Source organism: Cupressus sempervirens, chromosome 1, assembly GCF_028749045.1.
Source record: "Cupressus sempervirens isolate cs-2001-9-10 chromosome 1, ASM2874904v1, whole genome shotgun sequence".
NCBI lineage: Eukaryota > Viridiplantae > Streptophyta > Pinopsida > Cupressales > Cupressaceae > Cupressus > Cupressus sempervirens.
The window spans coordinates 590,666,218-590,738,306 of NC_143118.1; the positions used below are offsets into that span (position 1 = coordinate 590,666,218).

General features: G+C 35.1%; 1 protein-coding gene and 1 long non-coding RNA gene across 14 annotated transcripts; one reads left to right on the top strand and one right to left on the bottom strand.

Annotated features, from left to right (window-relative positions):
• Positions 1-14,039: 14,039 nt before the first annotated feature.
• Positions 14,040-38,901, top strand: LOC149578804 (uncharacterized). 13 transcript variants are annotated; one of them, XM_089831792.1, is made up of 8 exons: positions 14,040-14,898; positions 33,859-37,002; positions 37,126-37,185; positions 37,345-37,421; positions 37,570-37,750; positions 37,890-38,101; positions 38,217-38,319; positions 38,580-38,901. In XM_089831792.1, the coding sequence occupies exons 1-2, from the start codon at positions 14,321-14,323 to the stop codon at positions 36,950-36,952; spliced, it is 3,672 nt and encodes a 1,223-aa protein (XP_089687918.1). In that variant the 5' UTR covers positions 14,040-14,320; the 3' UTR covers positions 36,953-37,002; positions 37,126-37,185; positions 37,345-37,421; positions 37,570-37,750; positions 37,890-38,101; positions 38,217-38,319; positions 38,580-38,901. The 13 variants fall into 13 exon arrangements, with proteins under 13 accessions (XP_089687918.1, XP_089687876.1, XP_089687850.1 ...); XM_089831784.1 differs by having other exon boundaries at positions 14,041-14,898; positions 33,859-36,997; XM_089831750.1 differs by having other exon boundaries at positions 37,126-37,243; positions 38,217-38,901.
• LOC149578805 (uncharacterized) lies at positions 22,204-40,971 on the bottom strand. The gene is made up of 5 exons (XR_016364841.1): positions 39,231-40,971; positions 24,071-24,211; positions 23,098-23,195; positions 22,754-22,890; positions 22,204-22,496 (listed from the first exon to the last, which is right to left on the bottom strand). It is a non-coding gene; the product is annotated as an uncharacterized LOC149578805 (long non-coding RNA).
• Positions 40,972-72,089: the final 31,118 nt, after the last annotated feature.

Consider the following 72,089-nt stretch of genomic DNA (forward strand, 5'->3'; position numbering starts at 1 on the left):
TATAGAACATTTGCAGATATCCTTATGGCTGCTAATGATGAATGAGAATTATTCGCACTGTAAGTACGAGAGAGAATGACTTTTGAGAGGTTTGTGAACGAAAAAAAAGAACACTACCATGTGTAAGGAAACTCAGGTGCGAAAATAGCTTCCTACACTAATCTAATAAGGAAAGTATGGTGCAAATCCTTTTAAAATCTTCTACACTTACAGATTCAATATCATGTAAACAACATTATTGCAGTCAACCATGCATACAGAAATTAGATAGAGAAAGAACACGTAACACAAAGATTTGCCGGTGGGGAAAAACCTTTCGGTAAAACAACCCCACCCCTCCAGAACCTGCACAATGTATTATCTTCAACACAAGATTACAATACACTTCCAATGCAAGTTCAACATCAACGATAGAAGATTCCAGCAGCACCTCAGTATCTGCAAACTTTCATCTATCACTCTATTGCATTACAACATGCAATACTCATTTTATGAACATCTTAAGACCCAACAAAATGCCCACAAAGGAGTTGGGTGTTTTCCATGGCTCAACCACCAAGAAACATGCACAATGCCACATGTACATCCAATACCAAGAAAAGGGCGTCCATCCCTTGAATAGGCAATGACAGCTTGTCATAGAATCTGCCAAAAATAGCGGTCACAATAGAAGTGTAAGGGAATCCGTCATACCAACCTATTTTTGGCCTATTCTCTTACACACACCAACCACTCATTCTTGGGCGCCCAAATAGGCCTCATGTCATAAAATGCTCTTACACCTATCATAGCTTATTCCTTAAATAGCTCTTACGCATCATAAGAATCCGTCATAACCATTTCAGCCATGATCTCCTTCACACACTTCAAGATGCCGACACATGTAAGTGATCAACATGTCAACTAGACATGTACACTCACATTTACATATTATTTGCAAAAATACATTTTACAAAACAAATAATAATAAGAATAAGAATTATACAAGGTTGAGAAACCTTATTCCTAACATTCTCCCACTTGTCAAACACCTTGTAAGAGCAACAGGAACATAACAGGAACTAACCGCTATAGGCCGAAAGGCCCATAGACTCCGAACACCATCTGAACTTCTCAGTGCCCACCGGTTTCGTTAATGCCTCTGCAACATTCTTCACAGTATCTACCTTTTCCAAATTTACCTTTCCATCTTCCACCATATCTCTCACAAAGTGAAACTGCACATCAATGTGCTTCATTCTGGCATGGAAAGTTGGATTCTTCGCAAGGCAAATAGCACTCTGACTATCACACCAAATAGTAATATGTTTTGCATCAACACCAACATCAGAACACAATCTCTTAAGCCAAATGGCTTCCTTACAAGCATGAGTAGTAGCCATGTACTCAACTTTTGTAGTGGACAAAGCAACCACAGGTTGTCGCTTACTCATCCAACTGATGGCACCACCAAACATAGTGAACACATAACCACTGGTGGATCTCCTGCGATCAATATCACCTGCCCAATCTGAATCCACAAACCCATGAATACAAATTGAATGCAGAGATCCAGAAGAGTTACCATGATAACATATGGAGTAATCTGATGTACCCCTCAAATATCTGAATACTCGCTTAACTGCATCCCAATGTATCCATCCAGGATTAGCCATAAATCGACTCAGGACTCCCACTGCTTGGGCAATGTCTGGTCTAGTACAGACCATAGCATACATAAGAATGCCAACTACACTAGCATAAGGTACTCTACTCATGTCCTCCACCTCACTAGGAGATTTTGGACAATCATTTACAGATAGCTTTGTTCCCACAAAAATAGGAACACATAGTGGTCTACAATCTGCCATGCTGAACCTGTCCAACACAGACTTCACATACTTACTTTGACTCAACCAAAGTTTTCTGTTAGACCTGTCTCTACTAATTTCCATACCCAAGATGTACCTAGCTGCCCCAAGATCTTTCATCTTAAATTGTGGTGACAACTGAGATTTAAAATTAGAAATCATACCCTTACCCTTCCCAAATAGCAACATATCATCAACATATAATGCAACAATAAGAAGGCGATTATTTTCAACTCCGAAATAAACACAATGATCTGATTTTGATCTTACAAATCCAATTGACAACACAAAGGAATCAAACTTAAGGTACCACATCCTAGGAGATTGCTTCAAACCATATAGAGATTTCTTCAATCTGCAAAGAAAGGATTCTTTACCTTTAACAATGTAGTGCTCAGGCTATGACATATAAATCTCTTCCTCCAAATCACCATGAAGGAAAGCTGTCTTCACATCCATCTGTTCTATCTCTAAATCATATGATGCAGCAAGAGATAACAGAAATCTAATGGATGTAAACTTTGCAACAGGAGAGAATATTTCACCATAATCTATTCCCTCTACCTGTGAATACCCCTTTGCAACCAATCTAGCTTTGTACCTTTCAACACTGCCATCTGCACAGAATTTCTTCTTGAACACCCAATTACAACCAACAGATTTTCTCCCTTTAGGCAAAGGTAAAAGGTCCCAAGTTTTGTTTTTCTCTAATGAAGCCATCTCATCATCCATAGCCTCAATCCAAGAACCTGCATCTTCCATGCCCAAAGCCTCTTTCATAGATCTAGGCTCATTAGTGTTAGTAATCAAAGCAAAAGCACAACTGGAATCTAACATAGAATAACCAAACCTTTCTGGTTGCTTTCTTTCTCTTGTGGATCTCCTCAAGGGCTGAAGTTGAGGTTGTTCTTCCTCTTCTTCTGAACTGTCAGAGCTACTAGAGCTCTCCTCATCATTAGACCCAACATGGTCTCTCTGTTCAGTCTTCTCAGGGGTACGAGGCAACTGAACAACATCTTTTTCCTTTTCTTTTTCATCTGGTTGTAGCACAATAGGAGAAGATGTTAGCTCTCTAAAAATAACATTTCTACTATACAACACCTTACTAGTCACAGGATCCCAAAGCTTGTATCCTTTCACACCAGCACTATACCCGATGAAAATACATTTAACAGCTTTGTTTTCCAACTTAGATCTTTTCTCCTTTGGAACATATGCATAAGCTTCACAACCAAAAACACGAAGATGTCTAATTGAAGGCTTCTTACCAGACCACACCTCCATGGGTGTCTTACCAACAAGGGCTGATGTAGGAGATCTATTAACCAGATAGCAAGCAGTGGCCACAGCTTTGGCCCAAAACCTTTGTTCTAAACTAGCTCCACTAAGCATACTCCTAGCCTTATCCATCAATGTCCTGTTCATTCCTCTACAACTCCATTTTGCTCCAGGGTATAAGGAGTTGTCTTATGCCTCTCGATACCTTGTTCTTTATAGAACTGTTCAAACTCTGCTGAGCAAAACTCACCACCATTGTCAGTTCTCACACACTTAATCTTCTTACTAGTCTGATTCTCTACAAGGGCTTTAAATTCTTTGAATCGACTAAAGACTTGCATCTTACTTTTAAGGAAATAAATCCATGTCCTTCTACTGTAATCATCTATGAAAGATACAAAAAATACAGACTTGGAGATCGAAGGAACTTTTACAGGACCAAATACATCAGAATGAATAAGATCCAAAACATCAGAAGATTTGTGAGAACTAGAGTAAAATTGAACACGATTTTGTTTACCATATACACAATGTTCACAGAAGTCAAACTTGAGATTGCAATCATTTAACCCCTCAACGAGATTTTTATTTTTTAGGGTTCTGAGACCCTTCTCACCAATGTGGCCAAATCTCATATGCCACAACATTGTCTTTTCTACAGGAAGCTTTGCTTCCAAAGTGTTTGCATTGCCATCGGAATCAATAACCACAGAATTCTTCACTGCTCATTCAGATGGGGAGGATGAAGAACTGTTACATAGAGGAATACATGTATCTAGCTGAAACAAAGTACCTCTCCTAGTACCCTTAGCAAGCACCATCAATACTCTAATCATCTTACATCCTTCTTTCGAAAAAACAACTTGCACACCTACATCTTTCAGCATACTTACAGATAATAGGTTTCGTGCTAGACCTGGAATGTGCATAACTCCATTGATTCCCTTTACTTGTCCATTAGGAAATTTGAGAGTGACCCTTCCGCGTCCAACTATCTTCAGGTGAGAATCATCACCCAAGTACACCTTTCCACCATCGAACTCTTCATATCGTGAGAACCAGTTTCGATGAGAGGTCATGTGAAAAGATGCACCCGAGTCAACCAACCACACATCATTAGATGCATGGGCTGCCAAAGCTACGATGAATGCATCGCCATCTTCTTGAGGATTTTCAGAACCAGAATCTGAGGCTTTCTTCTTCTTCTTAGGCTCTTTACAGTCTTTACGGAAGTGCCCAGTCTTTTCACAGTTCCAACATTTTGCCTTGGACTTATTGGAAGTCTTTGACTTCCCACGGGATTTGGATCTGCCCTTATTGTCATTTTTCTTTCCTCTTTCCGTGGATCTCCCACGAACAACAAGGGCTTCTTTTTTCGAAACAAAAGCCTTTCTCCGCATCTCCTCTGATAGAAGTGAAGACACCACATCATCCATTTTGAAGGTGACTAATGTGCTTCTGAGAGCCATCACAAGATGGTCCCATGAATCCGGTAAAGAACACAAAAGTGTGTAGCAATGATCCTCCTCCTCTAACTTGACACTAGCTGATGTCAACTGTGCAGCCAACAGATTAAATGCATTTAAATGATCTGTTAAGGATCCACCTTCCTCCATTCGTAGAGAATACAACTTCTTCCTCAGAAACAACTTGTTCACCAGAGATTTGGCTTGATACACGGCCCCAAGTCTTTCCCACAAACTATATGCAGTTTTCTCATCTAGAACATTCAGAAGGACTGCATCAGTTAAACAGAGTCTTATGAGACCCTTAGCTTTACGGTATTTGATATCCCATTTTTCTTGAGTTATAGTTGCTAGTCTTGTAGCGCTTGTAGTCGCTTCCCATAGGTCAAGATCTTCCAACATGTCTTCCATCTTGAGTTTCCACAACTCAAAATTAGTGCCATTAAATTTCTCCACCTCCATTCTTCCATATGATGAACTCGCCATCTCAATCTGCAAATAAGATTTAGGATACTCTGCACAAGACTCCCACTCAACTTGAGATTAGCTCAAAAAACCCTACCCAACAACTAGGATCAAAAGTTGATCAAGCTCTGATACCACTTGTAAGGAAACTCAGGTGCGGAAACAGCTTCCTACACTAATCTCATAAGGAAAGTATGGTGCAAATCCTTTTAAAATCTTCTACACTTATAGATTCAATATCATGTAAACAACATTATTGCAGCCAACCATGCATACAGAAATTAGATAGAGAAAGAACACATAACACAAAGATTTGCCGATGGGGAAAAACCTTTCGGTAAAACAACCCCACCCCTCCAGAACCTGCACAATGTATTATCTTCAACACAAGATTACAATACACTTGCAATGCAAGTTCAACATCAACGATAGAAGATTCCAGCAGCACCTCAGTACCTGCAAACTTTCATCTATCACTCTATTGCATTACAACATGCAATACTCATTTTATAAACATCTTAAGACCCAACAAAATGCCCACAAAGGAGTTGGGCATTTTTCATGGCTCAACCACCAAGAAACATGCACAATGCCACATGTACATCCAATACCAAGAAAAGGGGGTCCATCCCTTGAATAGGCAATGACAGCTTGTCATAGAATTTGCCAAAAATAGTGGTCACAAGAGAAGTGTAAGGGAATCCATCATACCAACCTATTTTTGGCATATTCTCTTACACACACCAACCACTCATTCTTGGGCGCCCAAATAGGCCTCATGTCATAAGATGCTCTTACACCTGTCATAGCTTATTCCTTAAATAGCTCTTACGCATCATAGGAATCCGTCATAACCATTTCAGCCATGATCTCCTTCACACACTTCAAGATGCCGACACATGTAAGTGATCAACATGCCAACTAGACATGTACACTCACATTTACATATTATTTGCAAAAATACATTTTACAAGACAAATAATAATAAGAATAGGAATTATACAAGGTTGAGACACCTTATTCCTAACACCATGGAATCAGATAGAATAAGAGACCTCATGGCAAGGATAATGAATAAAATCGGGCTATAGGGAAGCTTTCCTTGACTACATTTGATGGGAGTAGCAGAATGACAGTGCAAGTTTGGATTCACAAGCTCGATACCTTCTTAGCACTAAGACCTATGATAGAAGTGGAGTCAATAAAATATGCCATGCTACATTTAGAGGGAGCTGCACATGATTGGTGGTACCATGGGATGGTTATCCTTCAACATAACCAAGTGACTTTATATCAGGACTTCATGGATAGGTTGGTAGAGAGGTTTGATAAGAAGGATCCAAAAATCTACTTTAGGGAGTTGGCATAGTTGAAATAGAAAAATGGATTGAAGTATTTCATTAGTGACTTTCAAAGGCTATCCGTTATGGTGCCAGATATATTAGATAGGAGATTGGTTGTTTTTTTCATGGAGGGATTATCCAAAGCACTGAAGGGTTGGGTAAAAACCTTTGATCTATTCAATTTGCAAGAAGTGATTAAGAAAGCTAGAAGTATGGAACAAGTAGCCCCAGTAAATAAATTTTAGTTAAAGGGCGCATCATCTAGCAAAGACAAACCATTCTTCAAGAAACCTAAGAGGAATGAAACAAAGGCTGAAAATAAAGATAAAACATTTGCTCCTTTGGATAGAGAGACATTGACTAACTTAAGCAAGAAAAATTTTTGTTTTTATTGTAAAGGACCCTATGACATGAACCATGACTATCCTTTGAGGTCAAAGGGGAAAGTAAATAGGGTTATGTGGGCTTATTATGAGGATTTTGATTCTGAAAATTCAGACCAACAATCTAAAAATGAGGAATCAATTGAAACAAAGGAAGACATAAATGATATATGTGATGGGAAGACTGAGGGTAGACTTAAGGAGGCCCATCTCATTAGTGTTCAAAAAGAGGGATCATTCAACATAACTAAGTGACTTCATATTAGGACTTTGTGGACAGGTTGGTAGAGATGTTTGATAAGAAGAATCCATAAGTCTACTTTAGGGAGTTGGCATAGTTGAAATAGACAAATGGATTGAAGTATTTCATTAGTGACTTTCAGAGGCTATCCATTATGGTGCCAGATATATCATATAGAAGATTGGTTGTTTTGTTCATGGAGGGATTATCCAAAGCATTGAAGGGTTGGGTAAAAGCCTTTGATCCATTCAATTTGCAAGAAGCGATTAAGAGGACTAGAAGTATGGAACAAGTAGTCGCGCATCATCTAGCGAAGACAAACCATTCTTCAAGAAACTTAAGAGGAATGAAACAAAGGTTCAAAATAAAGATAAATCATATGCTCCTTTGGATAGAGAGACATTGACTAATTTAAGGAAGAAAAAACTCTATTTTTATTGTAAAGGACCCTATGACATGAACCATGACTGTCCTTTGAGGTCAAAGGGGAAGTAAACAAGGTTATATGGGCTTATTATGAGGATTCTGATTCTGAAAATTTAGACCAACAATCTAAAAATGAGGAAACAATTGAAAAAAGGAAGGCATAGATGATATATGTGATGGGAAGACTGAGGGTAGACTTAAGGAGGCCCATCTCACTAGTGTACAACAAGAGGGATCATTTAGGATGAGAGGGGTATTGATTGGTCAGCGAGTTAATACTTTGCTTGATACAGGTGCTAATCACAATTTTATTGATTCTAGATTAATGGAGAGGTGTGGGATAAAGACAACAATTTGAGGGTCTGAGAGTGAGGGTAGCTAATGGCTACATCCTCAAATGTGACAGGAAGATTATAGGTTTGCCCCTAAAGATCAAAAATTTTGATTTTAAAGTAGATTTTTATGTTGTTAACACAGGTGATACAAATTTGGTCTTGGGTATGACTTGGTTACATGACAAAGGGGAGTTCACTCTTAATTTAAGAGATTTTGAGATGAGTTTCAATCAGAGGGGAAGACCCATATACTTAAGGCCATTCATGACAATGGGTTTAGGATGATGTCTTGAAGATGCATGGAGAGCTTGTTGAGACATGACCAAGTTGAGTGGGTAGCCCACTGCACTTTAATGCCAGCATAGGTGCAACAAAAATCAGAATATCACCAAGACATATAGGAACTAAGAATCAAACACTACAAGGTTTTCAATGAAATACCACTAGGTATACCTCCAAATAGAGGTATTGAGCATATTATTGAGTTAGAGGAGGGTGCTAAACCCATCATGATCATACCCTACAAGCATCCAAAGAGATTGAAGGATGAGATCAAGAAAACCATCAAAGAACTACTAGCTCTGGGGCACATTAAACCAAGTAAGTTGTCTTTCACTTCTTTTCTGGTTTTGGTGAAGAAGAAGGATAAAACTCTTAGGATGTGCATAGATTACATGGTCCTAAACAAGAAGATTAAAAAAAATAGGTACCCCATCCCACGAATTGATGAGTTATTAGATGAGTTACATGGAGCATGTTTCTTCTCCAAAATTGATTTGAGATCAAGCTATCATCAAATCCGAGTCAAAGACCAGGATATAGGAAAGACAAAATTTAGATGTCATTGTGCCCATTTTGAGTTTGTAGTTATGCCATTTGGACTAACTAATGCTCTAGCTACTTTTCAGTCCACAATGAACAAGGTTTTTAAGCATCAGTTGAGGAAATTTGTGTAAGTCTTCTTTGACGACATCTTGGCGTATAGTAGGACATAGGATGAGCATGTGTGACACTTAGACACTGTGTTGAGCATTCTGAGAAGGGAGTCCTTGTATGCAAAGGAGTCCAAATGTGATTTAGGATTATCAGAGTTATTATATCTGGGTCACATTATCAGTGCTTAGGGAGTACGCATTGATCTTGAAAAGATTCATGCTATTATTGAGTGGCCTACTCTAGTGACCTTGACACAGTTGAGAGGATTTTTGGGGTTGTGTGGGTTCTACAGGAGATTTGTTAGTGGATATTCCAGGCATGCAACACCCTTGACAGACTTGATGAGAAAGGGGGCTTTCTTATGGAATCTTGAGGCACAGGAGTGTTTTGCTAAATTCAAGGAGTTGATGACTTCTTTTCTAGTGCTAGATTTTAGCAAACCTTTTGAGTTGCACTGTGATGCATCTGACAAAGGTGTTGGAGTGGTGCTTATGCAAGACACGCACCCGATTGCTCATGAGAGTAGGAAGCTCAAGGGGCCTGAGAGGAGCTTTAGAATTTATGATAAGGAAATGTTGGCCATAGTGCATGCTTTGGCCAAATTTAGGCAGTATTTAGTGGGTAGCAAATTCAACATAAAAATCGACCACAAAAGCCTGAAACATTTCCTGGGGCAGCGAGATCTTAATGACAAGCAACAAAAATGGGTAAGTAAATTATAGGCATATGATTTTGATATTACCTATTTCAAGGGGACACATAATGTAGTGGTAGATGTCTTGTCATGAAGACCCCACTTGAGCTTGATGAATGATATATCATAGGATTAGAGACATTTGATCCTTGCAAAGTATGCAAAGGATACATGGGCATCGAGGTTCATAGATGGATTGATCCAGAATGGTGATTCAACCCTTGTGAATGAGATTCATTTATAAAGGGCACATTTATTTGGTGCCAAGGTCAAAGGTGAAGAGGATGGTGTTGAGAGTTTATCATGACTCACCTATGGTAGGACATCCAAGTTTTTACAAAACCTACCGACAGATTTGTGAGCATTTTTCTTGGAAATGGCTCAAAGATGAGATGTTGCAATATGTTAGAGAGTGTCCTACTTGCCAGTAGAATAAACAAGAGAACTCTTATCTAGCCGGCTTACTTAAGCCACTTTCGATTCCTGATAGGAAGTGGGAGTGTTTATCCATGGACTTCATCGTAGAACTATTGAGATTCCAGGGTAGAGACTATATATATGTTGTTGTTGATCAACTTACAAAGTTTTCCTACTTCTTCCCAATCAACACTACATACATTGCTACACAAGTGGCAGATTTATTCTTTAGAGAGGTATTTAGGTTACATGGTTTACCTCAGACCATTGACAACGATTGGGATAGCAAGTTTCTGATTCACTTATGGCAGGAGTTGTTCAAATTGTATAGGAAGAAACTCACTTCGAGTACTAGCTACCACCCCCAGACAAATGGTCAGACAAAGATAGTGAACAAATGGGTGGAGGGATACCTCTAGAATTACATAGCAGGGTAACAAAAGGCTTGGGTTAAGTGGATATATCTATGTGAATATTGTTATAATTTCATTTATCACATGTCTATCCAGATGTCACCATTCATGGCATTATATGGATATGAGGCACCCAGTTTCATGGATTTGTTACTATCAGATAGTAGAGTGCCTAGTGTTGGAGACTTATTACAAGAGAGCTAGGACATTGTGAAGGCCCTTAAGGATAATTATCACTAAGGCGAAAAATCAACCAAAAGTAGTATGCTGATCAGAAGAGGATTGAGCAAACTTTTGAGGTAGGTGATTTGGTGTATTTGATGATGTAACCTTACTGCCAATCCACTCTCAAGAAGAGTGGTGTTGAAAAAATTAAGCCACATTATTATGGGCCTTTAAGGGTGATCAGGGGAGTTGGAGAGGTGGCTTACGTGTTGGATTTTTGATAGAGAGTAGAGTTCATAATTTTTTTTATGTGTCATGTCTCAAAAAGGCATTAAGACACCAAATTATTCCTTCTACAGTGCTTCCACCCTTAGTCGACGAGGGGAAATTGGTTTTAGTACCATAGGCTGTCATTGAATTCAGGGAGAGGAATTTGAGGAGACGTACTATTAAGGAGTACTTGGTGAAGTGGAAGGACCTGCCAATAGAGGATGCCACTTGGGAGAGTGAAGAAATTTTTGTAGCATCCAGAGTTGAGATTACTTGGGGACAAGCCATTTCAGAAAGGCAGACTGTAATGTCCCCATCTTTTTAGCATCTTAGTGGAGTTCTTAGCCTTTACATTCTTCGAAGGCTAAGTGGAGAAATAAGGAGAAATTGATTAAATGAATTTCTTATAAAGTCATTAAATACATCAAAATTAAAAGGTGACTTTATATTTAATTAATTTAGTTTTCTAGAAGCACAACTAATTATTGTATTGGAAAGGGGGAAGCTTCTAGAGAGTGCATCTTCTAGAAGTACAACTAATTATTGCCTTGGAAAGGGGGAAGCTTCTAGAGAGTGCAACTAAATAGTATTTTGTTTCCTTCTAGAACGGTGAGAGAAAAGAATAAATAGAGGCGAAAGCTTCATTGCTAGGCATCCGATTATTGTCAATTGCATTTGATATAAACTAGGGAGAAGAAACTGAGGGTTTTTAATTTTAGTTAGCCATTGGAGAGCATCAATTCTTCAATGTTGCAACCATTTAAGGTGATGCAATATCTATTGAATTTGACATTCAGGAGAGCTTCATTCGAGAGTTCTATTTGTGCTTAAATTGGAGAATACATTTATTGTTGGCTACTACAGTATTCGTGAACAATGTTGCACTACAATATTTGTGCTTAATTTTGATTGCAACTTTCATCTCCATCCTTGGGCATCACTATTATTAGGTTCCTCTTGCAACTATTAGTAGTTAGCATTGTAATTTTAGGCATATAGTTTTGTTGTTGTAAGTGATAATTCATAATCAGATTTGGCATTACTGTAGTCATTATTATAAATGACTTTTGTTTTGGCAAACTCATAGCAACATTGTACATGGGAATGAATTCAATAAAGGAGATATATGTTGCATACCATTTGTTTGATAAAATGTCCATCTAATAGCATATATAATCAACATAATAGTTGTATGCCAATTGTTTGTCAAAATGTCAGTTAGCTGTAGGTATGCATTCCATATCTAGTTTCCATGTATATGCATTAAAAATTTACCAAAAAGAACTGCACTTGCATATTAGTTCATTGTAAGAGGCACTGTAATATCATTTGCAAACATTCTAAATTTCTTAGCATCATCCAAACTATATCAAACAATCTAAAACACTAAAAATTGAAGAGAGAGAGAGAGAGAGAGAGAGAGAGAGAGAGAGAGAGAGAGAGGCAACATACAAGTGTTTAACAATATTCCTTGAGCTAAAATCAATCAATCTGGGTAAGGGATATTACATTGGTATCAGAGCTAAATCTTGCCATCCTATCTACATAGATGCCCTTTGAGGAGAGAAAATGTTCCTCTCAAATCTCAATTTGAATTGTCCTTTTATACGACCAACTTCTTCTAGAAGTCTTTGGATAGATTTTCTACCTCATTTGGACTTTCCTCCTTTGGTACTTTTTGGATTACCAACAATCTTCTTTTGTAGTGTTATGGGGGTGTGTACAATTTCATCATCTATGGATTCTTTTACAAAGGAGTTGGAGGCATCTGTGTAAATCTCCTCTATCACTTTTGAGAGAGAGACCTGAATGTGTGTGAATACAACTTCTTCTCCTCTTGATGTCTCCCCATTGTCTTGCCAACAACCATGAGTTTCCAATCCCGACACATGGCCTTGGCCAGAGTGTGGGCCTAGTTTTCGACTCTCTATATCCTCTAGTTGATTGAGCACAAGGCTTGAATCTTGTTGTAAGGTCAATCCACATGGTTGCGAGACCTTCTCTGCTAGCTAGTCAATACACAATCCTTCAAGCCTTATTATCAGAGTATTATCTATGTCAAGCTCATAGTTGACAACTTTGTCCTCCCTAGGCACTAACACTGCCCACATTTGAAGATTCTTGACCCTCTGTACCCACTGCTTCTCGAGGCTTAAATTTCTCCTAGTTTTGGCTATGTGCTCTATAGTAGTTTTATTGATCACAAATTTCAACTCCACTATATTGAACAAATTTGCATGAACATGAAATACTACTGCTATTTGTAGTTGCACATCAATAAATAATCATGAATAATCAACTTATAAATTGTTTCGATGCAAAGGAATATGAGAGGAGTTGCAAAAAAGAGGCAAAATGAGACTTTTAAAACATTAGTTATTGAAGATAAGATAGATAGAGTTTTAGACAATTAGTTGTTCAAGATTGGATACTAATCATTCACAAAAGTTCTCATAATACCTTCAACAAGTTCACACTTACTTATCAAGTAGAGGAAATAAAGAAATACATATTGACACAATTGCAACTTAACTTCATCCAAAATGAATGCTACTATATACAAGACTGCTTTCTACAATGCTTTATACACTTCTTTTTATTATGTAAAACTTCAATTATGCTTGTGATATTGCTATCAGGATTCAAATGTGTAGTTTGAGTCAAACTCATTGAACTCATGCTTTAGTAGTGGTTCGCACGAACCCCTCTCATGAAAACAAATGGAACACTTAAAACTCATTGGCTCTAGGTGATACTCACACAGGTGAAGCATCAAGACTTTTCAGAAGGTCAATTATTCCAATACTACTCTAACTCGAACACACTTAAGTGCAAAATTTCCTCCATGATTAATGTCACTCTAATTGCAATCTCATTTACAAAACCTTCACCAAATCTTAATTTTGATTTCCATTAATTAAAGGAATCATTATTTTTATTTTGATAATAAACAATCTTATTTGTAAAACCATTTTCATTATGATATTTTTTGAATGTTTGCAAGTCGTTTAGAGAAGTCCATCCATATTGAAGAGTGATAGAGACTAGATGATACCTTAGTTCCCATTTGTAAAGTTTAAATTATATTTTCAAATCAAACACGTCGCAGAGACTTCGCTACATGGGAGTATTAGTAAATGTAATCAAACAAGACAAGGTGTGGCAATGCGTTTCAAGAGTGGCCCCGCTTCCCTTGATTCTTCTCACTTAATGTCGGCAGCTAGACTTCTGTCATTTCCAACAGCCATTCATTCGAATATGCCAAAAGTCCACCTGACCGTAAAGATTTCGAAAAACCAAAAAACTTGGATATCACCCAACAAGACAAAAACTTGACTTGAATGGGGAAGAAAATAATTAAAAAGCTGGCTCCACTTATGGTGAACTGAAATTCACAATAATTTATATAGACGTACAGCTTCACTTGAGTATACAAAGAGATTTGCCAAGCACAGGGAGTTCAAATTCTGCATAGCTGTTTAGTTTCTCAAACTGTATACCTGTTTAGTGATCATCTTCGGAGGGAAGATTTTACAAAGAAATTACTAAGTTGCAGGTCCATAGATCGGTCTGGCCTCAAGAAGTTATAAAAATCTTTCATTCATTAAATCCTCTCCGTTATTCTCAAGAATTCAAAGATGGAAGAATACATTCCTCCCTCAACTAAAATCCCATCCCAAAGCGATAAGGAGTACCACGTATTTCTGAGTTTCAGGGGAAAAGACGTGAGAAGTACTCTGGTTGATCGTCTCTTCGAAGCTCTCACGGCTGCAGGTCTCGATGTGTTTTTGGACAGCCACAAATTGAAAAAGGGGGAAATGATTGGGTTGAGCTTGGAAAGAGCGATCGGGAGCAGCGCCATATGCATTCCCATATTTTCAAGAGGATATGCAGACTCTGCATGGTGTCTCAAGGAGGCCACCACAATGGTCAACAATAAGGGGTTGATAATCCCACTATTTTATGACGTGGATCCAACTCAGGTCAGATATCCTCAAGGGAACTCCAGTCCTTACAAGCAAGCATTTCAGAAACACTATAGCCATTCAAATGAAGATATTGTGTGGTGGAAGTATTGTCTTCGACAGATCTGTCCATGTCTACTGCAACTTTATGAGCATTCAGTTCGATACCAAAGAGAAGAGATCAATGGATGGAAGGACGCCCTTGAAAAGATCTGTTCTCGGTCGGGATGGTCTTTGGATTCTACTGGAGGGTAAGGGACGACGTTCTCTGCTTGTTTTACTTTCTGTACTAGTAAAGTATGCGAGCTTCCATTTAACCTAGCAGATATATAGATATATTAGTTGAATTTATAGAGGTAAATGTCTATAAATATTTGTCAGCAATTTATCAAATTGACGGCACAGACCAAATCATCAGCACTGACAATTTCTGTACATGTTCAATGCATGCCAGCCGCAGTTTCTACCCTTCAGTCCAACTACCTATCATCAATCCTCTTTTGAACTCCGTGCTACAGTATAGATATCATTTATTATGTATTTTCCTATAAATACAATAGACTGGGCCTATTATCAGCACAGCCCATATATGGGTTTCTCTTCAGCTTTGTTCATTTTAGTTTTTAATTTGGTATCAGAACTTCCGTGTTTTTAACTTGGTATCAGAGCTTTAGTATTTTAACTATATTAACATCAAAATATGTTAAATAATATAATGGAGGATATAAAATATAATTTAATAATATATTAGAAGATATAAAATATAATTTAAAATTGTATCTAAAATTTAATCAAATTTCAGAATAATCACCATATCTAGCGAATTCCTTGGAGATTTGCATTCTGCTGCGAGGTGAATGACAGTTCCAGTCTGCAGTGTGGACATTTGCTTTGCACAATAAACATTGAAGGTGAGGTCCGCTTGACTTAGGTTTCAGATGAGGCGGGGGTTGTGGGGCTTCTGTTTCTGAATTTGGCGCCTGTAAATTGCTTTGATCCTGGTTTTTGGTTCAGAATTTGGTTGCTGGGCTCTTATGGCTACGAGCAGGGTCTCCAAGAGTCTCATTCTTGCTGGAGCCTCTGGTTGTGATGGATCTTCTCCTAGGGTGAGTTTTCAGGAGGAGCCATTTTATGTTAGCGAGTGCTTAAAGTTAAATAAAGTTAATGGCTGCCTTCCGCGTAGTCAATATTGGCTTGTGCTGGTTATCCCTCCGGAAGTAGTAATGGAAGATGTGGACTATTTGGCCTCACATGCATTGATATGCAAGTTTCTTGGTATCCGGATTTCCCTGTTGGCTCTAGAACCCTGGATTCGTCGTTCGTGGCAGGTGGAAGGTGATATGGATATTATGTTGGCTGGTAATAGCTACTTTTTGGTGGCTTTCTCTTGCATGTCAGATTGGAACCAGGTCGGTGAGGGAGGCCCATATTTTTATGACTGTGTGGGTCTTTTTGTCAAACCTTGGCATATGAGGTTCAATTCTACTGAGGATCTTCCTTCAAGGGTTCCTGTTTGGGTCCGCCTGCCGCGACTTCCTTTGGAGTTTTGGCGCGAGGATATCATTCGACAGATTGCTGCTATGCTTGTGAAGCCAACTGCAATAGCACATCAATCACTGGATAAAAAGGTTATTTCTTATGCCTATATTTGTGTTGAAATTGATTTAAATAATCCTTTGCCAAATTATTTGGAAATTTGCCTAAGCTCTTCTTCTTGGATTCAACAACTAGACCATGAATCTATTCCCTTCCGTTGCCACATTTGTAATGCGTATGTCATTTACAGTGCCAATGCCCTCCAGCCTCTAAAGGCAATGGTACCCCTAGCAGGTTCTCTGGCCCAAGGATGGCCAATGATGGTAAGGGGAATGGTCAAACTATTAATACTGGAAAAGGGAATGCTCAGACTGATAGTACTGGTAAAGGGAAAACTCAAATGAACACTTCCAAGTTAGGGGCAAGGGCCATCCAATACTACCGGTCCTGATAAGGATGGATTTATCCTGGCTCGAAACTATGCTAAAGGGTAGGGTCAGAAGCGATCTCATCTAGATTGGCAAGTGGACTCAGGGTTCAATCGTTTTGAGGTGCTTGACAACATGGTCATAGAAGAAGGCATTCTTGCAGAGGCTTAGTGTGGGGCTATTGGCTCAAAGGGGAGGTGTTATATTCTTAGTGGCAATTAGGATGTTGTAGTTCAACAGAAGCCGGAGACCTCTATTGGCCCTGAGTCTAGTGCCCTTGTGGTTTCTCTTGCTCCACAGGAAAAGGATATTCTTTTGGCAGATTTGGTTAAAGATGTGTTTGCCTTTGGTAAAGGAAAGGGATCTTCTCTTGCTTTGGGCTTGATGCAAAGACCATTTAAAAAAGTTTCTTTTGCCCCTCAAGAGTTGGGCAAAAGCAGGATTAGGAAAAAATTAAACTTACAGGAGATTTACTGGTAGAGTCTGGGGTTGAAAGGACCATGGATGAACATTTTCCCCACTCTACTCAATGATTATTCTCTCGTGGAATGTGAGGGGGTTGAATAGCATCCTCAGACAAAAAAGTTATTCACGAGTTGGTGGTTGATCATTCTCTAGATATTCTTTGTATCCAGGAGACCAAGCTTTCAATGGACTCCATGTTTAGATGTGCTCCTAAGATTTGGTTTCTGGGGCAATGTCAGTGTATTGGTGCTTTGGGGAGCTCTGGTGGTCTTGCCATTTGTTGGGATCTTAGGAAAGTTACACCACTTTACTGGGCCTCTTGTCTCTCTGCTCTCTCAATGGTGGTATCCTCTAGAAACTGGAGAGATGATTCTTGTTACTAATGTGTATGCCCCTATTGATCTCCCTGGCAAAGCTCAAGCCTTGCGCACATATTAGGCCTGTCAGAAGCTGTCACCCTTTCTTGCCTTGGATCATGGCTGGAGATTTCAACCCTGTACTCAGTCTGGAGAACATGGGTGGGTTGGCTCGCTTGGGTTCTTCTGAGCTTCTTTGTGAAAATATAGATCTTTTACATTTCTCTGATGTCAAACCTCTTAACGAGCTCTTTACTTGGAATAATCGAAGGGTTGGAAATGATGCCATCTTAGAAAGCTTGGAGAGGTTCCTAGTTTCTTGCTTTTGGAATTGTGGCTCTCTTTCTCTCTCTTTTGAATTTCTTGATTGGAGATGTTCTGACCACTGGCCTATCAAGCTCACGGCTAGTTATGTTGTTGCCCCCAAGAAGCCTCCTTTTGAGTTCTAGCTGATGTGGCTTTGAGACTCTTCTCTCCATGATTTAATGGCTCATTGGTGGAGATAGGGTGGCCTTGCCTATGGTACTACTATGTTCTCCTTCTCTAAAAAACTACAGTATGTTAAAAGGAAGTTGAAGCATTGGAACAAGAATTGTTTTGGTAATCTCCACATTATGAAGAAGAGGCCTCAGGATCATTTTGATGTTATTACCAGGCAGATTCGAGATTTGGGTTTCTCCAAAGCTCTTAGCGTAGCGGAATCCCAAGCTTCTAGTGATTTAGTTGAGTGGGATCTCAGAGAAGAAATTTATTGGAAACAGAAGGCTCGAGTTGATTGGCTTCAGAAAGGGGACAAGAACACCGCATTTTTTCATAAATTTGTGTGGGCTCGACGTAACAGGAGTTACATTTCTTCTCTTGTTACTTCCGATGGGACGCATCTAACCTCCTCTCAAGCTGTGTCCAGGGAAGCTATTCAGTTTTACTCTGCTCTCTTTTCAGATGACTTGCCTCTAGTGGAGATTGAGGAGAATAAAATCTTGTCCTGTATTCCTTTTGTTGTGACCAGGGAGATGAATGACTCTCTTATGAGGCCAATTTGTATGTCTGACTTGGAGGGGGTGGTCTTTAGCATGCATAAAGGCAAAGCTCTGGGGCCTGATGGCCTCCCTATTGAATTTTTTTAGGAATTTTGGGATATTATCAATCATGACCTTTTGGATGTCGTTCAAAAGTCCTATTCCAACAAAGATATGCTTCGGGCCTTGAATGCTACTTTCTTAGTCCTTATTCTGAAGAAGGAAGAGGCTAATCAGCTGGACTTCTTTAGGCCCATTGCTCTTTGTAATGTGGGCTATAAAATCATTACTAAGCTCCTAGCAGAGAGGTTTAAAGTTTGGCTTCCCATGGTTATCTCTGAGGAACAAGGGGGTTTTGTGGCGGGAAAACAAATTTTGGATGGGGTGGTTATTGCTTCCGAAGCCATTCACTCTATGTGTTCTTCCAAAGAACGTGCCATGTTCATCAAGCTTGATATGGCTAAGGCTTATGATAGAGTCAACTGAGGTTTCTTGTAGAAAGTTCTTCCGGCTTTTGGCTTGAGTCAAGAATGGGTTAGATGGGTTTTGAGTTGTGGTACTACTCCTTCCTTCTCGGTCTTTCTTAATGGTGAACCATTACAGCTTTTTGGGGCATCTAGGGGTCTTCGCCAGGGAGACCCCCTCTCTCCTTATTTGTTTATCATTATGGTAGAGGGACTTGGTAGACTTATCAAGTCTCATGTGTCCCAAAATCTGATACAAGGATGGCAATGGGGAAATGGTCTGCCCACTCTTTCTCACCTCCAGTTTGTTGATGATACGGCCCTTGCAGGGAGAGCTTGGATTTGGGAAGCTGAAGCCTTTCGGCTCACCTTGGATACTTATTTGGCTACCTCTGGGCATAAAATTAACAACCATAAGTCCTCTATTTTTTTCTTCAAAACTCCTAAGCCTATCCAGTGGAGGATAGCTAATATCTTGAGATTTCAGATTGAGTCTCTCCCTCTAACTTACTTGGGGGTCCTTATTGTGGTGGGAAGATAGCCTAGGCTTTTCTCGTAGAGATTTCTTGACAAGCTTCGACAAAAAGTCAATCAAGGACTTATAGGTGGCTCTCTATTGCTGGCAGGGTGACTCTCCTGCAATCTGTGATTTAGGCCCTTTCCATATACAGAAGCATGGTTCAGGTTGCCCCGGCGTATTTTCTTAAGGAATTTGATGCTCTCTCTCGCCAATTTCTTTGGAGTGATAATTTGCAAAATACCAAATGGAGCCTCATCAATTGGGATACCATTTGCAGGCCAAAAAAGGAAGGAGGCCTCGGCCTTCATTCTGCTATCTTGTACAGTCAAGCTCTTGCTACCAAGTTCAATTGGTGCTGGTGTTCCAAATAGTCTTAGCTTTGGGCTCGTATCCTATTACACAAGTATTTACCTGGTGTTGAACCTTCAGATATTTCCAGGTTTTCTCTTGAGGGAAGAGGCTCTATGGTGTGGAATACCTTCAAGATTGGTGCTCACCTAGTAAAGAGGAGCCTTTTTTGGATCTGTAAGAGAGGCACTGAGGCTCTATTTTGGAGTGATTCCTGGAATGGGCATCCTCCTCGCTTGTCCTCTCATCTGCACTTGCAGCCTCTTTGTGATTTTTTCCTTTTTGTTGGATGGAATAAGGTGGCTCATTATAAGAAGGCTTATAACCTGGGCCTTGCTATTGGTTACAGATGGAAGACCTCTTCTGATTGGTTGCTTGGTGGCTTTCTGGGGGATCAGTTGGAACTTTCTCAGATATTGGCTTCTAGGGAGTGCAACTCTCTACAGGGACCTGATGTTTTGGCTTGGGGAGGTGCTTCTTTTGGCAAGTATTTTGTTTCTTTAGGGTACCTTGTGTTGACTAGGCAACTTTTTGGCGAGGTGGAGGTCTCTTAATGGAAGAAAGTTTGGAATAACTTTTCTTGGCCTAAGTGTAATTTTTTCCTCTGGATCTTGGTTTACAATCGTTGTCTTACTTGGGAGAATCTTTGCAAGAGAGGCTTTCAGGGGCCTTCCATCTGTGTTTGATGCCGCAGTAGTGAAGAGACTATTTCTCACCTTTTTTTCCAATGCCCCTTTGTCAAACAGATTTGGCACTTCTAGTGGAGTGTATGGGAATGCACGTGCTGGCATGTCTCTTCCTTGTCTGAGTTCTAGGACCGTCTGGGCCATCCCCCTTCCAAGACCTCTTTTCTTCAGGTTGTTGGATTATTGGCTCTTCCCTTATTTTATGTCATGTTTGGTTTGAGAGAAATAGGAGGATCTTTCATGATGTGTAGTTTGAGATCAGACACCTGTGGGGGAAAATTGCTAATTCTCTTCATGAAACACTCCTGGCTAAATGTGACATTGGTGGAGGTTTGGATCCTAGGGATGCTGGTATTTACTCACGCCTTTCATTTCTTCTTTAGGGCGACACTCCCTCATTCCCCCACAGATGCTTTGGGAATAGAGCTAGGCAGCACTCTCAGCATGTTAATCGTGAGGGGCATTGGTCTCCTCTCGAGGCTAGAGTTTTTAAAATCAACACTAATGGTTCTTCCTTGGGAAATCCTAGACCGGCTGGTATTGGGAGAGTCGGGCAAGACAACTCTGGTGATATTCAGTTTTTGTTTTCTATATACAAGGGTTACCATACAAATAACCTCATGGAAGCCCTTGCTATCTTGGTTGCAGTGGAATAGTGTTGTCAACATAGTTGGAGAAGAATTATCTGTGATATTGACTCACAGTTGGTTGTGAATTTATTGAATAGACAGAACCCTGTGGATGTGGAGTGGCAGTTGGCTTTGGTTATTCAGCAGATCACTTAGTTATGCAATTCTCTGGATTCTGTGTCTTATATGCATATCCCTCATGAGTGAAACGGTGTGGCTGATTGTTTGGCTAAATGGGCCTCTGAGCATGTGCCGGATTGGAACATTATTGATCGTAGGATGCTTCCCCTTGATTTATCTCGGATGCTGAATTAACTTGTGGACCAAGATAAATCTTTGTAGTTTTATTTGGTATTCAATAAAATTTTTACCCCTCTTTTAGTTAAAAAATCATATTTCAAGTTTAATAGCAAGCCTCCAGCTAGGTTTTTTTTTCAGTTAGCAGTGATTTCATAATTTTTTGAGGAGTATTTTGGGGAGCTGATAATCCCATGCAAGGTTGTTGTATTTAAACAACTATTTTAATGTTAATTTTTTATATAAAATTGTAAAGGAAAGTTGGTGATTAAAAAAAATAAACATAAAAAAGAGAGATAAATTTAAGCAGCCATTGCCTTTTGAAGCTCTTTTTTCTTTCTAATTTTTATTAGTGACTTCATCAAAATAGGAAAAGGTCCAGTATTATCATTGTGCCACAGTAGTATAATATAACATACAATTAATTCTAATTACATTATTAACCATTGTCCTAATACTGACTGACTTTAACCTTAATACTATCTTGAATTGTAAATTATATCTAGACTTACAGATGTGTAATGCTTTTAGAGGTAACTATAGTGATTAAGGCTGACTGGACAAACTGTGTCACACTAAGCATTTACATAATCGCCTGTTGGAATGATTAAAGGAAGATTTTCCGAGAGAGTGGACAAGTATTAGAGCTGTAAAATCTGAGTGAAATGATAAAGCGACAACAGGCAAATATAATTAGAGGCAACTATCTGTGGGTCCAAATGTGAAAAAAGTTTATCCTATTTAATGTTAATTGGATGTATGCACATTTGAAATAATTGAAAGCAAATCCATAATGTTCAAACGAATGTAAGCAAATTGTTTGATCTGTTGGATGATGTGATTCAAATTGTTTGATCTGTTGGATGATGTGATTATGTACCAGAACTTTGAAATACAATAAAGAAATCAAAGATAATGTAGCTTGCAATATGTGTCGTTTTGAAGTATATACATTAACCAATTCCTAACAAAAACTTCAATTTCTTGAATACTATCCAGGCAAAGAATTTCTTTAACTTTGAGACCATTCTTGTAAATCTTTTGTGGACACAAAATTTATGTTGTCCCACTATGCCGGTGTTAGTTATCCTCAATGCCCACCTTCAACAGATATAGAGAAAAACATGTTAGAAAATGACAAAAAAAACTTAACAAACTATAGACTTTCATTTCATATTTGTTAAGAGTTGTGAAGAATTTGCTGGGGAGATGAGAGGAGACGTTATAGCTATCAAGCCCACCTCACTTCCTATTTCTGATTAGCTAGTTGACTTTGATGATAGTTTTCAGTGTAGTTTACCTTTAGAAAGTTGACATATAGCTAGTTAAATTTGACGATATTATTCAGTGTGGTTTACCTTTGGAAAGTTGACATATGGGCATGTTTGAGATAGTTGAAACAACATTATTTCCAAAGCTTTTCTAGATTGTTAATGTGCTGAGTAGTAGCATGGTATGCCCCAAGTTATTGCTGTTGTGAAGGAACCTACACATACTGTAAACAAATTTTAGAAACTTGTTATATGGAGACTTGTAATGAGGGCATTTGATGTGGGGTCGCCGAAAATAGTAATTTGGTTGATAACACGCATTGAAGTATGTAACAACATTGAAGATAAATAGAAGTACGTATAAAATGATTCAATTAGAGAGGAATGTCCAAGTGACTTGTGAAATAACTACAAGAAATAATACTCTGAACCTGTGCAAATGTGAAAAAGATTGTGGCCGGCAGCTGAGAGTTCCTTCAATTTTACAAGGAGTATGGCATGTGTGAAAGGTTTGGCTAGTTGCCAGCCTCTACATGCAAGCAAGTGTTAAACATAAGTAAAATTCATTGAAACTGGCAAGTCATAGAAAACTTGGCAGCAAAACAATTAGTGAAATAGAAAAATATGAATCTGATTCAACAACCAAAATAACAGCAACTTTATTAAACCCGATATGAGCCATAAATTAAATAGTGCAAAGATGAGGAATGCAAACCGAATGTAAAAAACAAAGGAAATTTGTTTACAATGTCACAACCAACTTCTGATTCATAGACCACTTGCGATAAACTAGGTCATACCTTTTCAAAAAACAAAATGGAGATTCAACAGTAAACAGCAGAATTTCATCTACTCATTTTAAGGTAAACAAAACGGAGTTGTCTGATATTGTGCTAATCACTAATGCAGATAAATCCCCTAGTCTTTCATCTTGTCTAATTTTCAAATTTCTCACACTATGGTGTCCCATAGTCTGCCTTCACACATTGAAAGAAGACAATAGATTAACATTACACAAACATCTTTGAGAGATTATTATTCTCTCTACATAAGCAAGCTGTAACCAGTAGTCCCAAGGAAAATAAACCCAGCTGTTAACAGAAGAAAACTTCTGAGGGAGAAACTCAGTTGTTTTTTTGGGATAAAAAAAGGGGCCGAAGTTGAGATTTTATATTGTAATAAAAATTAAAATAAGCTACAGAATGTTCTTTGGATCAAGGCTGAAAGTGGCAATCTAAAACTAGAAAACCATCCTGAAAAAACAAAATGGAGCACTATACTGCTTCCAACAACAGCTAAAAAGAAACTATCCATCAAATATTGCTACTGTTTATAATGATATTTCAGAAACATGAAGACGAAATAGGACCAAGATTGTGAAAAACAGAGGACTCAAAATATGACCTTATCTCATAACAGCAATAAATCTACTGGAGAAGATGGACCAGCTTCCTCTTTATCTGTTGAAGGAGCTCCTGGTGCTTCCTGATCACCTTCATCTCTTAAAAAAACGTAGTCCCTTTGACATGCATCTGTTACATTGTTCTGTGTTTCTAAAATCAGATCGATTGATAATATCACCTCCTACATATTCTCTATCCATCTTCAAATCAGTAAATAATGTTTATCACTTCCTACATATGCTTTTTCCATCGTCAAATCAGTAAATAATATTTAAGACTAATATGGATCAGTTCAGCATCAGAGAATTGAGCATCAGACTAGATTTTACTGAAATAGATTGCCTATTGGAAGCCCTCTAAATTGAATTATCCATCTGTTTGTTGATGCATGTATTTCTAAATAATGTGCAGCCAGAGAAATACCATATGGGTTGCGATTTTTTAAAGTTAACATCTCCTTAATGTATAAACCTACAAATTTCTGTCCTCCAGAAAACCTTGGCACAATTATCATTCTGCAGAACATTTTCGACAAAGTTCTCCATACTGTTTTGAGGTTTTCACACCATCTCCCCAAAAACTTTGGGGAACCCCCCTTTTTCAAGTAGACCTTGGCAATTTTTTCGGGTTTTGTAAGTTTTTGTTTGTCTTAGTGAATTTTTGGAGTTGTCCAGAGGTTTCGAATTGGTAATTTTACACCTTGGACGTCTTGGTCTCTAGGAGGGATTCGGTTTATTTTCACCTGGTGCTAAACTTGATTTTCTGAAACGTGTAATTTTGTCCTTAGGCCAAACATAATTCAACAACAACATTTTTTCAATTGTTAAATAATATCTAATAAGACAAATTTGCAAATTTTGGACTTGGATGGATTTTTGAAAATTTGATATAATTGTATAAATTTGAGCATTGTCAAAATGAATCTGTGGACTTAGTTGTTTTGGAAATCTAAACAAAAACTTTGATGGTGAAAATAAATTTTTTGATGGCGAAATTGATTTTTTAATGAAATTGAATTGCCAAATAAGGATTTATTTTAATTGCAAATTGAAATTGTATAGCAAAAAATTGAAATTGGATTGAAGTGCAAAATTTGATTAAGTTGATATTAAGTTGCCTAGAGGGGGATTTCAAAATATTAAAAGGAAGTGAAATTGAAATTAAAATCAAATTTTTGGGCTGAGTGTTTATAATTTGGAAATTTAATTTGGCCCCTTTTCTGCGTTAAATTCAATGTATTTTAAGGCCTAAGAGGTGTGAAATTCAAGGTAAATTATTGGGTCTACAATGGGGAAGGTTTAAAGCTATATTAGAGGCATACATGACTTTTTCTTTAAATTTCAATTTTAGGGCTTATGGTAATTTGGATTTGGCTAATTTAAACCCCTTATTTAATTTTATTTCCCCCCAATACAGGTAGACCCTATTCAAGGAGGCAAAAGTTTGGTATAAGAAGAGGCTCCTCCTCTTCATTTCTCATTCCAACTTCTTCCATTCTGTGGAGCAGTGAATTTGTTTGGAAGGGGAGCATGGTTGATTGTGAGGTCTGATTTTCTGATTTTTGGCAGCAATTCTCCTCCTTGTGGGCAGTGACTTTCTTCATTTGAGGGGCGTTTTTTTTGTGGAGAGCAGATTTCTTTTCTGCCTTAGGCGAATTTGTTTGGAGGCCCAAATTTACAGTGGAAGGTCTGATTTAGAGGGGCAATTTTCTGCCCTAGCTAGGCGAATTTTGGAGGCAGCAATTCAGATTTTTAGAGGGCAATTTTCTGCCCTAGTTGGCCAAAATTTGCAATATGGCAGAGTTTTAAAGTGCAGACCTGAATTTGCAGCAGAGGTGCAATTTTGAGAGCAGAATTTTGGAGGTTGGCGATTTTTTCTTGGGGGGATTGCAATTTCTTCCTAGGGCAATGATTTTTGTTTTGCCCTAGTTGAGTGATTTTGAAGGTCTGAAATTGGTTAAGGGCAACAAGGTTCTCTTGAAAGTCCAATTTTTGTAGAGCTGGGCAAATTTCACAAGGGGGTAGAATATACATGAGATTTGATTTTGCATATTAGAGAATTTTCAAGAGAGACAACGTTGGTGAATTCTGATTTTCGCTAGAGATTCATTATTTGCAAGGAGGACTGCATTTTCTGAGATTAGATCTGAACTCGAAGAGGCTTGATCGTTGGTCGAATGTAGATTTAAGGTAAGATTCTCATTCATTTTTAGAAGTGAAGATTGGTTTTAAAGGCGGATTTTATTCCTTGTTCTTTCTTGGTTCATTTCTCTTATCTTCTTCTTGCACTATTCATCCACCATTTCATCATCTCCATTGATACGCTGAAGTTGGGAGATGTAATTGTAAATTTCATGATAGGACACTTGGAGAGGCAGAAATAAGCTGGACCACCCTAGGATTGAAGTTGGGAGATATAAGTGTAATCCATCCTAAGTTAACGAAGAGGCATAAATAAGTGGTAGTCCCACCCCTAAGCTGGAGAGGCGATTATAAGTGTAGAGACAGGACATTTGGAGAGGCAAAAATAAGCTAGATTCCATCGATAGAAAGAAGTTTGGAGATTGATAAGTTTAGTCCATATCATTTAGAACAAAGAGGGAGAAAGAAGTGTTTAGGATGGTGGATGTTAGTACAAGCAAGAACCCAAAGGGAACGAATACCAAAAAAGACAAGGAAGACATGATACATAAGACCACCTTCTTCTCGAAAGTGAGGCGTATAAGTGATACCAATATCGACACGATGAACATTGTATAGTTGAAGGATAGATTGAAGGAAGGACAATCCCCCATGGCGAAGAAGATCTACAAGAGCGGATTTGTGCACGTGTCGGCTTTCCCTCCTACCTTGCCTTGTCTGGAATTGGGAATGGAGTGTGCATCCCAATTTGATATTGTGACCAAGTCCATCGTTTTTTGATGAAGGGAAAAGAGTGTTGGCTAACGTCAGTGGACAAGTGGTCGAAGAAGTATTCAATATTCCCTAGCATAAAGGCATGATAGTGGTAATGATGGATCAAACAACCAAGTTCTTTCAGGATAATCAGGACGCCTGCTTCATTCATCTAAAGCATAGAAGGGAGTTACCAGGCCGTCAAAGCTCACTCAGTCAGATTTCAAGTTGGAGTATGGCAACCCTTCTTAGTCGGATCATGGGCATGGCTTAAGGTATGCAATTTGAGGATTGGATGTACTGTGTCATTGATGAAATTGAAAGTGGAAAGAGATTATTTGATTGGGCTAGAATTATAAGTGAAAATTTAGAATTGCAACTTAGGACAATGCAAAATAAAAAACAATTCTATATGGGGTCCTACCTCTTTTATTTGATTTAGAGGCGGTGAAAATTGAAAAGTGAATCTCAAGGAAGAGTGAATTTCAAGGAAGAGCAAATTTGGAGGAAGTGATTTGAAAATATTTGAGGCTAGGCAAGGTTTGACTATTCATGCAAACCAAATTTGAATAGGAAGGTTAAGGAAGGTAAGGATACTGAAGGAGGCAAGCGAGACGAAAGGTTGAAAGAGTTCAAGTTCGATTTCAAGGTGGTGACCAAGAGCAAGACTCTCAAATTGCAAGAAGGTTCACGTCTGGGCAAGCCACCGAGGCCAAGGCAAGGTTACCCCAAGTGCATGGAGACCTCACCCTTTCAAGGTCAGGACATCAGGTACAAGCAAGTTCAAATGGTAATGAGAAAGTTTCTAAGGATATGCTCAAGCATCCAAGGCTTCACCTCATCTCAAAGATTAAATAAATTTATAAGATAAGGTTGATGAGGTGGCAATTTCCTGTGCATGCAATCAAATCATGCCAAGTGTTCTATGTTCTCATTGGCTGACAAATTATTGTAATTTTCTCATTGGCCCACAAAGTTGGTGCCCTCATGTAATTGGTGGAATGATGGTAACCCTAATTAATCTTGGCCCTTGATTTTGCCTCTTAATCTTGGTCACTCATAATTTTTTTGAGCCTCTATATAAGGTCATCTTGTTCTCATTTGTAAAGGAGAGTTATGTTGGAGAAATGTTGCCAAAATACTATCAAAATTGTTCTTTATTCATTGTTGTGGCTTGCATGGTGGATATACATTATCATTTTGGCGTATTTGCATGTTTCTTCTCATCTCTCAAATTAAAGTAGGATTTCATTTCATGTTGTTAGAGAAGAGGTAAATGGCTAGTTGTATGATGATGTTAGTGAATGTTTGATAGGGATCTATATACTAGGCCACTAGCATCCTAGCGGCTTGTTAGGAAGCCTTGTGTGGTAATCCAGTCCGATCACTCCCAAGTTCTACTTGCATTTCATCTTTCCGCTTGTAGTTCAAGTTGGTTTGGAAGATAAGTGTTAGTGTGAAAATCCTAAGAGCATCCCTTAGAATCATTGCACCAATGGAGGTAGCGCCGCTAGCAAGTTTTTATTTGGTTGGATCCTTGTCCATTTGCTAATTTCTTCATTCATAGGAGTAGTAGTAGAGCAGTAAGCAATTAGTGGTAGGAGTAGTTGAAAGTGAAAGTGATCAAGGAGAAAAGGAACAAGTCAAGCAAAGTGAAGTACCACCAAGTTATCTTCGAATGAATAACATAAGTCTGCCTATGTGATTAACCAACAAATCACATTAATATAACCGAGTTAGTATCGACAAGTGTAAGGATACCTAGAGTTTTCTCATGTTCTTCATGAGTATTTACTTTTCAAGAGAGGGTTGAGTGTTTGATATTCCATATCAAGTATTCAATTGCTATATGTTATGCGGTGGTATAAAACTGACATCAACACATACATGTTGGATAACCACATTTTTTTTGTAAGAGACTTCTTTGGAATTCATGTACCTTACATCCCACGAAAACTCTATTCAGTTTGGGCTCCCTATCAAAACAAATTCACAGAAATCCAAATACCATTAAAAATGGCACAATTGTGAAGGAGATTGATGTAAAATTTTGCTATATTAATAAATTTTTATATAGCTTCAGCCTATTACCAATAAAAAAAATGACACAATCCAATATAAATTTGGGCATTACAGAAAATTTAGGTCGTCTTCATAAAAGTTAATTCCAAACTATGTAGCAATTCAGAATTTTAATTTTTTCCTATGCCCTCTTCCATTTGTATTATTGTTCATACTAAATCTATCATACAAAAATATATGGATTTCTCAAATACAAAATAGAACATATGTATAATCCACCATGTCAGTCTCATAATAGAAAATTCTACATGCATAAAATTACCATTACCTTATTTTTGGAATTGCTGTGTTATACAAAAAACATGAATTACAAAGAAACTGTTATCATAAAAAAATAGTGAATACATAGCAAAATAAATTCTAATACCAACTTTTCAAAACTATTTGCTATTACCTTGTCATAAAATTAAAAGAAAATACACCCTGGAATTCAATTACTAGAAAAGTAAAATAATTAGCAAAAAAAAAACCTGAAAAGCTAAGGCTGGGGTCCCATGGGCACCCGCTTGCTTAAAAATAGAGTGGGTGTCGTTGAGCTTTTTTAGGAACATTTAAAGAGGAGCGGTCCCATGGGCATTACATATAAATCTGTTTAAAAAAATTAGCTCCTAAATTGAAGGAAATATTAAAAATATGAATTGTTGTTTTTAGAATTTTTGGCAGCCTGGTTTCGATTTGGAGGGAAATGAAAGACCCCCCCCCCTTTTGCATCCACTCAACTAAAAAGTAGTGGCTCCTAGTTAATAGGAAAAGATTCCAAATTAAGCTTTAGCCCCCCCAAAATATTATCATGGGACCTATAGCTCCTTAAATATAGAGCCCAAGCCCCCCCCATGGGACCCTAGGGTAAGCACTTGCATGCCTTGAAAACATCCAGTTAGCTTGATTGAGAGATTTCGATAATGAAGATGAGGTTGAAAACAAGGTAGGTGTTTAAGCCAATCATCAATTTCTGCCTAGAATCATCCCAGAAATCAAGGAGCCCAGAATCTTTAATGATCCATAAAATATGGAAAGTCACTGTAAACTCAAATTTTTTATTTTTCCAATTTTATCTTTCAATTCATTGGTAAAAAATCAATGCCAATAAGAAATTTGTCACACATTTTAGCAGCAAAATAGTATAATAAATAAATAATTCACAAAATTTCTTTCTGTATAAATTGTAAAATAAATTAACTAGAACTATTTTATCACAGTTTTTATTTTTAAAAAATCTTATGAAAGCTACAGTGATATAAGTTATAATAGTGATAGATATTCAAAAAACAATGCACATTGAGTATGATTCAAAATGTTGCTGGCACACAATCTTATCAGAAGCTTGAATATAGTATCAGGGATTGTGGAAATCTATTATCACTAATTGACATAAAAGAAGGCTACAACATGGATCCAAGGCCTTAGCACGTGTTGTGCAAGATTTTAGGCTTTATTTTGAATTAAAATGGGTCTATTAAAATTAGCAAGATTTATAGAAATTAAAATTGTGAAATAATTGCTCAAGATTATGTTTATTCCCACAACACTAATATGGATAGTTTTTGTGAGATCAGGTGAACAATAAAATTGAATCAACCACCTCTATGAGGCCCATCCTTAGTCCGAATGCAAGATGTATGTGGATTTTGGTAGCATACTTATTCTTCGCATTTTAATAGTTAGCATATCAGAATAGCATAATCAGCTTTAATGGCAACAATGTTTTTAAATTGATAATTGGGGATTAACCATTAGACTCTTATTGGTTAACCATATATATGGATGAATCAAATCCATAAGATGAAGCTGCTGCCGGATATTGATTAAAAATAGCAGCGCCTAACCCCATGTCCCCATGCGGCTGCTTAACACTATTTTTTGCTTAAAAATAAGCATAAAAGTGTCTCCATGAAATATTTAATTTGGCACAAAAGGATAATTCGGGATCTCTTCCTATTTTCATGATGCAGCTACTGTTTAACTATTGAAAATAAGTTGTTGGAAAAAGAGGGGCTGAAGTTAAGCAGCAACTGCATATGAAAGAAGATCCAAGTTGTGATGTCCCCAGAGTGGGCCCCTAACGGAAGGTGACGTAGGTCTGTCCGTGTGGTTTGTCGCTACCACGTGTCCGGGGTCCTCGCTAGCGAGGCTATCCTGGGGTTGCCCCCTTAACGCGGGGAGGTGCCGTTTACTAACAGTCCGGGCTTTTGGTGTAACGGTTACTAACTTGGTATCAGAGCTGGAGGTCTCGAGGTCGAGACCCGCGGAGCGTGGTGGGCTGTGATGTCCCCGGAGTGGGCCCCTAACGGAAGGTGACGTAGGTCTGTCTGTGCGGTTTGTCGCTACCACGTGTCCGGGGTCCTCACTAGCGAGGCTATCCTGGGGTTGCCCCCTTAACGCGGGGAGGTGCCGTTTACTAACAGTCCAGGCTTTTGGTGCAACGGTTACTAACTTGCTTTTTTCGGATTGCTTTTTCGGCCTTTTTTTCCGAACTGCTTTTTCAGCTTGCTTTTTCGAATTGCTTTTTCGGCCTGCTTTTTCGAACTCAAATATTTTTTCTCAATGTAGCACAAATAGAAGACTGAAGTATCTTCCTCCCAGTTGCAATAATTCAAGTGACCGTTACACCAAAAGCCCGAACTGTTAGTAAACGGCACCTCCCCGCGTTAAGGGGGCAACCCCAGGATAGCCTTGCTAGCGAGGACCCCGGACACGTGGTAGCAACAAACCGCACGGACAGACCTACGTCACCTTCCGTTAGGGGCCCACTCTGGGGACATCACAGCCCACCACGCTCCGCGGGTCTTGACCTCGAGACCTCCGGCTCTGATACCAAGTTAGTAACTGCTGCACCAAAAGCCCAGATTGTTAGTAAACGACACCTCCCTGCGTTAAGGGGGGCAACCCCAGGATAGCCTCGCTAGCGAGGACCCCGGACATGTGGTAGCGACAAACCGCACGGACAGACCTGCGTCACCTTCTGTTAGGGGCCCACTCTGGGGACATCACACAAGTGTCTCCACGATTTTTATTCCCTCCAATTTTATATTCCTTCCAATCTTCTCCCTCCAAAATCATATCTAAAATTGATAAGCAAAAAAATAAACAGCAAAAGCAAGCAGAATCAGTAATTTTATGGGGACACCTGCTCCATAAAATATTCTTTAAAATGTGGAACAGCGGCTGCTAGCCAAATTAAGCTTAGCAGCTGCATGGGGACCTTCCCCAATTCTTAAAAAATGGCGAATAATGCACTTCTCGCTAAAAACTCGTGCCCACCAAAAACTAGTCAAATGTTTTCAGAATAAAAAGCGTTGCAATTTGATCTTTTTCAGTCACTGTTTTTGGCTTCTAACCAACACGAGCTAGCCATGAAATGTTCCCGCTATCCTACAGCGAGGGTACGATTTTGAAAGAGTAATTTCGCTCATGGGTTGTAAGTATGTGCCGGAGATAGATAAAGAAGCCATACCTCAACTCTTTCTCTAAGCTATGCCTTTTGTCACAAGATAAAAGTAATTATTTGAAGGATACCTGTGCAGACAGAGAAGTAAATAGAATATTTTTTAATGCCATAGTTGTTTTTCTGATCATGAAAAGGGTAAAATTCAAGAATAAATCATAAACGGACAATTTAAATGCACACAAAAATGATGCGGGGATTGGAGCTGGAGATTCTATACGTCTATGGGGCAATCACCTCTTCAAATAGCAGGGCCAATAACTATATCCTGGGTTCTAGCCACTGATAAATCCAGGAAACCAAACTGAGAATTATTAGGGTCCTGTGATTTATGCTTGTGGATACTGCTAAAAGAACTTCAACCCAGAAAAAAATTTGTTTGAAACAGATATCTGAGGAAGAAATTCTTACAGAAGCATGAAATCATCTCACAAAACAATTATTTTTTACCTCAAGGAAAGTTTATGGATGCTAGCTAAGTCCAGGTAGGATTTTCATTTTACGCAAGAGTATTTTTTGAAACACAACACCTACTGCATGGCACAGTTAAAGAGAAGAGGTTTCTGCCTTTCTGGAGACCTGATATTCATTAATAAGTATTTAATGTTTCATAAATATGGTGTATGGCCCTCACTGGCATTTGTACCTTTCAATGTTGTTTTTATAAATTTTTTCAAGGAAAATGTATTTTTTTTCATTGCTTTCTCTTTCTCAGCCAATAAAATTTTCAAACTTTAGGAAATATAAACAGAGGTAAAAAATCTCTAAATCTGATTTGTCCATTTAAAATTAAATTGCATCTTATGATTCCATTAATGCAAAAACTATATTTTAATATTTCAATTTTCTTTAATAGGAGGAAACTGAGGGTAAAAATTAGTGCTTCTGCAATTTTTATTGATGAGTCTTCAGGACATTAATTTGCATTGTGATATTGCTATCAAGATTCAACTATGTACTTTTTTAATCAAATTCATTGACCCATGTTTCAAGAATAGTGGCTCACACTAACTCTTCTTTGATAATAATGAAGGGAACACTTAACACTGATCTCTTAAAACATGGGTCAATGAGTTTAACTAAAAAAATACACATTTGCATCTTAAGGACGGGCTATCCTCCCCAAAAATTTCAGTGTGAATCCGTGTTGATTTCAATAGTAAATAAAAGAAAACAACACAAAATCTGTAAAAAAATCACTGCATTTTGGCAAATCTGAAGAAAAAAAAATGAAAATTTTGACTTTCCCATGCATTTTGTCAGGAGGGTAGCCCCACTGAACCTTAATAGCAATATCACAATTATACTTGCTGTGTAAAATATCTCCTATTTACAAATAGATTTACATTTTTGAACTGATATTTGCAGCTCTGAAACTCAACTAGTAAAGATGGTGGTGAATGACATTATTAAGACTTTCGACAGAGTGCCGTTGGAAATTGCCAAACACCCAGTCGGACTGGAAAGCGTGACCGAAAATATCATTCAGAAATTTATACTCAATTCAGAAGGAGGTGTGGTTAAAGCTGGATTATGGGGTATTGGTGGTATTGGCAAGACCACACTTGCTAAGGCCCTATACAACCAGGTTTGTGCTCATTTTGATGCTTCTTCCTTTGTATTTAATATCCGCACCACTGCTGCAGATTCCATGGGCCTGAGAAAATTGCAGAAAAAAATTCTTAAAGATTTATGCAAGTATGGTGGAGAAATGCATAGTGTTGATGAGGGCAAATCTTTGTTCAGAGATCGTTTGAGAGGAAAACGCGTGCTGCTCATTTTAGATGATGTGGATGCAATGGAACAATTAAATGCTTTGGTTGGGAAGTGGCTGGCCCCTGGTAGCAGAGTTGTTATTACTTCTAGAAACAAACACATTCTCCATGTTGCAGGGGTTTTACCTGAATATATCCACGAGATGACTGGGTTGCAGATAAATGAAAGTCTTCAGTTATTTAGTTGGCACGCTTTTCTGAAAGCATCTCCAAGTAGCACTCATGAGAACATGTCCAAAAAAATGGCAGAAGCTTGCAAGGGCCATCCTCTTTCACTGGAAGTGATGGGAGCCTTTTTGTATGATAAGCAGAATGATCCTGGTTGTTGGATGGAAGCCTTTCACAATGTCACTCTTCACCCAGACATTCACAAAACACTCTACATCAGTTATAGTGCTCTTAGTGATGAGGAAAAAGACATATTTCTGGACATCGCTTGCTTCTTCATTGGAGAACACAAAAAATGTCCCATTGTTTTTTGGGAGTCTTTGTACAGGATGGTACACACAGCTATAACTAATCTTACCCTGAAGCTACTGATAAAGATTGACGATGAAGGTGTATTTCACATGCATGACCACTTGCGAGATATGGGACGAACCATTGTTGGAAAGGAAAAACAAGGTACTCGCCTATGGGAAAGAACTCATTTAAGCAATGTACCCAACAACATCAATTGCTCTCGCCTTCGATTCAGTGGAGGTAACTGGCAAATGCTTAAAACGGTGTGCAGACCTGGTCTTCAATTTCTTCACTTGAAAAATCTGTTCATTGACAGCATCACAAAAGACGGGCTTGCCATGCTTCCTTCAAGTCTGATATGGTTAAGATTGGAAAAATGTAGCTTTGCAAAACATGAGCCATTTCACTTTAACCCTGTCCGTAACCATTTGCAAATGAGGATAATGCAAGTAGACGGCAATATTTCCGACTTCTTCCAGTATTCACTTTCTGATATTATTGGCAACCTGTTGCAGCTGCATCATTTAGACTTAAGAGAGTGTACAAAGTTAACATTCCTTCCTGATATCATTGGAAACCTATCACAGTTGCAGCATTTAGGTTTGAGCGGATGTAAAAGTTTAAATAACCTCCCTCATACCATTGGCAACCTTTCACAGTTGCAACATATAGATTTGAATAGGTGTGAAAATTTAAATTGCCTCCCTGATACCATTGGCAACCTATCACAGCTACAACATTTAAACTTGTTCCATTGTGAATTTTTAAATAGGCTTCCAGGTACCATTGGCAATCTATCCCAACTGCAGCATTTAAACTTGAGTATGTGTACAGATTTAAATAATCTCCCTGATACCATTGGCAACCTATCACAGCTGCAGCATTTAGAGTTGAGAAACTGTGAAAATTTAAGTAGCCTCCCTGATACCATTGGCAGTCTGTCACAGTTGCAGTATTTAGAGTTGAAAAGGTGCACAAAATTAAATAACCTCCCTGGTACCATTGGCAACCTATCACAGCTGCAACATTTAGACTTGAGTATGTGCAAAACATTTAATAACCTCCCTGATACCTTTGGCAACCTATCACAACTCCAGCATTTAGACTTGAGTGGGTGTAAAAAATTAAATAACCTTCCTAATAGCATTGGCAACCTATCAGAACTGCAGTGTTTAGAGTTGAACATGTGTGAAAATTTAAATAGCCTTCCTGGTACCATTGGCAACCTATCACAGCTGCGACTTTTGGACTTGAGAAACTGTGAGAATTTAAATAACCTCCCTGATGCCATTGGCAACCTATCACAGCTAAAACATTTAGAGTTGAAAAACTGTGAAGATTTAAATGACCTTCCTAATAGCATTGGCAGTCTATCACAGCTGCAGCATTTGGAGTTGAGTTGGTGTACAAAATTAAATAACCTCCCCAATACCATTAGCAATCTATCACAGCTGCAGTATTTAGGCTTGAGTGGGTGTAAGAAATTAAATAACCTCCCCAATACCATTGACAACTTATTACAGCTACAGCATTTAGAACTGAGTGGGTGTAAAAAAATAAATAGGCTCCCTAATACCATTGGCAGCCTATCACAGCTGCAACATTTACAGTTGACCATGTGCGAGAATTTGAATAACCTCCCTAATACCATTGGCAACCTATCACAGCTGCAGCAGTTAAAGCTGAATAAATGTGAAAATTTAAGTAAGCTTCCTGATACCATTGGCCACCTACTACAGCTGCAACATTTAGAGTTGAGAAACTGTGAAAATTTAAGTAACCTCCCTGATACCATAGAAAATCTATCAGAGTTGCAACATTTAGATTTGAGTAGGTGTACAAAATTAATAAATCTCCCTGATAGCATAGGTAACCTATCACAGCTACAGCATTTAGACTTGAACTGGTGTACAAAATTGAATAACCTTCCTGCTACCATTGGCAACCTATCAAAGTTGCACAATTTAGACTTGAGCGGGTGTAAAAAATTGAACAACCTCCCAGATACCATTGGCAATCTATCACAGTTGCAAAATTTACAGTTGTGTTATTGTAAATTTTTTAATAACCTCGCCGATATCATTGGCAAGCTAACACAGTTGCAACATTTGGGTTTGAGTGGGCGTGAAAATTTTAATAGCCTGCCTGATACCATTGTCAACCGCTCACAGCTGCAAATAAAAAATGTTGCTGATGACATATCTGAAAAGGCCCACAGTGAATGAGAATGTCTTATTCTTCATGGCACTGGTGGGGAAGAGAGATTGAAGGTGAGGTAAATGTATAACAAGTACATGACTTAAGAGTAAAATCACTTTCTTATTCATAGTAGGAGAATTAATATACATTTTTTACTTTTCTGCATTTGATGCATTTGTGTTTGGTAATGTGTTTCCAGAGATAGGCTCAAGTTTGGAAGTTTGGAGATTGAGCCTCATCACTATTATGATGAACAATTGTAACCTCTCTTTTCCATTACCGAGAATCAAATCCAGTAGCAATAAAGCTCTAATAAAGTAATTCAATTTTCATTTGTTGTGAATAGATGGAAGCAGAAACTGCACAGAGATAGGCTTTTGGTTGCCTGATTTTATTTTTAAAAAATATGTTGTCGTAGGGTTTCATAATGTTTCCTACCCATTTTTTCTCATCAAGATCATTGATTGCATGAAATAGTTTGTGCAGAATCTTGAGGTAAGTCGCTTGCCACAGCTTCATTAAGTTTTATTTTTTGGAATCTGTATGCCGCTGGACCATCTTTTTGTTGTGTTTTATTCTATTTTAAAACAATTTTGTTGCTACCTGTTAAATGAAGGCATCAGTCCTGTGGTTATGAGTGCAGGAGATAATTTTATAAAGAGGGTACTGGATTGGAGATAGTAGAGATTTCAATATGAAAAAGATGGGATTCTTTGTCATTTCATGGGCTAAATTTCTACCAAGATTGGTACTGAAACAAGGATTTGTTTTTGAGCCCTTTTGCTTGGATAGTCCAAATTTTCATTGAAATGCGAGAGCGGGAGGTATTTCTGAAGTGAATGCTAAATTTGATTGTTTGAGATACCTTGATGTTCATAAAGCAGTTTTTAAACATAAGGGTTTTAGTTTTGCACTCTAAATTGCTACTGAGACTAATTACCCAGTTGATAATTATGTTCACAGCAAGCATGCTAAACCTCATAAGAGTGAATATTTAGTTGCATGAAGATGCAGAGCCATCAGGGCCCTTCATTATTTGTACAGCTTTGGCCAATCCTGATATCAAGACAGTTTTTGTACATCATACATGTGCATCACATAATGGAGCTCGAGTGCCAACTCCTTCAATTAACACTCTTTGTTGGGGCACTCCCCAAAGAGCAATGAATCAATTGGTACAGAAATTTCACTCATTTAACTTTTGCATTCAGCAATGATTTTTTAAATTTTGATTTAATAGTTTTTCATAATTGGTGCTAACAAGGAAAGCTCTTATTGATTTTCTTTCAGCCCTTTCAACACAGTGCTCCTCCTCCTACTTCTTCGGGGTGGATAGCAAATCTAATTCCTTCTGCACCATATCCTGCACCGCTTATGCCAACTCCAGACACAGGTGAATTTAATTGATAATAAATCTGGGACACAGCTGCTTGAAGCACTAGTTGTGTTTTGAATCAAAATAAGCATTTCACAAGCTTAATGGTGTGGGACATGACCATTTTTGTCTATGAAGTGCTTCAGATAACATGCCCATTTTAGGTCTCTGAAGGCATGAAAGTTTATCTATCTTCAATGTGCTATTTCAGTTTATAGAATTCTGTCTTCAACTATTGCTGTAGTTGACTATCAGTATGCTGATTCTGAACATCTTAGGAGGCACATTCAAACTAGATAATCTGATGAGGTGTGCGTATCGTATCCATTGCAAGCTTTCTCTGCACTATCAAGCTTGCTGGGAGATATACAAAAAATAATTTTCATATTTTCTAAATATTGAAACTCAGCATAAGTGTTTTCTTACAAAGTGAACTATCCGAACCCTCATTCCATGTACTCACAAGATGATCTTCCAAAAAGTCGGTGGCAAAAATTCTTAATCGGGGTTCAAATGCCACGAGTATGAATTTCCATCCTCAGTGGCACACAGTTCTATTAGGTAAATTCCACCTTAAATAAAGTTGAATCTTTCTTTCAATTTGGAATATATAACTTTGGTTTTGTAAGTATAGAGACTCTTAATCCATCATGGAAATTTCAATTTAGCTGGAATATGAAATATTCTATTTACGAATTTCTCCATAATTTTTTGCGATTAAGTTTAATTGATTGCAATTCTTTGTGTTTTTAGGATAATTATTGAAAGCATGTACTTCTAAGTATAGACATCAAATTTGAATTTACATAAAATGCATCTTATCAAACATTCATGAAGATTGGGAAATCCGGCCTTGAAGGATGTCTGTGAGTACAGCACATTTGTAATAAACAGTAATAATTACCAGTTACAACTGAGGCAATACCAACCTGTAATAATTTCCAGAAAAGCTTAAGGATGCTGCAGAACAGTATACTCCTGCTGCTTCCTGCACAGAATGAGAAGCTGCTATTTGTGATGAAGAATTGAGCTTGAACTCGCAGTTTAAACCTTTCTGGTCTCTGGTGTTTTGTTTCAGAATATGCAGCCGCTGTAACTGTTGGAAATATCTCTGAACTGTGGTTGTAGATTGAAATGAAATGTTTAAATTCTGTGCAGGCTGGCTATGAGTACTTTGGATTTTGTCCAAGCCTTAGCTTCTCAAGGTTGTCGTCCACGGAGTCGAGTCTTTTCAAAGAGAAAAATTTAAAAAAACTTTAATGAATGATTTCTTCTCCCATCGAATTCTCCTTATACAATATTTTTTCCTGAAAAGCTGTGGTTTTTCCCTTAAATACGTTTCTGTCCGTCCTCGAGATTGTTGGTCCTCTAGCAATCGCAAATAAGGATATTTTTAAATCTCTTCACCTTCCCATGTTGCATCCTCAATCGATAAGTCCTTCCATTTTATTAGATACTCAGACCATCTTGTTCCTCAACTTCCTTCCTCTCCAATCAGCGATACCGTTGGGCACTAATACCAACTTCCCTTCTTTGTTCAAAGGTGGTAGCTCAGGAGATGCAACTGTATGCTGACCCTAACCTTTCTTCCAACAAAAAACATGGAAAACCTTATGGATCTGACTTCCCTCGAAAGACTCTAATTCATATGCAACCTCACAAATCTTTTTAAGGATTTTGTGAGGCCCATAAAATCATGACTTCAGTTTTTCCACACCACTACTCTTACAATGAAGACCGACTGTATGGTTGTAGACACAAGAAAACCAAGTCTCCAACTTGAAATGTTCTCTATTCAATACTTGCTCGGGTACATTTTCTGTTCATGTTGGGTTTGTTGGATGTTATCTTTCAGCACCTTGAGAATATCCTTGTAATTTTGAATTGCCTCCTTTGCCCGAGGAACCTTACTATCATCAAAGGCCAAGTCTATGAACGACAAGGCATCGTCCCGGTACAAATCCCTATATAGAGACATGTCAATTGACATGTGATGGTGGTAATGGAACAATACTCACCTAAATGTAGCCATCTTTCCCAAGCATGCTATTGCCTTGAAACATAGTTTCTAAGGTGGCCTTAGACCCATTTGTTGATAATTTCTATTTGCCCATTTGTTTGAGGATGGTTCTGGTGGTGGTAGTTAATTTGGTGTTGGTAGTTAATTTTGTGACTATGTTGTCAGGAAAACTCCCTCAACACATGCTGATGAATCTAATGTCCCGATCATTAACAATGGTCTTAAGTAGACCATGCAACCTCTAAACCTCTCTGGAAAAAAATCTGCCACCTAAGGTGCTCAAAAATTTGTAGCAAGGGTGAAGAAATGGGAATATTTTGTCAATGTGTCTACAACTACAAAGATGCAATCTCGCCCTTGAACTCGAGAAAGACCTATGATTAAATCCATCGATATCCCTTCCCATTTCCTCTTAGGTATTGGAAGTGGTTGTAGCAGGCTTATACAAAATTTTTATCTAAAAAGTTGTGATTTTTCCCTCAAATCTGTCTGGCTCATGTGAATTAGGTGTAACACCTCGCCAGGGGATCCAAAATAATTAAACTAAAGTTTTACTAAGTTTGTCAAACAATTTTTTTTTGAAACAAGAAAGATAAAACATACACATCAAACACATAGTAGCAGAAGCAATAACATACAATCAACTAAAAGCATACATAACATGTTACATTCTTTAAGGATCCCATGATGTTGAATCACATTTAAATTTTAATTTAATACTAAGTCTAACAAATACCACATCCATATGAAAGAATAATTATAACGTCCAAAGTCCATAATATACATTTATTCTGAATGCCACATGGCAAATAAATTCGGAATGCTCAACCATCCATTGTACATGTCACAGGGTATGAAAGGCTAAAAGAATATACATATGTAAAAATATAAATACATCATCCTCTTCGGATCTATGATACAAAGTACAATAAAATAAATGAAACCATCCACCATACATGATACATCCATCCATCATAAAAGATATAAACATCCATCACAAAATACAACTATCGATCATAAAAATACATAGATAGAATGAAAGGAAATGCAGACAAGGAAGCTCCAGCCACGGTGACTACGGACGGATCTCAATGCTAAGAGTGAAAAAAGCACTACCACCCAATCGCGTGGAACCTAAATGGCCCACTCCCACCGCGCTAAGGAGATAGTCTCAAGTCCCAAACAGGATATCAAACCATGTATCAAAAGTACTCTTTAAGTCCAAGAAATCCTAAAAGCAATCTAACTCATAAGGTTCTAAGATATGTCAACATCTAATTCCTAGAGGCACACAAGACACATAAGAAACCTACTATGTAAGCAGGCAAGTGTCATCACACGAATTGCATTGGAGTTACCCTGGCAGTCTCTTAGGACACCAAGGTCCCTAGTGATCCATATGCGGCCACTATTATCCTCTTGTACTAACAAGGCATACTACGGAATGCAAGGTTGCAACCAAGCATTCTCTCTACTCTCATCCTAATCTGTACTAGCACTCGAGGCATGGGCGAGAACATACAAAGACTATTTTTAGGTTCATTTTAATCTCCATTTAGTGTAATGTTTTCACTTATTAAACACCTTACAATGGGTTACCCTCAGAACCACTTAGGGCCCTCGGCCCCCATTGCAAGCCACTTTCCAACACTACATGTAGATAACCTATCCTAGGCTCATAAAAACACAAATCAATAATCATATAAAAATCACCTCAGCCCTATACAAGCGACTGGAAAGCATCAAAAGATAATCCACAACAATCACATCAGTTCTCTACTAGCAACTGGAATGCATCCCAAGACAAATCACAATACTCATCGGTTCTCAATGAGCAACTGGAAAGTATCTCAATAATATTGATCAATGACTCAAAATGATAAGTCAAACATGTCACAACATGACATCACCAAGATCAAAGCAAACACTTCAGTCCTATCAAGGCGACTGGAAAGCAACCCAAGTATAACTGATCGAGGACTCAAAAATGGTTAAGTTAGATATCTCATAGCATAATCTTGCTATTCTGTAAAGACACTGAAACATAGTAACCAACAATATAAACACACTCAACAAAGAGCATACCATCACATACCATGGTTTAAAAATAATCAAGATTGAGATCAACATCAGCATGACATCACAAAACATAAACCCTCGAGCCTCTAGTAACTTCCTAACTTTTAAGGAGCCCACATAATAAAACCTCCTTTAATATGAGGTCCATTCTTTTATTCATATTTTTCTTTTTCTTCATATCAACCCATCTTATTTCTCTATCTACAATCCACTCACACTTCACGTCATTCACTAACTCTATTTTTACTGCTTTCAATAAACCATACCGTCAACACTTTTTTTGCGGTCACCAGACTTCACCACATCATTAATTTGCATGCGGCCGTATACTCTCAAATTTTTAGTTACATCAAATTTTACTCTTTATTCATTTTTAGTACATAGGTTTCGATATTTATATATAATACTGCATTACATGTATCGTATAAGTCTTAAGCCAGTTTCTCATTCCTATGCCAAAATTTTAAAGTGTGGACACTTGTCAAATTTTAGTGGGGGCTCGAGAAAGTGTATTAATTTCCAAATGTCATCTCCACGTTATCCAAGTCATGTCCATGTTATAGGCTTTACTTTGGCGGTAGTTTGATATTTTTCATTAATTTTTAAAATCTTTTTGTATTTGTCGTAACTTTTCATTGCAATTTTAGGAAAATATCACTTGTGTGTGACATGATTGAAAGGACTAAGAGTTATTGCGAGAACCCTTTAGATTAAACCTTGATGTCCTTCATAATTAATGCACGATTATTTTACATGTCGAATGCAACGGAGTCTTGTTAAGGGAAGTGGTAATGGCATTGTTCAGAAAGATCAATTTGAAATTTCAAGAAGAGGGAATTTGCAAAGGTAAAAAGGGAAAAACTTATCAAAGTGGTGAGAGTGGAGAAAATCAAAGCTAGACATTTTGAGATTAGGGGATAGTTAAAGAGGTATGAGCTAGTCATTCATAACATTTTACTCATGGATGTTGAAGCAGTCTGGCGATTTCATGCTTGTGGATGGATTGGCTATTTCTTACAATTAACCAAGTACAATGAAGAAGTGGTAATGAAATTTATGACTACTTTTGATGAAGGGGAAGCCATAGAATGGGGACTAAGAGTGATTTCTACTAAGGAGTGGCTAGCAAAAGTCACAGGATTACCAACAGTAGGGGATCATTATCCAAATGAACATGATGCTAGGTCCTCATAGGCACAGTTCACTTAGCCAGGTGACCCTCAATTGGACAATACAAAGCAAGGGTATAAAAGGTTTTATCTTCCAGCTCCATATCCAGAATTGGCAACCCACATTATCAGGTTTTCGAACTTGCATGCTCATCATTTTAAGTTGTTCAGTTGTATAAGGCATAATATTCAAATTAATGTCCCCAATTTCCTTTATAATATGTTGTGTATTAGTGCTGAAGAAACTCAAAAAGTAAATGCAAATTCTATCTCTCATCATGCCCTTATCAAACTTTTAGTTAAGAGGTCTCTTAGGGATTCTTCCCCTATATCATGGTTAGAATTTGTTGAATTTAAAACCTTTCAGCCTCAAGCCAACTCTGTTATGAAAAATTTAGGAAATGAGGAAGAAATTGTCGAGCCGAGTCAAAATCTAGTTGAAATGGAAAAAGAACCCTCTCTTGATAAGCTTGTTGAGCCTATTTTAGATGATGTTATACTGAGCTCTTCTAGAGATAAAGGCAAGTGCAAGGTTGGTAAAGAAAGCCCCAATCTTGAAAAGGAAGCCCAAAACCCCTCTGTTAAAGTAACAAAAAGAAAAAGGTTTGTTCTTGCAACAACCATTCTTGCAACATCTACTCCAGTCATGCCTAAACCAAAGTGGACACATAAAACAATCAAAGCTAAAGAGATTCCTGTGCATAGAAGCCCTCATATACAAGGTCGAGCATCCCAAGTTTCCATTGAAAATCCAAAAGCCCCAATTTCAAAGTCTCACACACAATTAGTAGTTGAAAATATCCCAAATGATTCTCTTGTGCAATTGGAACCTCAAAATGTGGAAACAAATGAAAATGAACCTGTCAATGAGACATCGCAAGAGAATCAGGAAATGTGTAAATCAAACCCTACTACTGTTCCAGAAAAAGCCCCTAGCAATGATCAACCTACCATGCTATTAATCCTTGTATATTCTAATGTTCTCTTATACCTTATAAATCCTCTTGGTACAGCCAACATTTCTGGCAAGTTGCCAAAGAACAAAAGATGAAATCTAAGGCTCATGAATTTCCTTCATCTACAATTCAATCGATATTGTTTGGTCTATACAATCATTTCATTTATCAAAAAGCCTTGTGGAGGCAAGAAAGAGACCAAATGCAGAAGACAATATTTGACAGAGATGAAGAAATTGAATCATTAAACGAGCAACTTGAAAAATAGAAATAGTAGATGAATAAAGCTTTAAAGCTAGCTGACCAGCTAATGGCCTGTAGACCACCCCAAAGGGTGTATGCTATTTGTTTGAAGGAATAGTTTTTGTTATTTCAATTGATGATGACAATAAGAAATATTGATTGTGAATTTAAAAATGCTCAAGATTTTTATAAAGTGTATTAGACTTTGCCTTCATGGCGAAAGAATTTGTTGTGTGAGCTCTATTTGCATAATTTTATAATTCCACATGAGACAGAGTGGAATCCTTTGCTTTACATAGGGGATGTTCACCTCAGAGCTCTAATGTTTTGGATGCATAATGAAACAAATTATGATAGGTAGTTGGATACCTATAGAGATCTTGAAAAGTTTGAACCATTACCACTCTGAGCTAAATCCCATAAGCCTTATGACCTTTTGAGAGATTGGTTTAGATTAACCTATGGAAGACCAAAACCAGAAATCAAGGAGAAAGTGTTTGAAGAAAGGGAAAAGGTTTATAGAGAATATCAGATACTTCCAAACTTCAAACAATAGAGAGCAATTGTAGGGCATAGAAATTGATGGAATCGATTGCTAAAAGCTTTCAAGAAGGTTGAATCACATAGCATTGCCAATTTTGAGGCAACAATTAATAGGGTGTCTAAATATATGCAATTGGGAAGACAAATCAGAAAAGAGTTATGGATGCCATTAACTTTTCAGCCTCCTACCCTTCTTTGGCCTCTGTATGAAAATAATGCTACTAGACTAGACCCATTGGTTGAAGAACACTTGGGTGAACATTGGAGACACACCAAAGGATATTTCTACACTTTTTGAAGTGGGAACCAAGGGAAGACTACAATGGGTGGTTTTAGAGCCATGACAAAGGAGTACAATGCTTTAGGACAAGCATTTGCATAGTAGGGGGCAGATGATGAGGCATATTAATGTCTCAAATTTGATATAATTTTTATATAGCTTGAACTCACTCTTAGAGCCTTGTGAAAAACATTTCCAACACATTTGTTTTAAATATCTTGTGAACTTATGCCAAGTACAGCTAGAACTTATTGAACCAATGGATAGTGGCTATGACATACTATGCTTAATATTATATATAGAATGCAATATTTCATATAAATATTTTTAAGCTATGTTCTAATATTTGAGTAAGAGTAGGAATGTTGTTGTGCATATGTGTTTTGGATGTTTCTAATTTGCAGGAAATGGAGAAGTAGTGCAAAGTGTGGTGATTACCATATTAAAGGAAGAAGTGATGAAAACTGTTCATGGCAAAAAATCAATTTTGAATGATAAGCCGCATCTGCGAGGAGAGTTATTGTTCTAGAAAAACTAGGGAGACCCGACTTGATGTATTACTTGTGAGCTATTATTCTATTGGTTAATCAATGTTCTATGTAATGGTTGACTTTCCACCTTCTTTTCTGGCGATGTTTGTTCACAACTTTTGTGTTATGTTTGTAATAAGTATCCAATCCTCTATATATAATGAAGAGGGGATCATCTTAGAGAAGGAGAAAAAAACATAAAAAACATTACTAGTTTGAGATTCAGAAGTTGCTCTTTTCTTTTCTTCATGAATTATTTAGTCATGTAATCAAAGAAGAATTTTAATGAGAGAGTGATTTTGGAATACTTGTTGTGTTCTTAGTTAGTTGAAGCCAACCAAGGGGGCCCACTTGGGAGGTGGAATAGATTTAGGTAGAGTAGATTCATGCCTTGCAATTTCTTGTTTTAAGGTAGATTTACTGTATTAGTCTTGCATCAATGTTATTGTGTAAGTTCCTACAACACTTATGGAAAATGATCATGGTGGATGTCTAAATTGTTAACTAGTTTAGAATTCCTTTTTCGAAGTTTTCTACAATTATCCGTTGTTATTCCAAGCATGTTTATTGTTCTGTATTAATAGTATAGATTCCTTTCATGCATTTTACTTTTTTGCAGCATAGATGTTAAGACTCTTAAAGGAACTTAGTGCACATATTGTGTTAACCCATTTCAAGTCCTATGTCCCTGGGTTGACAATTTAAGTGCATTTCATGATGGAATGGATAATTTTCAAAATAGACATGGTATCCTTGAGAGGAATAACAGTGTGATTATCTTCATCTATTATGGAACTATACATTGACAATGGAGAAATATTTTCTACTATTGCAAGATTGGAAGGAGTCATAACTCTGCTTGCACACTTAGCCTACAAGAATTTCAAGGTATACAGATGGATGTCAAATATGCATTTTTAAATGGTATACTTGAGGAAGAAGTGTAAATAGAACAACCTAAAGGATTTGTGGAATTAGACAAGAAGCATATAGTATGCAAACTGAAGAAAGCTCTTTATGGATTGAAACAAGCCCCAACAACATGGTATGAAAGACTACACAATTATTTGGTGAAGATTGGTTTTGAAAGGGCAAATGATAGTAGTGACCTATATTTAAAGACTAGAAAGAACAATAGAGTATTTCTATATGAAATATTTGTTGATGACATTATATTTGGAGGAAAAGAAGCATTATGTAAATCATTTGCTAATGAAATAAATAAGGAATTTGAGATGTCTATGTTTCGGTGAAATCAAATTCTTTGTTGGATTGCAAGTTTGTCAAATGAAGTTTGGAATTTTCATTGCTCAGTCCAAATATATCAAGGAGATATTAAAGAATTTTGGAATGGAAGAATCAAGACCGATGAGCACACCTATGTCTATAGGACATAAGTTATCAAAAAATGATGAATCTGCTAATGTGAACTAGACACTATATAGATCAATGATTGAAAAATTGTAATATGTTGTTCATAGTAGACTAGATATTGCATTAGTCATTGGGATAGTTGCAAGATTTTCATAAAATCCTAAGGAGAATCACATGATGGTATTGAAAAGGATATTGAGATGGTCGAATGGTATAGAAGACTATGAATTGTATTACAAGAGAAGTAATAGGTTTGAACTGAAGGTATTCATTAATTTTGATTGGGCAGGAAATATTGATGACAGAAAAAAAATTGGTGGAGCTGTATTCTTTCTAGGAAAGAGATTGGTTTCTTGGACAAGAAACAAACATAATTGTATTTTCCAATCAATAGCTACAGCTGAGTATGTGGCAACTGCAATGAACTGCTCAAACATTATATTGATCAAATAATTGTTGAAAGGAATGAAGGAAGAAATTACAAATCCAATGATTATCTATTGTGATAACTCAAGTGCTATAAACATATCAAAGAATCCATTGATGCACACTAAGACCAAGCACATTGCTATTATAAAGTATCACTATTTGAGAAAACTAGTTCAAGACAAAGAAGTGAAGTTAGATTATGTGCACACCAAAGAACAAATTACAAACATATTCACTAAAGCCTTACCTAAAGATGCTCACGAATATCTTAGAGGTAAATTAGGGGTGATTCCCCTAAAAAAAAAACTTAAGGAGAAATGGTGCATTGTGTCAAATGTGCTAATCAGAATATCTTACACATTGATGTAGACAAATATACTTTAGGAGATGCCTAAGGTAGTGAACATTAGTAAGAAGAAGACTGGCATAACAGATCAGTCATAGATAGATAACATAATATAGTTAGACATGCAAATATCTACATGATCAAGATGTATGAAGTAATTGAGTGTCTTTGACATTGTTGTCAAAGAGGGAGAGAATCATGAACAAGGGAGAATCATATACTATAGAGGGAGATTTTCTGAATTTGTAGATGAGGATCAGAATGAAACTAAGGATATTGTTCACTCATAGTGAAAATATTTTGGATTGTATGGTAACAAAGAGGGAGATTGTATTCCTATATTGTAAGATGTATTGAGGTGTCTCCATCAATGATAAAGAGGGAGATTATTGTAAACTACAATTGGAACAATTATTCTTTTGTCATTGATGTCAAATATACTGATGAGACATGTTGCTATCTGATCTAAATGTCATATCTAGTTTGATTGATGAAGAGAATTTGAGAGATTGATCATAACAAAAGTATTGAGAGGAAAGGTTGAGTTATGAAAAGGAAGTTACAATGGACATTTGATTAGTTAGACTTTGATAAGATAAAGTGATTGTTTATACCATTGATGTAAAGCTCAACTTAGTGATTGAGTAAAATTTAAGGAATGTTGAGTGATTCTAGTGTCAACTAAGGCATAGTAAGTGCTGAGAAAATTCAATGTTGACCGACATCAGCATCAACTGAGTGATGGTGTCGAGATCTATAGTGACCAAGTGATTAAGTAATGATTGAGTGCTAGAACTTAGTAATTGTTGAGTAATAGTATTTTGAATACATTTGAGGAATCATGTTTTCCATTCGACTTAGTTGATTTCTTGGGATATGGAAACCATGTTGAAGAAAAGATTGATGAGTTGGATCATCATTTAATTCAACTTGAGGATTAGGTAGAATACCTTTGATCAAATTCGATGGATGAGAAGTTTCTAGAAGAGGAAGAAGATGAACATATACAATGAGCCTGATGAACCAGATCATAAACTCTAAGATCTATGATGATCATGGAAAATGAAAAAGAAAGAATTACCTATTTAAGGAGGCCTAGAGACAAAGAAAAGTGCATACATGCATGAATGTATGAGTGTGAGAATGAAGAAGGAAAAGGAATGCTTGCACAGATTCTGTTGATATTGATAGGTGAATATGAGCAAAAGTCTTAAGTTTGATGTGAAGAAGGATGAATGCTTGAAGGATTGCCAAGAAAGTTAAGGAACATAGTTGACAAGGGTACTTATCAGTAATCAACACATGAATCAAACAATAATATGAACCTATAAAAGTGAGTTGTAAACATATAGATAAAAACCCTATTGTTTTCTTTCTAATAATTGCAAATAGTTTGTATTGAAATCCTTTTAATCAAAGGTTGACCTAATAGTCTATGTAAATCCTTTAGTAAGGTGACATTCTAAATGGAACGATCAAATTCCTCTAATAAGGCCACTCCTAGTAGGGTGATTAAATCCTCTAACCACATTACATTTAACAATGTGTATTGCAACCTTTAATAGGGTTGGCTCCTAACAGAGCTCACTTCAAAAGAGTTAAAAAGTGGTGACATGTTGCTGGTGGTTTTTCCCAAATTGGGATTTCACGTTAAATCCTAGTGTCAAACTTGTGATTGAATGTTTTATGGTGTTTTACATTTACATTTCTTATATTCAAAAGATTTTTTTATAATAGGACACTGGATTATTAGTAATGTTGTTTATCAGTATACAGTAGAGACCAAGTTACAATAGGATGAGCATGATAGTGGATGTTTAATTATTGATTATTCAAATGGTACTTATGGACCTTGACTAATTGATTTAACACCGCCCCGCAACCACCCCCCCCCACCCCGCCCCCCCAAAGTTATTCTAAATGTTTCTAACAATTTTCAACAATATTTTATTCAAATAAAAAATAGTTCTTTTCTATTGAGTGTATTAATCTAATTAAAACACACCCATAGACCCTAAACATTAAAACCTAACTAGAAAATATTTAAAAAAGGAAAAAACAAACAAGAAAGGCATATTTTTAGAGTTTTTGGATGTCAAAGTGCTAAAGGTCAAAAAGGCCAAAACCCAAGCACTTAGTGTTATAAACCTTAAAGGATAAGAGATTGTAGCTTCAAAGTTGTCAAGTTAGCAACAAACCATAGAATTTTATAATCCTACTAGGTTGAAAGGCCATGAACTCATGTGTATTTTATTATGTCTTTGTAGCTTAGAGGTTTCAGACTCATTAGAGTGAAAAGAAGTTTTTGAGACTAAAAGATCAAAATGTTGAAGACACCTATAAGTTGGACATTTGACCATGCAACAATTTTTGTAGGCATAGGGTCTTTGCAAGTTTGAAAGTTCCAAAATAAAGACTAAAGATTGAAGATAATTAGCCAATGACACAAAAAGCTTAGGCTATGACATGGAACCCTATGATGATGAACATTCATAAAACAAACAAAAAATGAAGAAGAAACAAATAAAATGTACCTAAAAGAAAGCAAGAAGGGAGAGAATCTATGAGCCAAGTGATCCTGATTACGATCAAAGAAACTACAAACAACAAGAATATGAAGACAAAAGTTGTAGTAGTGATCACAACAAGAAGACCAAACTCGTAGAATGACAAAACAATTCCCAATGACCACTTATATAAACCCCATAGGTGATGATGCCATATGGTTATCCCTTGAAGTAAACTTTTCAAACAGTATAGGTTTTAATATATTATTATATTATTATATTATTTTTTATTTTAAAAAATCTACAGGATTTAATTCCAATTTAATTGAAGAATTTTCTCTTTGACATGAAAAATAACAAATAATGCAAACATAATTCAAAAAAATAAAATCATATTTTATATTAATACTTTTCTTATTTGAGTATATAAAAAAAGTACAAAATGGAGATATGAATTTAATTTATAATTCATTTCAATTCAAATAACTATTAATAAATTTAGAATAATAAATTACAAAACATGTCCTCTAGACACAAAGTTAATTATCTATCTTTAATTAAAAATATGAAAAGATCCTTTTTTTTTAATTCAAGTTATACTTACTAAGAAATATTACTCATTGAGATATCATGAAGAGAAAAATGAAATATTCAAAACATTTGATTTTTTATTTAAATGTTAGAAAGTAAATTTTAAATATAAATATAAATGTAAATCTAATAATCTTGAAATTCTTAATGATTTGTGGCAAACAGGAATAAACTTTGATGTAAGTGATGTTACTTGGGCTAAAAATTGAAATTGACAACAAATCAAATATATAGATTTTACTGAGTGAAGCTAAGTCATAGTAGGTGTATTTGTGGAATATAAAATAATCTTCTCATTTTTAAAATATATTGCCTTAAATTCCTTTTTTGTTAGCCCCTCTGATACCCAATGAATACTCCCATATCCATTTTTCCTATATAAATTCACAGTCCCCTCTCCTAAAAAAAGTTATATCTCCCTTATTTAGGCAATATATGGCCCTTTTTCTTATCTTTTTTAAACCCTCCAATATGAATCTACATGGTATTGTATTGTCTCTTTAGTGAAGACCCCATGAAATCAAATGAGAAATGACATGGACATGCCAATTTAACCTTTAAAAAGCCATTTTTAGGAACAAAACATTGAAAATTAATATTTTTTCACATAGACACAAAAAAATAGGACTAAATATATGGGTAAGTGCAAGAAGTTGGGTCTCACTATTGGGCAAAAAGTGGAAGTGTTTTTACTATTTTTGAATTTTCTTGTCAATTGATGTCAAAATTTAATGCATTTAGATAATGAGTACAAAAAAATTTCAGAAATAAAAATTGTAGTGTTTAGAAACTACTTTTTGAACATGTAATTTATTTGTAAACCCATATGATAGATTTTTTTCTTCTAGTATGAATCTTTAAAAACCACTTTTTCAAAATGTTTGTTTGAAGACCATACCACACTTGTGGATGAACACAATCATTTTAAACAAAGTTACCTAACACACCAAAGATTGATAATAATATTTTTTCTTAATTTTTCATTGAATTATTATTATTAATTTTTAATTGGCTATAAAGGTAAATCTTAAAACTTCTCATGTACGAACACCATAGTTTGATCAAAATTTAACTTTTTTCAATTTTTTTTTTAACATCAAAAGAATTATATGTAGATTGATGACATATAAATTAATTTAAGAAATAAAATAAAATAAAAAAGTTATTAAAGTTTTAATGAATTTCACTATTTTACATTTGGGTACCACCTTTGATTAAAAAATAATACAAAAAATAGTAAATAAAATCATAACACTAAAAAATTTATATTTCTAAAATCAGGGCAATGAAAGCTATAATGAGTTTTTATTTCATTAAAAAAGTTAATCGGGAAGACCCTCTGAAAATTATGGCAAGGCATGAATTTGTCAGTTAAATGCCTTAGCCAAATTTTGAGAGGTCAAGGCATAGGTTTGGTCTCACCAAGCCTATCCCAAACCAAAATTTGAGGGAGGGAAAAAAAATCTCACCCCATGTAAAAAATGGGCACCCATTATTTGAAATTCAAAAAACAAATACTTGTTTTGAAAAATTAAAAGCAACATTTAAAATGCATTCAAAACCCTCTTAAAAATTAAAAAATTTAACTTTTTAGAAACGGGTACCCATTTTTTCAAAGTTAAAAACAGGTACCCGATTTTTAAAAGATGGGTACCAGTTTTTTAATTTTAAAAAATGTGTACCCATTTCTAAAAATTCAAATTTTATTATTTTTTCAAAAATTGGTACCCATTTTTTGAAAATAAAAAATAGGCACTCAATTTTTAAAAAAATGGGTGCCCATTTTTTAAATTTAGGATCAAGCACCTGAGCCTAAAACAGGTACCCATTTCTAAAAGAGCATGATCTTAATCTGTGGACTTCTGCAGAATTGAGACCCAACTTCTTGCTTCTACCCATAAAAGCTATTAATTCACTTTAAAAAAAAAAAAGGAAAGCTCTTTTACTCATTGCTTTTATTTATTATATACTAAATATAAATAAAAAGTGGAGCTTCCACATGTCTTATTCATTATATCTTTTGAACTTAGTTAATTAGATTTACTCCAAATAAGTACATAAAATTTACAATTGCATCATGTCTACCCACTAAGTTATCTTTCCTAATACCCATCTCATTTCATCAAAAATTAAATAAAAATATAAAATATACATAGAAATTAAAAGAAGCTCTAGTTCAATTACATATAAATCAATACTATTTTTTTTCACTCACTTATTATACCTACTCATGTATATGGGCGAAAAGGTTAGGAGTCTTATCTTGGGAAAGTTCATCAAAACTAAATTAGAAGAGTACTTCCTTCCAAGTCATGAAAGTGTCTTTTTGTTATTTAAGAAAAATACCTTAAGACTTCTAACTAAATTGGTACTACCATAGACATTATTGGTTTGGTCCTTTAAGTGTAATTATGATACATCTCTTTTTCCTTTTTGTAATATTGACATATCAAGTATCTAAAAATTCAACACAATTAACATCACACACACGATCTAGTCTAAGTAATATGTCATAGGATAATTCAAATGATCAATGCTAATATTATGTCATATAATATTCTATCCTAACAATAAGGAAATCGCAATGCATTCAATCATCACATCAAGATAATACTTTTTCACAAAAGCACAAATAAGGTTAGATAAACACCAAAAATTCCAATTCCTTCATGAAATAATTGATTCTCTTTTCCTTTCATCTTCCAAGATCTTGAATGGATGAAATGTGGGTACTTCCAATATTTTGTAGCACAAAACACAAGGCTATGGGAGAAAGGAGATGATAGATCTATTAGAAAGTGATAATGGGTGTGATATGATGGTGATGGTGTAGCTATGAGATCTTAGAGATTGTACTACACAAGGACATAAGTATGCAAGCCCGCTAAAGAATAGAGATCAAAATAGCATTAGGACTCCAAGACTACATAAGAACATGATGTCATAGAGTTTCTATATAGCATACGATTGTGAAGGAGAGAATTGAAGTAGAATTTTATTATTATATAGAATTATAAAAAATCAATGAGTGAAATTAAGAGGTGATGTGGGATTGAACAAGATTGAAGGATAGGTAGGGTTTTGGTAGGAGTGAAGGAGATTAAGAGACAATAGAAAATGAGTAGCTAAGATTGAGTGGTAGGTAACAAACTATTAGATTTAGGCCTAGAGGTTAAATGAAGAGATATGTGACAAGTGATGCAAGCTCAAAATTTAGGAGTTGATCCATGTGATTGCAAGTGATTGGCTAATATGCAGAGAAAATGATTTAAATTTTATAAAACAATTAGCTATAAATAGAAGAATAAGGAAATGAAACAAATAGGTAAATCAATCAATTTATTTAAGTCGCATATTTTTTGTGATGTCTTCACATCAATGAATATGTTCTTTTCAAATAATGAGGACCTTTTCTTAGAGGCACATAGGAGCAAGAATCAAGATTATTTCTTTGGACGTGCTACATTGGTGAAAAAGTTTGACCAAGGGTGTCTTTGCATTTCACTGAGAAATGATCTCTCCTCTTGTAGTTTGTATGGGGCTTTTCGTTCACTTCCCCCATCTAGGTTCTTTTTGTTGTGTCAATGGTTGAGCTCAATCCCCATATTCTGTGCAACCCTTCCACCATGATATGTTGTTAGTCACTATATGCTATTTCATGGGTTGAGCCTAGGCTCCGGTTTTGTTTACAACCTTTACTTTTATATATGTGGTTGATGTATATCTCCAATTATGTATGCATCTTTTTTCAATATTATATATGCTTAGTATGTAATATCAAAAGAAAATCCATTACTGAAACCAAAAGTTTCTGTTGCTCCCCATCCAAAAAATATCATATAATCTCGCCTTCATTGTCGTTATACGCTTGTACCTATCATTCTCAAATAAAATAATTCATTAACTATGATATCGCTGTCCATATCAAACTTTGGAGATTTTCCAGTTACGTAGGTTTACAGTATAGCTGCAATTTTCTGGATTTTTAAATTTTTTTATTGTGTTTCTGTCGGTGACATTTTGGATCCATCCTTGACAGTTGATTCCTTGTTCTGATGCATTGATTTTATTAATATCAACGTCAAAATAAAAATAATCTTCCTTTTTACACACTCCTCCTAATTACTTGTACATCATTATTAAACTATGATTATAATGAATTGAAACCATCATTCAAGAAACTAAGATATAATATTTTAATTTTCTTGTTTCTGAAGAGTTAAGGCTCCATGTCTATAAATAACTTTAAAGAATTGGATGTTCATTTTTGTTTTCATTGTTAATTTGGACATACTGTTAAAGTCAATATGTTGAAAGTTTTTGTTCAACTGTTCTTCAAATAGAACGAAAAACCAAAAACTATCGTCACAAAAAGAGTGAACAACAACAGTATGAAAATCAACACGTTGACCCCAACTGCACTTCAAGATCTTCTATATCATATGTTTTTTCATATGTAATAGTCTACGCACAGACCAAACCTTCAATTGTTTATTCACATATCAAAACCAGCACGTGGGTTGTGATTTGCTTAAAATATAAAGTGATGGACATAATTATGTTTTAGTTAGTATACATATGCAACACTGTAATGTGGATTGTTAAAGACGATGATTTTCAAACTTGTTATCAGAATTTAACTGTGTGATATTCAAACCGTATTTCAATCATGTTATTCCAATCAACAATGCAATATAATCAATAATCTTACACTACTCTCGGTTATCATACATAGCAATCAGACAAAGAATTGGGTTAGATGGTCGTTTTGAATTGAAAGTTTTTAATATTAAAGCAGTTAAAATTAAGAGCTGGCTCAGAACAAGGGAGAATCTGTTATCATTAGACAATCAGCAGATAAACAACTAGCAAATTTATGGTCGAAAAGAATATATTAAAAACCCATCCTTCCAAATAAAGTGATTATCTGACAGTAAACTACAATCATCCATAGTAATATCCAAAAGCAGAAATGAAATTAAAATACTCCTAAAACAATTAATAAAGTTTTGAATAAAAAGTTACTAAGGAAACTAAATCTTAAAATACTTTTGGGGTTAATTTAATACATACATACAAATTGACTCAGTTGCATAATGACAGGAGAGATTATTTTTTATTAAATGAGTAAAATAATTTTTGAAGGGTCTTAGAAAATTCTTTTTTAGTTGGAATAGTTATATAATTTTAATACAGAATTAAAGTTGTATCGAGTATACAAATCTGACATGATAAGGGATGATATTAGGATAGTGTCCTTAATAAATTTGGTGGAATAGATACTCTTCATATATTGTCCTTTATTTAGCCTAGGTACATGCTCTCATATCGATGACATAAAGTAACTTTATAGATGAAGATCCCTCCATTAAAAAATGCTTCTTAAAATAAACAATGCTTGACATGCATTTCAAACAACACAATTATAGTCAAGTTGTCGCACAACAACAACTCAACAAAAGAGACCAGCCCAAAAAAACTAAATGGTCAGCAATCTACATGAGACCAATCTCTTGCTTAATAGTATGCAGACTCAAAACATGTGAATTGGGAATAGAGATATTGTATGGATGGTAGGACAAGAGATGTTAGTTTTCAGCATAGTCAAGTTGAATGATCTAATTCAATAGAGAAACATATTTTACAGTCGAAAGGAAGGCCTTCATAATTAAGTAGTTAGAGCCTAGGATCTCGCCTCCACCATAAGGACTTGATATCTAGATATAGAGAACCTTGGAAATATCAATGTTAACCAAAACACCAATATGAGTGACTTGGCCAAAATTTAAAGAAGTGATGTCAATCTTAAGAATATGACCATTTGCTTTGACAATGTAATAAAAGAAATAGATACCTTGGAGATGGAGAGGGAGAGGGGGGGGTGAGGGACATGGAGTGAGAAGGAAACCAATGCTTGGGATGTAGTGCCTACCCTCGTTCACATCTTTCTGGACATATTATTGCTATTATTATCCGACTATGTTAGACTAGTTTTATGTTGATGGTTAGTAGAATTGTTTCGAGACTATCATAAATTATGTTATGGATTCAGTTGATGTATGATGAGATTATTTAGACTCTACATTTCATGTATGCATGATGATTATTACATTGCTTTTAGTTATTGATGATGATTAGTTAGATGGTTTATTATCACATGTGTTTTATTATGGATACTTACCCCATACTTGCATGTGTATGGTGTGCGTATTTGTTCTTATATATGGCGTTTCTGATGTGGTTAAGAAATGGAGTCATATTCACCTGCTAGTCGAGATCTACACGGTGCACCACTTCTTGCCACTGCCTGTTTAGCTTTATATATATATACACATAATACATATATATATATGTATATATATATATATATATATGTATATGTATATATATATGTGTATATATATATATACACATATATATATACATATACATACATATATATATATATATATATATATATATATATGTATATATATATATATATACACATATATATATACATATACATACATATATATATATATATATGTATATATATTTATATTTATTGTATGTACATGCATGGTTTTTATGCAGGTTGCAGGTATCGGGTATCGACTTTTTTGAATTGCCAGGATGAGCGTACCCTATCGCACTATCTCAATGGTAAGAGAGGGGAGATAAATTCTCAAGTCCAAATCCCAAACCCTTAAACCATTTGTCCTAGAGAGATATGACAAGTATTTGGATATTTTACCTTTCAAATGTGTCAGATGACATAATTCGTGATTTTTAATCTTTTAGACTGATTTTGCATGGACTGTTCTATGATGGGTTTTCATATTTTATCTTGGAGGTCTATGGTGAATTTTTTATTAATTAAGTCTTAAATAAATAGATTTAATTAATAAATTAATTATTTGGAAAAAATTAATATAATATCATGATCTTTGATATTTTGATTATAATTAATTAAATAGAAATTAATTGAGAAAATAATTAAATAAAAGAAATTAATAATTAATAATAATTATAAAATAATAATAAAGTAATAAATAAATAATAATAATAAAAGTTATAAGAGAATTAAAATAAAAGTTATAAGCTTGCCTAGGAGTAAACACACCTCTTGATTGCACATATGTCAACAACACAGGAGTTAGTGCACCAATTAAGCACATGGTGTCTACAACCTTATGATTCATCTAGAAGGTTGGAAAAGACTCATGCTTAGTTGTCAACACCTTCTGGTTGTTTCTAGAGACATTCTAGGTGCTTCTTGGGAATTCTTTATATTCAGGCTCTCTTAGAAGCTTAGGGAGAGCATTTGGAGAGCGTGTTTGGAGGACCTGGGAACGTGGGAGAAGGAAGGAGCTTGCTCTGTAGTTTCTGAAGAGAAGCGAATTAGCATCAAAATTTGGGTAGACACTTGTGATTTTACCTATGATATTTCCACTTCTTCTACTTATTGTCTTCTTCGTGTCTTCTGAATACTTTCTGAGGATTCTATGTGTGAATGTTTCAATTATTTTAATCTTGTCTTGGATATTTAATTCTTATGTGAGAAAACTCCTCATGCATAGATCCGAGAAAATTATGGGGCTAGGGTTAAAATTTATAATCAAACCTATTAGAAAAATTATTGAGTAAATTTAAAGAACAATTATTTCAAAGGAAAATTCTTATGGTTTAGAAAGCCCTTTTTATTTTAAAAATTATGTATTTGTTCTCTTTTAAAAATTACGCAATTTTGCATACATATATGTGTATATATATATATATATATATATATATATATATATATATATATATATATAAGAAAGAAAATCGCTATTAAATCGCAGTTGAAAAAAAATTAAATTCGATTTCGCAAATCAAAAATCATTTTTAAAAGAATGATTTAAAAAAATATATATATATAAAAGTGGGGGGGGGACGAAACCCATGCCCCCATACCCACTGTCATAGCAGTGTACCCGCCGCTGCAAGTATTGCGACGTTAGGGGTACTTGGTACCCGCTGACGTCGTAGGCCCTGCGACTGCAGGGTCCCTATGTACTGTGGGAGTATATATATATATATATATATATATATATATATATATATATATATATATATATATATATATAGTGTTTTCTTTAAAATATGTGGGTTGCGGAAATCGGTTTTTATATTTCATTTTTTTAATAATGTTTTAAAATGTTATTATTATGTTTATAATTATATATATATATATATATATATGTATATATATGTATATATATAAACATATAAATATAAATATATATATATATATATATATATATATATATATATATATATATATATATATGTATATGTATATGTATATGTATATGTATATGTATATAAGTATATATGTATATATGTTATTAATAATAAATAATTATTATATTGATAAATGATTTGTATTAATAGATCATTTCTTTTAATAACAAATTATTTTATAATATTATAGTTGAACAATATAGGTTCAATTTAATTATTTTAATTGATTTGTATTATAAAGAAAAGAGGATAATGAAAAGAACTGGTAAATTTTCATTTACTAATTAAATTTGATGGGGGTCATTTTCAAATAACGTTTATATAAACAAAATGTCATTTGAATATTTGGAAAATCAATTCTAGAGTTATGAGAAATTTTAATCAATATATGGGTTAGGAAAAATGTACAAAATATTTCTCCATTCAATATCTAAATTTGAAAATGAAAACTGAGACCCCCACACATTTTATTCAACTATGGAATTTTTGCAAACCAAAACATGTGCTTGCATTGTGTATTCTCTATGCTATCTTTTTTGAGTTTTTGGGTTGACTAGTGTTGACCAGTTATAGGACGTCTACCAGAGGCTTGGGGGTTGTGATTTGTGATGTCATGATGATGTCTTGATTCCGATCTTTACAAACCCAACCATGGTTATGTGATGGTATGCTCTATGAAATGTTGTATTTACTGATTGTTATTGCTTTTCAGTCTTCTTGTGTGAAACTGAGATTCATATGTATGAGACATTTGACTTAACCATTTTGAGTCATCGATCAATTATACTTGAGTTACTTTCTAGTCATTTGATGGAATTGAATTGTTTATTTGATTTTGATGATGTCATGTTGTGACATGTTTTGACTCAACCATTTTGGAGTCTTCGATCAATATTATTTTGAAATACTTTTTGGTTGCTTATTAAGAACCAATGATTATTATGATTATCAGGGATACATTCAGTTGCCAATAGAGAACTATTGTGGTCATGATTATCTATGATGTTTTTCAGTTGACTCATGGAGATTTGATGTTTATATAGTGGATTATCTTTTGTGATTTTGAAATTTATGATTCCACGAGCTTAGGGTAGGTTATCTACTTGTAGTGACGGGAAGTGGCTTGCAATGAGGGCCGAGGCCCTAAGAGGCTGCCAGGGTAACTCATTGTAAGTTGTCTTAATAAGTGAAAACATACACACCTAATACTGACTTAATGAACCTAAAAAGATAATTGTTTGTTCTCGCCCATGCCTCGAGTGCTTGTACAGACTAGGATGGGAGTAGAGAGAACGCTTGGTTGCGACCTTGCATTCCGTAGTATGCCTCGTCTGTATGAGAGGATACTAGTGGCCGCACAGGGATCACTAGGGGGCCGGGGTATATTGGGAGACTACCAAGGTAACTCTAGCATGATCCGTGTGATGACACTTTACCACTTGCATAGTAGGTTTCCTACATGTCTTTGTTGTGCCTCTAGGATTAGATGTCAATTTGTGATTAGAACCTTTGAGTTAGTATACTTTTAGGATTCATGGAATTAGAGAGTATTTTGCTATGTGATTTTGATAACCTGTTTGGGACTTGAGATTATCTCCTTAGTGTGGTGGGAGTGGACCACTTAGGTTCCATGCAATCGGGTGGTAGTGCTTTATTACTCTTATCATTTGAGATCCATTTGAGACACTGTAGTTGATGCATTCATGATTATGATGGTGGACATGTATCCTTATATTGATGATTTGCATATGTTAGATGATGTTATCTTATGCTTTACTTTGCATGTTAGATTACTTTCTGCATATGATGTTGTATGATTTAGGAGTGACATTCCTACTATGTTAATATCGATGATCTCTTTGGTGATTTGGGATGTTACAGACGGATGGATGGCTAGGACCCACGATAGTCTAATGATGCTATCAACGGTTGGGAGGAACCATGGACTTAGTTAATTGTGTTTGATGATAAATGGTTATCTTTTATGATGATGTATCATGTATGCTATATGGTTTCATTTATGTTATTGCATCATGGATTAGATTTAGAATGATGATATACTCTGTTTTCACATATGTATATTCTTTTAAGCCTATCATACCCTGTGACATGTTCAGTGGATGATTGAGCATTCATAAATGTAATTAATGAACATTGGACTTTTCATTATTTATTTCTTGAGGATGTGATGATAGATTAATAATTAGTTTAGATGTAACTCAACGTTAAGGGATCCATGAAGAATGTAATATGTTACGTAAGTATGTTTACTTTCATTTGGATTGTTGCTATTGCTTCCGTTATTATGTTTAAGTTGTAAATGGTTTTACTTTAATTAAAAAAAAAATGCTACCAAACTTAGTGAAATTCTAGGTTAATTCTTTGGATCCCTTGGCAGGGTGTTACATGGGATAGAAGGAACATTGACTCTACATCCACAACCAATCATCCAACATCACATCCTTATTAACATTAGATTAGAAAATTATAATGAAAAGAACCTGACCATAACGATCAAGCTCGATTATATCCTCTATAGAGTGACCAGGGCTCTAACAACACTAAAGGAAGTATCGAAAAAATGATTCAATCAAGACTAATAACATGTTTTGAATAATTAATCACATCCTATCTACAAATGTTGATAGGGAAGGATAACCAACACAACAAAGACTTCATAGAATTTATAGGGTTAGGAGATGAAAACTTTAACATAATCACATCTCAATTAACACTGATTTCAAATCATAATAATTTATGGGAAATAGTCTAAACATAAGGAATCTCAACAAGACAAATCGTCAAAAATAATGGAAACAACCTAATAACCACACCATGAGATGTGTCGCATAGTTGCATAAAAAAATTCCTCACATGAAAAGAAACCACAAAAAAGACACATAGTCAATAGAAGACCCACAAATGGATGTTGAAGTAAGGAGAAGTCGGAAAGATCCATTTGAAACTATTGAAAATGATCTTGGAGTGATCTAGAGTAAAGCAATATTCAATGTTGCTAGACGAGAGAAATGTCGATATTGATCATTTAAAATATTGAATGCAACAAATATACATAGAAAATAGCATGGAAACTAAATAATGAAAAAAATGAGTCTAAGGTTAATTTGCCTCAAAATTTAATACTTGGTTAATACTCTTTGAAATTTTGTTTAAAATATTATTGGCTACGATTATAAAAAGAAATGATAGATTACTTGACAAATTTATAAACACAAACTTGACCTATTTGATTCATTGATTTCTCCCCTTCTTTAATAAATGTTCTTTATTTTTAATGTCTTTTTTCTATATGTAGGGGTTGGATATATTGATATATCATTGCTACTTTCTATACAACTAAGTTGCAAGGACCTTTCACCTTTATCAATGCCTTAAGAATAGATAAAAGTTAGGACATTGCTATCTAGTCATACAAATGTTACTATAATGATTTCATATTACACAAGATCTATTCCTTTTAGGTAAGAGCCTACAAAACAATGGTAACTTGTGGGCCTCTCATGTGGGAGGTCTTGGGTTTGAATTCACTTAACACATAAAAAATTTTAATTACAACAAATAATAATAGGCTTTGGCTGTTTACCAATCAAAAAAGAAAGAAAAAAGATCTATTCCTTTGAGTGAACAAATTGAACATTTGTGTAGATGCAAGTGACTCGTCATTAAATTAGTTGATGATTAAAATCAATTCTTTGAATTCCTACTTGAATAGAAACATATATCACATAATATCATTGTTAGTCAACATTAAGTGAGAAGATCAAACCTAGGAAGTCTATTATAGTTAAAATTAAATTTTTAGATTAGGTCAAGATGGGTTTACATACATGAGGAATGCCTTGTGTATAATAAATAGGATGCTAAATCATGGTAAATAGCTTACACATTAGATTAAGAGTGAACACAGAAGTAATAAATGAATGGATAAGGTGAATGCATGAGGGTGTGAATGTGAGAAAGATGGCAAGTGGTAGATGTGTAGAAAGACATTTAATATAATAGATTTGAGTGTTTTTATTAGGATAAAAATTGGGATGTCTTTGTGTTTTCACCCTCATGAAATAGATACAAAAGTAGCTGACAAATGGCAAGGGTATGTGAATTTCACCATCACAATGTTCTTCTTAAGACCGAAACATACTAAAACTTTAGAAATGATAGCACAAGCATACAAAAGATACATGACATACTATACAAGTTATTATTTACTAAATTTAATATTTGAAATCTATTTTCATTCGATGCTCTAATATAATATTAGTTTAAACAAAAAGTAAAGCTTTAGGATTTCCAAATAACTATGTCATAGAAATATATTTGACTTGATTCAAAGTACATCAGATGTGCAAATATAGTGTGTTTAACCATTAAGTTATCTCCCCTCATAAAGGTCTTTAAAAAAAACAATTTACTTAAAGATTGAAATTAAAAAATAAATGTTTATAAATTGTTCCACTAAAAATGAATAAATATATAATATGTACAAATAGAGGTTTTAAAAGTCATAATTTAGTGACATCCATACTAAGATTCACCTTTTCCTCTCACCCATTACAACTAGCCTTGAATATGGGGGTTGAAAGTTGGGGGCTTACCATAGGAAATCTAACTAATACTAAACTAGAAGAGTATTAAATTTCAAGTTAAAAAATCAATATAGTAAGACATCATTCTCCGCAAATTTGTTACCACTATACTTATTGTCATTATGATGTTTTAAATGGCAACTATGATGCATAAGCTTAGATGAGTGGTCAATACTTTGGTTGTTCTTCAAACCACCTCTACCAAGCATTTAAATTCTTTACATAATCAAAATCACACATCATCTACTCTAGCTAGTATGTCAAGACTTTTCCTTTGTTGAATTTTGTAGACATTGATATAGATAAACCTCCTCAATATAACTTTTTTATTTATAGACTAAATCATTCTAAAAAGAAAATAAATAAGAATTTTGAAAATAAGATTTATTCTTGCTACTCAAAAAACTGTAATAAAAAACAATACAAAAATATAAAAAACCTTAAAAAATCAAAATTTATTCTTGCCACTTAAGTATCTTACTTTATCTTTTACATTAATTTTTTTTTCCATTTCAGTACTTCTTTAAAATTACAAATTGTTTCTTTACAAAGCATATACCAAAACTAAAATAAGAGATGAGATAATGTTTCATTCAGTGCGTCTCTCCATTCACTTTTTCCACTGAAAGACATAATCAATTAAGGGAAAAGTTCATTCATTCCAATTGTAGGAAACAAGTTATGGTCATGGTTCCTCTTGCTTTAAGATGAAAGCAAGTCACTTCACAATTATTCGCCCAAAACTTCAAATCTGGATTGTGGATACTGCTAAAGCAAAAGTTTATGCTGCTCCCCATTAAAAAAATCATTTAATTTTTCCTTCAATGCCAATAGACTCTTCTACCTATCATTTAAAAATAAAAGAAATAATCACACTATAATATCACTATCAATATCAAACTTTGGAGTTGTTTCCTGAAAGTTCTTGGCTTTAGACTGGCTGTATCTATTATGTACCTTTTTGATAGCGGTTTTCACTGTTTGAATGCTTTCTTACTGTTACTTTGAGTTCTTTCTCAGTTTTCCTATCTTATTTTGTATTTTTCTATGATATATGCATTTGTCTCTTATTTGTTACTTTTAAAAAGGACATATATTTTACGCAAAGTAGCACAACTTACTTAAGCCTAGAGAGGGAGGAAATTACATATAAGTTCCATTAATCCACACAACTTACTATGCAACTTACCCTCTTTTAAAAGAGGGGAACTACCAAATCATCCACCAACTCTGAGTTACAATATTGAGTCTTATTGTTACTTCTATCATAGCTTTCTAGTTATTTGGCCATGAATATGATATGATAATTGAATAATGCATTCACTTTGGTATTTACCTCATCTAGATTATTGTGGATTAGGTAGTTCTTATTGCCTTCAATAACATAGATGTGTGTAGCTTAAAGATGCAATGTCATAATTATTTTTTTACCCAAATGACTAGCAAGAATTTGGCATTAGATTTGACATGGCCTTCTAAATGACACCACAACCACATGTCTAGTTTTGAGATTTCTCTTATCAAATATTCATTATCAAAACTACTAATCATCTCCTCGTGTTTAACACATTCCTTCCTCATGCCTCCCACCCCATATTTATTCATCTTTTCTAAGCCCTCCCTCTTACTTTTACCCTTCTCAAAAGGGGAGACCATCAAATCACACACCAAAAAATAGAGTTTGATATATCTTGAAACCACTTACCATATCACATCCCTAGAGTTCTTATGAAATTTGACCCCTCCCTCTCAAGTATTGATGTTATTCCTCATAGAGTCATTTAATCAAAGAAAAAATTATTCCAATAACTTATTCAACATCACACATAATTCACCATCAATGCAAAGAGTCCTTTCTTCATGCAAAGATAAACTAACTTGTATTCTATTTAATAAAAATATCTTATTAATCTTCACCTTTTTGACTTACATGTATTTATTTTATCTATGCATTATACCAATATAGGAGCCTTATCATTTGACTTTTGATGTTTTCAACTCTCTAGTGGAAGTTTACTCTCAAGACGACAAGTCTTATTTCTTAGTTCCCTTGTGACAAGTCTTATTCCTTAGGGGGTTTCTCTTGGCAATATTACACCTTTAGCTCCCATTGGTTGATATTCTTTGGCTCTTCTTATACCCTTGACTTCATTACAATGTTTTTCTACTATATTGGTTAATCAATTATTAGCATTGTGAAAAAGACAACATGTCATTTGTATATTCCTAAAGGGTTGGCCCATGAAGGGGGTGTCCTTCCTTCTCCTAGGTCTAAACTAAGAAAAATTCCTAAATTATTTTTCAAAGATGGAAGAAAAGTCTTCTCAAATTTGTTTCCTAATCACAACAACAATAGTGAATATACACTTTTTAGATTGGATCTATGGGTACTCTTTTGTGATGTGCAAATGCGCTCCAATTATCTTGGTTTATTTATTGGTGTTTCGCTACAATCGCTTTGTTTTGTCCCAACTTAGATTTTGTTGTGTATAGTTTGAGTTATTCTATTTGTTGAGAGGATTCTATAGTCCCTTCAAAACTAACTTACCTTAGGAAAAACACATGCCCCTTATTAGACTTAAACTATATATATTTTAAATATCATTAACATTATTTTCCTTAAAATCTTTAATGTGAAAATCTAAAATAAACCGATCTGCTTGTTTCACATCATCCTCACTTGAACATCATAAAACTATGATAAAAATACACTTTAATCATCATTCGTAAAACTAGAATGGCTAACTTCCATCATATAGATAATATTTTCATTTTCTTCTTTCTAAAAAGTTAAGGCTTCATGCCTATAACTTAGAAAAGGAACTTGAAATTTTTATAGTTCATATTACTAGCTATCTCATTTTGTATTTACTAATGATTATGACATCACATACTCCTTACAATAGACACTTCACTATGCTACAAACAAGACATACATACATAATCCTTTAATAAATTTAAATTAGTGAGAAATTTTTAAAAAGCATAAGTTCTCCATCTAAGAATTAAAAAAATCTTTTTTTTTTTTCCATTATCATTTTAAATATATCTCTGAAATAAATATTTATTTAAATTTTTTGCTTAATTGTTCTTAGAATTTAAAAAAACTTTAAAAAGCATTGTAAAACAGTGTGAACACCCCACTATAAAAACCAACATCTTGACCACAACTACTCTTCCAGCTCTTCCATTACACATTTTTATTCATGTTTAAGAGTCTACACACACCAAATCTGTAATAGTCTATTCCCGAAAAAAAGATTATGTGATGAACATTAATGTATTTCATTATTATGGAGAATGGGTCTTCCCATATGCTACGCCGTAATTTGGATTGTTGTATGTGGAATTTGCAGTATCTAGTCATCTTCGTCGAAGGCCAGCAGTTTTTCAACTCTCCCGAAGCTATTCTTGTTTCCTCTGCCCCAATTTCTCACATTTATGCGTTCTTCAAGAGATTGTATTTTTCAAACCACATTCTATAACAATGCCTGACAATCAAAAATCTGGTAATACTCACAGTTATCATGCACACAATCCAGCAAATAATAGTGTCAATGGGGATGCCCATTTTTAATGAATAGCTATGAAGGAAACTAGGCCTTTTTAAGGAGTACAAATCAATTTATAAGTTTTTTATTATATCGGTTTGAAAGGCTTTTAATATATTTTCTAACAAATAATAGTAAACATTAAAGTCAAATAACAATAGAATTATAGTCAATTTGTCCCATAACAACAATATTTAACAAAGAAGTTAATATAAAATTATATGATCAACAACCAATATCAATTCTTTGTTTGGTATTTTTCATACCTAGAACATGTGAAATAGAAATAAAGACATATTTAGGAAGATCACTCTTCTTACCTTGGATAGTAGTTCAAGCATGTTATTTTTCAAGATAGCCTTTAAACAATACCAAGCAGAGAGACATATTTTACGATAGAAGGGATGGCCTTCATAATAGTAGTTGAGTCTAGGTTCTTACCTCCATCATAAGGATAATATTCCTCTAGAAAGCTTAGAAATATTAATGTCAACCAAAATACCAGTATAAGTAGCACAACCAAAACTTGAAGAAGTGATTGCCAATTCCAAGAATGTGGTCAGTTTCTTTGACAATTGATATATCTTCAAAGAAGCATATACCCGCAAGAGAGAGAGAGAGAGAGAGAGAGAGAGAGAGAGAGAGAGAGAGACTTAGCAATCTAACTCAAACATGCATGATGTTGAGGAACTCATGAAGAAGGTTGGAAGAAGGAAACAAAGACTTGAAAGGGAGAAGTAATTTTGACTCTACATCCACAACCTATCATCCAACGCCACATCCTTATAAACATTACATTAAAAAAATATAATAAACAAAACCTACCATAACTATAGAGTTTGATTGTGCTTTATAATAGGTCCCTTGGACTCCAACAATTATTGATGGAAGTGATGAAGAGAGGCTGTAAACACACTAGGAAAAAGTTTTGAATGATCAATCACATGATGTCCATAAATGAGGGTAGGAGATGATCATAAATTGAACAAAGAATCCATACAATGCGTAGGGTCATAAAATTAGATCCTCAAAATAATCATGACTCACATGACATCCATTTCAAACTACAAAATCCATAAGGAGTACCCTCAACATAAGGAACCTCATTAAGAAAGTTCATCAAAAATGAAGGAAATGACCTTGTAACACACCATGACAATTGTGATCATTGTTTTAAAAAAGATCCTAGATGGCCCAAAAAAGCATTAAAAACTCCTTTGCATTAAATGAAACCCTAGATGAGATACATAAACACATTATAGCCTCACAAATGCTAGATGAAGTAGGGAGAAGAAAAACAAATTCATTTTAAAATGGTGGAAGGTGTCATGGAGTTGTCAAGAGAAAGGAAATATCTAGTGTTGCAAGAGGAGATTTATGTTGATATTGAGGTTATGTAATACATAGAATGCAAGAAATATACATAAAACATAGTTTGATACTTGAGAAAATGGAATTAATCTAATTTGATTTTAAGAATACGTCTCAAGCGGTGCTACTTTGTTAATACACTAGAAATTTTGTTTAAAATAGAATGTTAGGATAGTATTATAAAAAATCATCCTACTTCACTTGGCAAGTTTTAATCACAAATTTGACCTACACATGATTCACAAATTTCTTTCCTTCATTAAAGGTTCCTTGATCTTTTCTATAATTTTTGGTACACATAGGGGTTGGATATATTGATATATATCATTAAGAATTATTACACAACTAAGTTTAAAGGGGCCTTCATCTTTATCGATTCCTTAAGAATTTAAAAAACTAAAGAATCCTTTCTTGTCATACAAATGCTCCTAGAATGGTCAAGGTTAATATTATCAATTCCTTTTAAGAAACCAATTGAAAAGTTTATTTTGACTCATTATAATTTATGATCAAAATTAATTTATCAAGTATCTTTAAATGCAAGGAAATACTAATATATCACATAATCTTGTGTTTAGTCAAGCTTTCAAGTAAGAAGAGTAAATACATCAAGAGTCTATAACATTTAAATTTATTTGTTTTTAAAAGGTCAAGATGATTTTCATCCATGAAGAGACCACATGACTATGATACATTTTGTAATAAAAATGAGGCTCAATCATAGTAGATGGCACGCGCATGGAAACAAGTCATCATAAAAGTAATAAATAAGTGAATATTTAGTGAAATAAGGATGTGTGAATTATGAACACAAGAAAAATTATAAGTGGTAAGTGTATAGAAATAATATGCTACACATATAAGAAGGCACATTTCTTTTGCATAAATTACTATTTGTTAATATATTTATTTATCAAAATACTACACTAAGTGGAAGCACAAAATCCTACAAACTTGTTGGTTATTTTAAAAAAACCATGACTTTTTTTATGGCTTCTAGAGTCATCACCTTTAATGAAAGATCATTCATTTGAAGATCGTAGTAAAGCCATATAGAAACCACTAAAACTTGACACTTGGTCGAAAGACTTTTAGTCACTTCCAAAATTATTATTTTTAGATGGCTTCCAAAGCATGAGTCTAATTGATCAAAACATCTTTAATTGAATGTTCATGATATGTGCAAAAATGGAAAAGAATGGAAGCATTTTTTTTAAAACTATATATATATATATATATATATAGATATATATATATATATTTGTATTAATATCCTTCTAACAAATAATTCATCAAATCCAAGGTTATAGAAGGTTTCATTTAAGGGTGGATTTGGTGCAATAGTTTGCCCCATATTCTTCCTTGTAGTTTAGTGATGAAATTTATTTACTAGGAAGGACTAGAAGTAACATAGCTATTTACTTCAAGAAAAATTTGGACACATATTTGGCTTCCATTGGAAAAAAAGTTAATGAAGTTAACTAGGATAACTCTTTTATTTATTTCATTAAAACTCTTAAAATAGGATTTCTTGGATTCTTAGACTTAAAATTGGTTCTCTTCATCTAATCTGCCTTGGGATTTCACATGGCATGGTTCTCGTTGCAGAGAGCTTTGACAAGAGATCTTTGGCCAATTTTTCTAGAGAGGTGGCTACTAGACTTGTAGATGACTTTTCATTATTTGAAGGGTGACTTGGTTGATGTCAATAATTAAGCTCTTTGAGTTTATATATTCTTTGTGCAAGTCCCTCCTAGTTTTGTGAAAAAATTTAATGGTCTCCCTCATCAATTTCTTTGATTTGGTAATTTTCTTTCTTCAAAATGGAATCTAGTTAGATAGGATTCAATATGTAGGCTATAGAAAGAGGGTGGTATGGATCATTGACCAACGAGCTTCATTGGTCAGGTTTTAGCAGCCAAGTTAAATTGGAGATAGTGCACTTGTCAAGATCAAGATTGGACCCAAACCATTACTTACAAGTACCTCAAGGGAGTTTATAGTTTGGATGTGCCTTAGTACAAGTTGATGGGAGGAGTTTCATGATCTGTGACACTCTAAAAGGGGGAAGCTCATTAAAGAGACTCTTTTATGGGTCTATAATACTGTACAAATCTTCATTTTTAGTATGATTATTTGGGTGATAACCCCTCAATTATTTCTCAGTTTCTTCACATTAAACCCCTTTGAAACATTTTTGTTGGAGCTAGTTGGAGTATGGTTGTAGATTTTAAGATTATATCATAAAAATGTAGTTAATTGACTCAATATTAGATCAATACATGTCAAACCTATGAATATAGTTTGTTTAATCTCTAAGTTCTCTGAACTCTAAAATCCACATTTTCATAAGTATGCATGCATGCAGTCATTTGATTGTGTGTGTGTGTGTGTGTGTGTGTGTGTGTGTGTGTACACACACACATGCATATGGATAAGGATATGGATATTTATATGGTGCATATGTGTGTGAACACTTTTGAATATGGAATGAATATGGAATTAGTAGTTGGGGCCTTGTCATAGGAAAACTAACCAAGGCTAAAATATAAGAGTATTTAATATCAATTTAAAAGATCGAAGACATCAAGACATTTTTCTCACTAAATTTGGTACTACCACACTCATTATAGATGTGATCTTTAAAATGGTAACTATGAATCATACTTTAGATGCATAGTCAATATTTTGGTTACTTTTTTAACTACCTCTTTCAAGTATTTATATTCACTATATTATTGAAATCACACATTATCTACTCTAGCTAGTATGTCCTGACTTTTGATTTGTTGAATCATGTAGACATTGATATACATAAACTTCCTCAACATGATTTTTCAATTGATAAATTTAACCATTATAAAAATAAAATAAATAAATATACCAAATATGTGATCTATACAACATATCTATGATCCAAATAATTA

Bases quoted from the DNA above. Each gene is read 5' to 3' on its own strand.
- LOC149578804 (XM_089831703.1), top strand. From the start codon at position 14,321: ATGGAAGAATACATTCCTCCCTCAACTAAAATCCCATCCCAAAGCGAT. The intron at 14,899-33,858 runs GTAAGGGACGAC...TGATATTTGCAG, and splicing joins TCTTTGGATTCTACTGGAGG to CTCTGAAACTCAACTAGTAA.